This window comes from Benincasa hispida, chromosome 9 (assembly GCF_009727055.1).
Source record: "Benincasa hispida cultivar B227 chromosome 9, ASM972705v1, whole genome shotgun sequence".
Taxonomy (NCBI): Eukaryota; Viridiplantae; Streptophyta; class Magnoliopsida; order Cucurbitales; family Cucurbitaceae; genus Benincasa; species Benincasa hispida.
In genome coordinates, this window is record NC_052357.1 from 2315379 (window position 1) to 2387467 (window position 72089).

The 72089-nt window shown below is 36.8% G+C and overlaps 3 protein-coding genes across 9 annotated transcripts; 1 reads left to right on the plus strand and 2 right to left on the minus strand.

Moving 5' to 3' along the window:
- Positions 1-32475: 32475 nt before the first annotated feature.
- LOC120085066 (centromere protein C) lies at positions 32476-39162 on the plus strand. 6 transcript variants are annotated; one of them, XR_005483806.1, is made up of 14 exons: positions 32476-32714; positions 33356-33561; positions 33650-33738; positions 33831-33933; positions 34033-34235; positions 34426-34800; positions 34900-35277; positions 35793-35869; positions 36118-36211; positions 36720-36796; positions 37033-37126; positions 37657-37731; positions 38270-38345; positions 38437-38471. XR_005483806.1 is itself a non-coding variant. In XM_039040913.1 (12 exons), exons 1-12 carry the CDS (start codon positions 32553-32555, stop codon positions 38897-38899), a joined length of 2175 nt encoding a protein of 724 aa, XP_038896841.1. In that variant the 5' UTR covers positions 32476-32552; the 3' UTR covers positions 38900-39162. The 6 variants fall into 6 exon arrangements, 2 of the variants coding, with proteins under 2 accessions (XP_038896841.1, XP_038896840.1); XR_005483805.1 differs by having other exon boundaries at positions 32477-32714; positions 34888-35277; XR_005483803.1 differs by having other exon boundaries at positions 34426-35277.
- Positions 39163-39815: 653 nt separating this feature from the next.
- LOC120085636 (probable receptor-like protein kinase At4g39110) lies at positions 39816-43424 on the minus strand. The gene has a single exon (XM_039041734.1). It carries the CDS (start codon positions 42793-42795, stop codon positions 40168-40170), a length of 2628 nt encoding a protein of 875 aa, XP_038897662.1. The 5' UTR covers positions 42796-43424; the 3' UTR covers positions 39816-40167.
- Positions 43425-44949: 1525 nt separating this feature from the next.
- On the minus strand, positions 44950-50920 carry LOC120085637 (protein MLN51 homolog). 2 transcript variants are annotated; one of them, XM_039041736.1, is made up of 13 exons: positions 49998-50920; positions 49034-49136; positions 48742-48944; positions 48554-48627; positions 47798-48478; positions 47371-47485; positions 46503-46625; positions 46102-46154; positions 45958-46003; positions 45737-45807; positions 45568-45645; positions 45369-45454; positions 44950-45272 (listed from the first exon to the last, which is right to left on the minus strand). In XM_039041736.1, the coding sequence occupies exons 1-10, from the start codon at positions 50537-50539 to the stop codon at positions 45780-45782; spliced, it is 1968 nt and encodes a 655-aa protein (XP_038897664.1). In that variant the 5' UTR covers positions 50540-50920; the 3' UTR covers positions 44950-45272; positions 45369-45454; positions 45568-45645; positions 45737-45779. The 2 variants fall into 2 exon arrangements, with proteins under 2 accessions (XP_038897664.1, XP_038897663.1); XM_039041735.1 differs by having other exon boundaries at positions 47798-48627; positions 49998-50919.
- Between the last annotated feature and the right edge of the window lie 21169 nt (positions 50921-72089).

Below are 72089 nucleotides of genomic sequence, written 5' to 3' on the forward strand. Positions count from 1 at the left end.
ATATATATAACAAATTATATGTTATATCAAATATAACATATAACCATAGTTTTAATATTGTATCACATATAATATAAACTATAATTTCTTTTCTTTATTATATGACATTTAATATAAATCATATTTATATTAAATTTAACAACTATAAATCCCATTCATAGAAAATACATTTGAATTTCATTCAAACATTTATTTACTCCTGTTAACCTATAATGTATCAAATACATTATGAGAATTATATCACATATCATTGAAATAACTTAATTATATCATATATAATTAAATCCCTTTATTAATTTGAATAATTCAAATTAATCGAAAAACTGACTTTCAATTAAATCCTATTGAGCTACCAATGAGACTTCATAGACCTGTAACTTGAAGCTCCAACGGTACATGGACAATTAATTAAACTCTTTAATTACATTATTCACCATTTGTTAACTGCCGGGTACTCTACTAAAGACTGACTGTTGCATTCTTTGCACTACAGATATATTTATGTGTCAATTGGATATAACCAATCAACAGTACGATGACCCTTCATAAATTGCTTGTAAGTACAACTAGGCCAAATTACCGTTTTGCCTCTGTAGTTACATTTAACTTCTTAAGTACCACTGATCCCTCTAATGAACTATAGATTATAGTCCAACTATGATTAAACCCTTTATAGGGCCAGAAGAGGGTGTGGCGCCACATTGTTCAAGACCCGGAATCAACCTTTAAAGGATCAATTTATCTACTTACCCCTGCTTCGGGGAAGGAGTGAATTCCATCTTGTGTGGTTGTGTTCCCAGTCCCCAATCAGACGAATCCCTAAAATGGTAAGCTTGTTGAGTCGATGATCTGGCCACTCTCACCCATACAAATCAAAGGATTGCCCTTATAGGCAGGAGTTTACAGCTCACTCAGGATTTAGGTTATGTTACCTATGGTCATCATGGTGAAATGTAAGTCTCTATTATGAATGACGTTATATAATGAGACTAAACATTTCGTTGTCCGATCTTATACAAACTCCTTTGTATAGAATATCTCCGCTTGCGTGTCTAATATATGAATGATTAGAATCATATTATTTGTAACACTTTACAACATTTGTAACACCTACAAAGTGGGCCATACTTGTAGTATCACAAGGATAAGGTACCCAACGTTATCCATATACTATAGACCATTTAGGTTATCACTTAAACATGATTCACCCGTATGTCTCCATTTAAGTTACAAAGATAATCTTGGATGTTAGTTTATTAGTTTGTGGTTAATGCAACTAAAATATCATATATTTTATAAACAATAAATAAAATATCAAATATTTTATTAAATACATAAAGAGTTTGTTCAACAATGTTTACAAACTATAGAACCCTACGAGATTTAGGGCATCAATCCCAACAATGATGCACAATCTCTAGGATGAGATGATACTTTCGCTTTATATGCTTCCCGTGCTTGTGACTCCGAGGCTCTCGGGAATTAGCCACAACATCATTATTATCACAATAAAAGGTGATGGACTTTAACATGTCTGAAACCATTTCCATTTCAGTCAGAAATTTCTTAAGCCACACAACTTCCTTAGCAGCTTCACAAGCCGCTACGTACTCAGCATCCATGGTGAAGTCAGCAATGAACCCATGCTTGGTGCTTCTTCAGACTACTGCTCCTTCGTTAAGAGTAAACACTGATCTTGATGTAGATTTCCTGGAATCCTTATTAGTCTAGAAATCAGAGTCCGTGTATCCTGTAAGGATCAAATCCTTAGAACTATACACGAGTATGTAGTCTCTCGTTCTCCATAGATACTTAAGGATGTTCATAACGGTGGTCCAGTGATCATATTCTGGATTAGACTGATATCTGCTGACTATCCTTGCCGCATAATCAGGTCTAGTACATAACATTACATACATCAGGCTGCCAACAACCGATGCATAGGGGATTCGTCTCATTTCCTTAACTTATTGAGGTGTCTTAGGACACTATTCCTTAGACAATATAACTTCATGCTTGTAAGATAGTAAACCTCTCTTGGAGTTTTGTATCGAAAACTTAACAAGCATTTTGTCAATGAACGATGCCTGAGATAGAGCTAGCGTTTTGTTCTTTCGATCTCTAAAGATCTAAATGGCCAAAACAAACTACTCCTCTCCCAAATCTTTCATTTGGAATTAAGTCACTAGCCAATTCTTAATTTCAGTTAGTAGACCTACATCATTCCCAATGAGTAGGATATTTTCTCCATACAACACTAGAAAAGCTACTAAACTGTTGATGATTCTCTTGTGAACACAAAGCTCATCAACATTCTGATCAAAGCCTTGATTTGATAGTAGTATCAAATCTTATATTCCAAGATTAAGAAGCTTGTTTTAATCCATAAATGGACCGATTAAGTTTGCAAACCTTTTGCTCTAGATCTTAGATTATGAATCCCTTATGTTGCTTCATATAAATGGTCTCCTCAAGATTACCATTAAGAAAGGTAGTTTTGACGTCCATTTGCCAAATATTATAGTCATTATATGAGGCAATGGACAGAAGGATTCTGATAGACTTCTATATGGCACAGATAAGAAAGTCTCCTCATAGTCGACTCCCTCAACTTAGATATAACCCTTTGCCACAAGTTTAGCCTTGAAGATTTTAACACCTTGTTTTCTCTTGTAGATCCATTTGCAACCTATAGGTTTTACCCCATTAGGTTGATCTACAAGATCCCAAATAGAATTGAAGTACACATCTTCCATTTTAAGATCCATAGCTTTGATCTACTCATCTTTGTCAACATCCTCCATTGCCTTCTTGTAAGAAAATGGATCCTCAACATCTACGTTAGCTACCATAGCTAGGATTTATGTTAAACCCATGTAATGGACAGGCGGGTTTGGAACCCTCTCACTACGTCGAGGTTCCCTTAACACTTGAGGTGGACATGACCTATTAGATAAACTAACTTCAACAATTCTTGTTGAGGTGTTGGGTTCATTGACAACTTTTGTTGAAAGTTCAACAGTTTCCTTGGAAAGTTGATTCAACACAATCTTACTACGGGGCTTATGCTCCTTAATGTGGTCCTCCTCTAGAAATATAGCGTTTTGTCGATACAAACACTTTATTTTCTTTAAGATCGTAAAAGTAACCACCTCTCGTTCCTTTAGGGTAGCCTACAAATAGGCACAATTTTGAACAAGGTTCCAGTTTCTTAGGATTTACTTCAAGCACATATGCTGGGCAACCCCAGATCCTGAAATCGCATAAACTACCTTTACGACCATTCCATAATTCCAAAAGTGTGCTGGTAATACTTCTGGATGGAACACAATTCAAAATATGCAGTCTATACTGCATAACCCTAAAACGAGTCCGATAGGGATGCATAACTCATCATAGACAGAACCATGTCCAACAAGGTTCGATTTCTCATTTCTGATACACCATTTTGCTGAGGTGTACTAGATGCTAGAGTTGGGATAAAATTTCATGTTCGATCAAATAGTTTTGGAATGTAAATCTAAAAAGTTTTTACCTCAATTAGATTGAAATGTCTTAATTGTTTTGTTTAATGCATTTTCAACTTCAGTCTTAAACTCTTTGAACATTTCAGAAGCTTCAGACTTTTGTTGCATTAAATAAACACACCCATATCTTGAATAACCATAGTAAAAGTGATGAAATATTTAAACTCTCCTCTTGCTTTAACATTCATCAGACCATAGAGGGTCTGATTGTACAAGCTCTAAGGGTTTTTTGGCCCTATGGCCTTTTCCAGTAAAAGATCTTTTAGTCATTTTGCCTTCAAGACATGACTCACACACACGTAAAGAATTTTCTTCTAACTCGCTTAGAAGTCCATTCTTAACCAATCTTTCAATCCTATTGAGATTGATGTGTCCTAGCCTTAGGTGTCAGATGCAGACATTTTCTTTAGAAGAAATTTTAAGTCTTTTCTTTTGACTTACAACAGTTTTAAAATTTCTAGTGTTAAGGAGGGCTTTAGTTGCTAACGGCCTTAGCAAATACAAATTATCTTCAAGATTAGCACAACAAATTAATACTCCATTTTTATAAATAAACACTTTATTTACTTGGAAATTAAGATAATAATGTTGTTCAAGAAGACATTTTATAGAAATTAGGTTCCTTTTCAAACCTGGAACTGCATATACATTATCTAATAAAATATAAGATTTCTGTAAGCAGAGTCTGAGCCCTCCTATTGCCTTAGCTGAGACGATGTGTCCAGTTCCAACACGCATTGTCATTTTCCCAACTTCCAGTTGCCGCCAGGAACTAATTCCCTGAAATGAAGAACAAACATGGTTAGTGATGCTTGAATCAATTATCCAGGCTGAATCATCATTCTCTACTAAACAAGTCTTCAATACAAGTGTTAACTCTAAAAAAATAGCTAAGTTTATGGCCTAACTTTACTATATTTAGATAATTCTTGTGTTATATTTGTCTTATTTTGTAGGAGAATTGATCCCATAGAGCAAGTATGTTGCAAGGATGAAGAATCAAGCTAAAAGAACAAAAAATCGGGAGTCAAACACACTAATTTGAGCTAAGATGATAAAAGATGATTATGCTCTATTTCAGCGTCGCAACGCTCTTCAAAAGCCTAATTGCAACGCTCGCTCGATGCTTGATGGTAGTAGCTTGGTGTAGAGGGAAGCGTTGCAACGCCGCTTTGAGCGTTGCGATGCTCCGAAGATAGAATAACGTCACTATCGCGACGTAGGTTCAACGCTCAACTCCAACGTTGTGTGACAGAATGGTAGCGTTGCAATGCTCAACCCTGAAGTTGCGACGCTACATAGTTTAATGGAACTCCCACCTCCGTACATGCACAACCAAGCGTTAGGGGCAAGTGTTGTGACGCCTCCTTGACGCTCAGCAAAAATGCACCACAACATTGCAACACTCTCCCTAGCATTGTGACGCTGCGACAAATCTATAAATAGGCCATTCGTGGCCACCACTCAAGGGAGAGCAAAAAGTGAAGAATTAGTCAAGTTTTGGGAGCTCTTGTAGTCGAATTGTTGTGCAGAGTTCATCATAGTCAGCTTCATTTCTCAACCGATCATTGTAATTCTGATATGCCTTTTAGAGGCTAGGCAAATTCTCTTGGGATTGTTTGTATGTCTTAATTCTTGAAGTTGTTAGTTAAATTTACTTAATTGTTGCGAACCCTTTAGGTGAATTTTTGTCAATTTTAATAGAGTTTCTATGAATTGATATGACAAATTAATTTATCGAAGTTCTTGTTTACCATATCGTCATAGCCTATGCAATATTGATTGATTTAGTTGCACGTATTAGGATCACATGTTTAGGGTCAGGACTTTTTCTGGCCAAACTCATGTATGCCATAATATAATCTTTCCCAATTAATCATGCTACAGGATATGACTTTTTTGGCTTGTAGTATGTCTCAACAGTTGAACCCTGTTGTATTGCAATTCAGTTTTAACTTATATATCGCTAAGAATGAAAGGTTAATAATTGAAATAGTGCTAGTTTAATTTTTTATCAAAATTGGTTAATTGGGCTATTAGAATTTCTAATAGGTTGAAGGGTTCACAAAATTAGTAAAATTAACTAATGCCTAATAATAGAAAATAAAAAAACATACAAACTGATCCCAAGATTTTTCCATCAATTTGATTCAATCCCTTTTTTTGTGCTCGTTCTTGTTTTCTCTATTTGCTTGTCAATTATTTGCAAAACCAACAACCCCCCTCCCTCACGTGGAATTCTTAAATTATCCTGGCTGATCATTAGTCTCTTTTGGAGTCGACTCTGATCTTACCACTTTATTGCGTTTGCAGTACAAGTCTTGGATCGGTGATTTTCTTTCTCTATTATCTTTCTTTGTTCGAACCAGAGGCGTGTAAGATGATGCCTTTCAGGAGTCCGAACAAATTGGTGGCATTACTGGGGAGACTTGGCAATTAGCCTAGGAGATTTTTTGGATTACATTTTTAATTTTTTTTTTTTTTTTTAAAAAAAGTGTGCGACCAACATTGCTGGGGAGACTTGGCAGTGAAGAAATACCACCTTTGTTCGGGCTGCGACAGTCTGGAACAAATTGGCACCAGTGTCAGCGAGATTTGGCAATTAGCCTAGGAGATTTTTTGGATTACATTTTTAATTTTTTTTTTTTTTTTAAAAAAAGTGTGCATGGACCAACATTGCTGGGGAGACTTGGCAGTGAAGAAATACCAGAAGAAGGAAATCAACAAATTGCTGACGATACAACAAGAGCAATAGGAGAAGAAGTTCGTGAGAAAACTCGAGGGAGCTGGTAGACCTTAACATGGACCAACAGCCCCTTTGCATCATATTTCCACCGACCACCGTGTTGTTCGATCTCAAGCTGGGGTTGGTCAATCTATTGCCTACCTTCAGAGGGAATGCAAGGGAGAACCCCCACAAACACATCAAGGACTTTCATATGGTTTGTGTAAGTATGTGACCTCATGGAGTCATAACAGAACAACTAAACCTTAGGGCATTTCCTTTTTCATTACAAGACGACTCCAAGGATTAGTTGTACTACTTAGCTCTAGGGTCGATAACTACTTGGAATGAGCTTAAAAAGAAATTTCTTGAAAAAAAAAATTCAGCTTCTAGAGCCCACTCGATAAGAAAATATATTTGTAGAATAAAACAATTTGTTGGTGAATCTTTGTCGGAATATTGAGGAAGATACAAACGCTTACGTGCTAGCTTTCCCCATCACCAGATTTCTGACCAATTATTGATCAAATATTTCTATAGTGATTTGCTTACCAGTGATAGGAACTCCATTGACTCAATAGCTAGAGACGCTCTTGCTAACAACACACCCAGAGGCCCAGGAATTAATTTCATAAATAGCTGAAAACAACCAAAATTTTGGGACCAGGACTATCGAATCTGATTTAATTATTAATTCTATGGTTAAGGAATTAAAAACTCAAATTTCTAACTTAACTTATCTTGTGACACAAATGGCCCAAGAAAGAGTCGCTAAGGTAAAAGCTTGTTGGGCCTGTGGAATAATAAGACGCGTCTCTTAAGCATGTCCTCAAGCCCAAGTTAATGCAGTTGGGGGTTACCAGCGGAGATACGACCCTCATGCCCCATTATAAAATCCATGATGGCGTGATCACCCTAACCTTAAATGGGGAGGTCGAGGCCAAAGACAAGGGCATGACGGTTCCAATCATTCAATCAACCGTCAATATTTCCCTCAGGTATGTTTTTGGAAGACATCGTCAAATCTTTGGCTGACAACTCCCTGAAATTTCAACAGGAAATCCAACAACTGCAAAACGACTCTCTTCAGTTATTAGAAGACACCAAGGCATATCAGTAAGAAACCAACGCAAGTATGGCAAATCTAGGCGCTTAAGTCACACAATTAGCTGTTGTAATGAGTCGAATAGAGAACAAGGGTTTAGGGAAGTTACTTGCCCAGCCAAACCATGCCAATATGAGTGCCATCACACTCAGAAGTGGTAAGGAGCTTCCATCACCTACGACCTCTTCAGACAACTAATGCGTTGTGAATGTGATGAAATAATGCTGTAAAATTGCGGTGGTGAACTATGTGTTGCACATGTAAGTTTTCCTAGTAAATCCAAGTATAAACCTTACTAGGTTTCTTGGTAAGTCCAGGGTCGAACATAGGGACTACTGAGACAATATGCGACGGTAAATTTTTTATTCCTTTGCGGTGACAAAAACAAATATTTGGTTGGTATGTTGTGTAAAGTATAAATCTTATGCGGTAGAGTTGAGTAAAGAGTTAATGACAGTTAAAGTTACAATGAGTATGCGGGGAACGGGTTGAGAAGGGCTTTAGCTAACATTTCCTAAGATTGCATTCAAGTTATGCGATCATGCTACACACACAACAACAACATCTCCTCTCTCAATGCAAATGCCATAGTTCCTAATTTTAGAACGCATGCGATGTATACGATAACGTCTATAGGACTTATGTCTAAGCCTCTATTCTTGTCTATGTGATGATGAATGATACAGACATACACAAGGCGATCACATACAATCATATCCTGTTTCTAAGGTGTATGTGATGCATGATAACAAACAGAACTTATCTCTAAGTCTCTATCTCTTGCTTATGCGTTTCTAATCTAACTCTCTCAAGCTTAGATTCTAACCTGACTTTCTCAAGCCTAGGTTCTTTCTTTAGACTACTCTCTCAAGTATCTCTAAAGGGTGATGGATGCATACATAAGACAAAATGATCACATTAAAGGAAGATCTTAGGTCATGCAGCTAAATACTTCTCAAACCCATTCAGAATTTTAGTTACTTATGCGCAATGTGAAGAGATTGAGTAGATGTAGAGATGCAAATTCTATTTTATAGATAACTTTATAATACAAAACAACAATGGAAGATAGGGATAAGAAGGCCCGGTAGTAATGGTCTTGCTCCCCAAGGGCTTTTACATTGTGTTTTAACTCTACTTCTTGCCCAAAAGAAATGTTCTTGCTTTCGCAAGAGTCGGCCGCCTCTCTCCGTTTGCAGCACTTCCCGATAGTCTTTCGAGCTAACCAGGAATGATCTTTTGGCCTCTTCTCTCTTCGCTTGCCATCCGCCTCTCTAAGTATAAAGAATTATAGACTACGACTATCTATGATCTATTTCTATGTATATGGTGAACGAGAACCCTTTTAATAGTGGTGGCCTTCGGTATTTATAAGACTTCAAGGTGAAGAGATTTTCTCCCAAAATTAATTGCAATGATGGGAGTCATTAAATCTCTGTCTGATGCGCCAATTAAATAGTCACCGAAAAGTTGAATGTACTTGCTACAGTGTGTCGTTAACGGCTTGTCAACTAAATTCGGATTCGACCGTCATCAGCTTTCCATCCCATCATGATTTAATTATGCTTTCACCTTGATGCGCCTCTTTATGCGGCCACCTTCTTGAGAAAGACTTCATGAGCTTTAAGTACGAATCGCGAATAGCTTGCGGTCCGCAATCTTAATGCGTTCGTGGTTGCGCAATGCCTTGGAATACAATTTTCTTTGGCGTTCAGACACATTTCCTGCACAAAATAAATAAATTAGCTACTTTAATGCGATGGGTGCATGCGATCACAAATGTTCTCAAACTTAAATGCTTTGACACGATTTTACATGTTTTTACCGTTGCATTTCCAACATTCTTTTAATCTTTGTGTTTAATAACGTGCATTTCTGCTCCGATCACATCCCCAATTTAAACAATGTTTGTCCTCAAAGTATAAAACTAAAGATTTCTTTAGAGAGTCAACCATCTTCCTTACCTAAATTTCTCGAGTGCCTTATTCAAATCTTATGAACCAAAATCTCCTTAATTTCTATCTTAATCTCTTCTTAAAATATTTCTAAAATTTAGGGACTGCAACTTTAACCTTAAAAAAGATATTTGACTTTTTTCCAAGGGCAATCGCATGATTTATTTCAAAAAAAAAAAAAAAAAAAATTCAACCGAGGTTTTTCCGAATGATTTTTATCCTTGCGTAGTTTAGATATTCTTTTTATGACCTTGCACTGATCCAAGTGCCTAGCCTTCGTTTTGGCTTGCTCCCACGGGTGTCATGCGAGCATCCAACTACGAGCACGACACTTTTTTTCTCAGTCTAAACTCATGCCCATTTAGCAGCGGAGTTACGATCATTTTATTATGTGTTGATCACGATTCCTACCTTCGTTTTGGCTTGCCCTCACAGTGTCATGTGGACATCCAACTATGAGTGGGATCCGATCTCAATGTCATTGTTTTTTTGTTTTTGAGATGTCTAAAGGTAGCAAGGTTGAAAATAAATACTGGTACCCCAAATTTAAACGTAGCAATGGCCTCATTGCTGATAGACTGAAAGAATTCATGCGATGCTTTTAGGAAATTTCATCAAAGTCTATTTGAAAGAAAGCTGGTGGACCACTAACTTTTAGAAACATTTCATGAATTGACTGTCCTAAAATTAAGTTGATTCTAGTACATGCGATGAGACATAGAGGCATGCGTTTCATCATTGAAATCATAATTGGTACAGAAAACATTGCGGTGACTAACAAAAGTAATCAATATTTAATGATTGCACCAACTAAAGAAGATGCTATGATAAAATTATCAAAGTTAAAAAATGAGATGCGAGAATGCAAAATTTGGAATAAACAAAGTCAAAGAAAGATACAACCCTCAAATTTGCTCTGTTGCCCGCATCATCTGTGATCGCATCCTTCTTTGCGACGAGCTGATTTCTTCGATTGCGATGGCTGAATGAACTAGTCGCATTTTCGGTTATCGCATAGCTCCACCGTAATCATTTACCACGATCGTTGCCAAAAAAACATTGAGAGGGTAAAAAATATAAAAGGCAGAGTTAACATTTTTTTTTTTTTTTTTTGCAAATGTTGGTGTAACACGGATATAAAAATGATAAAGGATATAAAAAGGTAGAGTGAGTTCATGGACTGAAGATTTCAAAGGATACTTTAAAAAGATTGTGTCCCTGATGAGTTTGAATCGTGTGATTGCGCAGGGATTGCCCACTTCTTCTTTAGTCAGAATTCCTCAGGTCCATGGAGGTTTTCTCGCGATGCAAGTCTTCTCAGTGATATATTTTGACTCTTTGCCCATTGACTTTGAATGCATCGGTCCCGTCCTCATTGGATAACTCAATTTCTCCATGTGGGAATACCTCTTTGATTATAAATGGACCAGACCATCGTGAGTTTAATTTTTCGGGAAAAAGTCGTAGTCGAGAATTGTACAACAAGACCTTCTGTCCGACTTGGAGATTTTTCTAGAATAGTTGTTTGTCATGCCAACGTTTTGCGCACTCCTTGTAGATTTTGGCATTCTCATATGCTTGAGTTCTCCATTCGTCAAGCTCGACCAACTAAAGTTTCCTTGCCTCCTCTGCAGTCTTCAAGTCAAAATTGAGCTTTTTCACTGCCCATATTGCTTTATGCTCCAATTCAAGCGGTAAGTGGCATGACTTTCCAAACATCATCACATATGGGGACATGCCTATAGGTGTTTTATAGGCGGTCATGTATGCCCACAAGGCATCGTCCAACTTCATTGTCCAATCTTTGGGTGAAGGCTTCACCACCTTCTCTAATATCAGATTGATTTCCCTATTGGACACTTCAGCTTGACCATTTGTCTGTGAATGGTATGCGGTGGTGACCTTATGGTGGATATTATATTTGAGCAAAATTTGCTGATGACGCTATTAACAAAGTGGGAGCCTTCATCACTTATTATGGCATGTGGGGTGCTAAAACGAGTGAAGATGTTTTTTCGTAAGAACTTGGAGACTACCACCGCATCGCCTGCGACGCACGATACCGCTTCTAGCCATTTGGAATCATAATCGATGGCCAATAGAATGTATTTGTGACCATTTGATGGTGGAAATGGCCCCATAAAGTATATGCCCCGTACATCGAATAGCTCCAATTCTAAGATGATATTCATGGGCATCACATTCTTCTATGAAATGTTTCCCGTGCGTTGGCACCGGTCGCATTTCATTGAGTAGTCTCTTGCATCCTTGAATAAAGTTGGCAAAAAATATCCACTTTGTAACACCTTTGTTGCAGTGTGTTGACCTCCAAAATGTCCACCATACGGTGAGTCATGGCATTGGGATAGTATGCATTGGTGAGCAGCTTCTGGTACGCATGGTGCAAAATCTAGTCTGACCCCCTCTTGTAAAAATTTGGCTCGTCCCAATATTATGGTTTACATTCATGTCTGAGCCGCCTCTTTTGGTGGGCTGTGTAGTTCTCAGGAATTTGTTCGCAAACCAAATAATTGACCACATATGCATACCATGGTAATTCTTCAAATTTTGAATAGCTGCTCATCTGGGAAGGTTGCGTTCACCTCTGACTGGTTGGGGTCAACTTCCGGATTTTCTAATCTTGATAGGTGGTCCACAACCTAGTTCTCCATCCCTTTTCGATTAATGATTTCCATGTTGAATTCTTGAAGGAGGAGAACCCATCAAATCAACCTTGGCTTTGCATCTTTCTTTGTCATTAAATATTTAATTGCTGAGTGGTCGATATGAACGATCACTTTAGATCCCAGCAAGTAAACTCTAAATTTCTCCAGCGCAAAGATCACCACAAGAAATTCTTTTTCAGTGGTAGTGTAATTTGTTTGGGCAGGGTTCAAGGTTCTACTCGCATATGCGATGAGGTATAACATTGTTTTTTTCTTTTGCGCTAGCACTACCCCCATCGCATAACCGCTTGCGTCGCACATCAACTCAAATGGCTTTGTCCAGTCCGATGCGATCAACACAGGTGCAGTTATCAATGCGTTCTTTAGTATCTTGAATGCGTTGAGGCATTGTTCATCAAAGTCAAAAGTTCTCTCGACCTCTAGTAACACACTCAATGGTCGAACAATCTTTGAAAACTCCTTCACAAAACGTCGATAAAATCTTGCATGCCCCATGAAGCTCCTGACAACCTTCACATTTGTTGGAGGTGGGAGCTTTTCAATGGCCTCAATCTTTGCCTTATCCACCTCCAACCCATCCTTGGAGACTTTGTGCCCGAGCACAATACCTTCCTTCACTATGAAGTGGCACTTATTCCAGTTCAGCACAAGGTTCGTCTTTTCACATCTTCTCAGTGTCTTTTCCAAATTGTTTAGACAGACTTCATATGTTTGCCCGTACACCGAGAAGTCGTCCATAAAAATTTCCACTGAGTCTTCAAGATACTCAAAGAAGATGGCCATCATGCACCTCTGAAACGTGCTCGACATATTGCATAGTCCGAATGGCATGTGGCGAAAAGCAAATGTTCCATAGGGGCAGGTGAATGTGGTTTTCTCTTGATCTTCAGAGCAATCATGATTTGGTTGTAGCCTGCATATCCGTCCAAAAAGCAGAAGTAATCATTTTCTACTATGCGGTCTAGCATCTGGTCAATAAAAGGCAATGGGAAATGATACTTCTTCGTCGCTGTATTTAGTTTGCGGTAGTCCATGCAGATCCGACAGTCAGTGACGATTCTCATTAGTATTAATTCATTATTTACATTTGGGACTACCGTCATCCCTCTTTTCTTTGGCACACATTGCACGGGGCTGACCCACGTGCTATAGGCAATTGGATAAATAATACCTGCGTCCAACCATTTGATTATCTCCTTTTTCACGACCTCTTTCATCACAGGGTTTAGTCTGCATTGATGTTCGATCGATCCTTTTTTATTTTCCTCAAAATGTATCCTATGGATGCAATATGTGGGGCTAATTCCTCTAATGTCTGCTAGCATCCATCCTATTGCTTTTATGTACTTTTTCAGGATGCTCAGCAGCGCATTCTCTTGTTCTTCTTGAAGTGCAAAGGAAATTATTACTGGTAGAGTTTCATCTTGCCCTAGAAACGCATACTTCAGGTGATTTGGCAAGGTTTTCAATTCCACAGTGGGTGGTTGTTCTAAGGATGGTTGTTGTGCTTCTCTCTTCATTCCACGTCACTTTTTCTTCTTTGGTTGTTGTTTCCACGATCGCATTGCAGGTTACCACGGATGCGGTCGCATCCTCTCTTTCATTTTCATCTTCAGACTTTTCTTCTTCATAACAACTGGGCTCATTGTCGTAATCTGTTAGGTCTTCTTCTTCCAGATACTTCATAGCCTTAATAATGTCAAACCTAAGCTTTTTTCCATTCACGCTCAGTGTGATCTCCCCCTTGTACACATCAATCTGAGTGCGACCAGTGGATAAAAATGGTCGTCCCAAAATGATGGGTACATCCTTGTCCGCTTCATAATCGAGGATGATGAAGTCCGTCGGTAAGATAAATTTGTCAATCGAGACCAGGACATCCTTCACCTTCCCTTCTGGATGAACAAATGACCTATCAGCTACTTGGAGAGTCACCATCGTGGGCGCCAGCTGCCTCACATTTAACTGCTTAAAAATTTAAAAGGGCATTAGGTTGATACTGGCCCCGAGATCGCAAAGCGCTTGACCTATATATATCCCGCCAATTGAGCAAGGTATTGTGAAACTCCGGGGTCGCGCGTTTTCGATGGAATAATGGTTTTTGACCTTTGCATTAACACCATCGTTGCGAACTTACCTGTGCTCTTTTTCTTCGTCACCATGTCCTTCAGAAACTTCACATATTTTGGCATTTTTTTAATTGCTTCAGTGAAAGGAATGTTGATATGTAACTGTTTCAACATGTCTATGAAGCGATGATATTGCACTTCATCATTTTTCTTCTTCTTAATCTTTGAGGAAATGGTGACAGCTGTATTTTCACGGTTCCCTGTTCCATTGGCTTAGAAGTGGACGCAACTTCCGATTTCATTGTCTCATGTTCTACTGGTTCCTCTCGAGTCAATGGGGTCTGGGATTCCATCGCAACTAGAATAGTCCGACTTGGCTCATTCTTCTCTTCTGCCACTGTCTTTCTGCTTCGCAAAGTCACAACTTGACATTGCTCCTTTCCCGTATTCCCTGAGTTGCGGGGAGCTCAGTTGAACTCAGCAACGCCCCTTGCAGTCTACTTTTGAGATCGCCCGCAATCTGTCCTATCTGAATTTCGAGATTGCGGATTGAAGTCGCCTGATTCTGGAGTACTGTTTCATTCTTCTCAATATACTGCTTTAGTAAGCTCTCCAGAGATGAAGATTGCGGCACCTGTGAACTGCTAGCTTGATTTTGCGATTGACCGTTTGTTTACGGGAAAAATCCTGGCGGTCCTTCTTTTTGCGCCATGGGTTGAAAATTTTGTTGATTTTTTCACGCAAAATTAGGGTGGTTTCTCCACCCAGGGTTGTAAGTATTAGAGAAAGGATTATTCTTTACGAAGTAAACAGATTGTGAATTCCTTGGACACTCTTCCATCGGATGGGCTTCTCCGCAAATGGCATAACTTGCGCTCGTTTGATCGATTGCATTGATTTGCCCTCTTTGCGTTCCCAGTCTATTGATTGCGGTATCTTGTATTAGATTCATCATCTCATTCATTTGGTTTTGTAGGGATGCAATGGCCTCCATTGCTTGCGTCACTATCTTTAATTCTAAGTTGTTGATCGCTTTCCCTTCAATCTTCGTGATTCTTTGAAATGCGATCAAGTATATTTTTATCCTCGTCATATGTTTTGTCAAGTAGACCTCCAACTGCTGCCGCATTGGCAACCGTCTGCGATATAGGGTTCAAACCGTGATAGAAAATTTTCATTTGGAGACAATCGGGTAAGCCATTGTGCGGATAATCTCGCACCAGTCTTTTAAACCTCGCCCAGGCGTCACTGAGCAATTCGTCAATAACTTTTTCAAAATTTGTGATCAACTTCCTCCTTCTTGCATTCTCTGTCGGGGGAAAGTACTTCGTCATCAACTTCTCTACTACTTGTTCCCAAGACGTGATCTCCCTTGGTTCAAGAGAATAGGTCCATTTTCTTGCTTGGTCACACAGTGAAAATGGGAACAGTGTTAGTCGAACCTCCTCAGCTAAGATGTTTGGGAACACAAAAGTATTGCATATTTCAATAAAACTCCGCAGATGGGTGTGTGGATCCTCGCCATGCCTACCGTCAAATTGTTCGACAGTCTGAATCATCTGCAACTTAACCGATTTCATCTCGAACCTCAATCCATCCAAGGCGAGCCTCATGATTCCTGGGGAGAAATCATAGAGGTTGGGCGACGCATAGTCCCGAATGGGCCTATTACGGCCATTCGCTAGGAGAATGGGGTTTGCCATGATATTATTTGCATTTGATGCTCTGTCTTCCAGTTGTTCCACCATGTTGGAATTTCTCTCTTGTCATTGTCGATGTTTGTTTCTTCTTGTTCTTCTAAACGTTCTTTCAATCTCTGGGTCATAATTGGGCTCCAAAACTTGTCCTTCACTCATACGAAGCCCGCTTCTTCCCTTACCAAAGGAAAGGCAGTGCACAGAGATGGAAAGCTGTAAAGAAAATCAAAAAGTTACCATTAGCACAATATGTACTGCTGTTGTCCCCGGCAACGGTGCCAAAAACTTGATGCGTTCTGAATGTGATGAAATAATGATGTGAAATTGCGGTGGTGAACTATGCGTTGCACATGCAAGTTTTCCAAGTAAAATTCAAGTATAAACCTTACTAGGTTTCCTGGTAAGTCTAGGGTCGAACACAGGGACTACTAAGACAATATGTGACGGTAAATTTTTTATTCCTTTGTGGTGACAAAAGCAAATGTTTGGTTAGTATGTTGTGTAAAGTACAAATCTTATGCGGCGGAGTTGAGTAAAGAATTAATGACAACGAAAGTTACAGTGAGTATGCGGGGAATAGGTTAAGAAGGGTTTTAGCTAACATTTCCTAAGATTGCGTTCAAGTTATGCGATCATGCTACACACACAACAACAACATGTCATCTCTCAATGCAAATGCCATAGTTCCTAATTTTAGGATGCATGCGATGTATACGATAATGTCTATAGGATTTATGTCAAAGCTTCTATTCTTGTCTATGCGATGATGAATGATACACACATACACAAGGCGATCGCATACTATTATATCCTTTTCTAGGGTGCATGCAACGCATGATAGCAAACAGAACTTATCTCTAAGTCTCTATCTCTTGCTTATGCGTTTCTAATCTGACTCTCTCAAGCCTAGATTCTAACCTGACTCTCTCAAGCCTAGGTTCTTTCTTTAGACTACTCTCTCAAGTATCTCTAAAGGATGATGGACGCATACATAAGACAAGATGATCGCATAAAGTAAGATTTTAGGTCATGCTAACTAAATGCTTCTCAACCCATTCAGAATTTTAGTTACTTATGCACAATGTGAAGAGATTGAGCAGATGTAGAGATGCAAATTCCATTGTATAGATAAGTTAGAATACAAAACAACAATGGAAGATAGGGATAAGAAGCCCGATAACAATGTCTTGCTTCCGAGGCTTTTACACTGTGTTTTACTCTACTCTGCCCAAAAGAATGTTCTTTCTTTCGCAAGAGTCGACCCTCTCTCCATTTGCAGCGCTTCCTGACAGTCTTTCGAGCTAAGCAGGAATGATCTTTCAGCCTCTTCTCTCTTCGCTCGCCTCTGCCTTCTAAGTATAAGAATTACAGATACGACTATCTATGATCTATCTTCTATGTATATGGTGAACGAGAACCCTTTTAATAGTGGTGGCCTTCGGTATTTATAGAGCTTCAAGGTGAAGAGCTTTTCTCTCAAATGATTGCAATGATGGGAGGTCATTAAATCTCTATCTGATGCGTCGATTAATGGTCACCGAAAAGTTTAATGTACTTGCTACAGTGTGTCGTTAACGGCTTGTCAACTAAATTCAGATTCGACCGTCGTCAGCTTTGCATCCCATCATGATTTATTATGCTTTCACCTTGATGCGCCGTCTTTATGCGGCCACCTTCTTGAGCAGATCTTCGCGAGCACATACGATCGCATAGCTTTGTGGTCGCGATCTTCTAATGCGCTCGGGCGCCGAATTCCTTGGATCGCAATTTGCTTTATGCCAACACATTTTCCTGCACAAAATAAATAAATTAGCTGCTTTAATGCGATGGGCGCATGTGATCGCAATGTTCTCAACTTAATACTTTTGGACACGATTTTACATGTTTTTACCGTCGCATTCACACATTGTTTTATATCTTTGCATTGTAATAACGTGCATTTCTGGCCGTTATCAACAACCCACCTCCGCCTGGTAAGTCCAACGAAGAAGCTGAGAAAAATGGGGGTAAATTCAAGGCATGCTCATCTACCCCTAAGGTAAGTACTCTTCCTTCACCTTCTGTTGAACCTTATATTCCTAAAGCCTCGTTTCTTAGTAGACTGGCAAGACCAAAACAATAACATAAGAACGAGAAGTTGATTGAGATGTTTAAAAAGGTTTAGATAAATATTCCCCTCTTAAACGTGATCCAACAGATTCCCGGGTATGCTAAATTCCTCAATGAACTGTGCACCAAGAAGAGGATAGGTAAAGATAAGGAACAAGTTGTGGTATGTAAGAATGTATCAGCTCTACTTAAATATAATATGCTTGAAAAATGTCGAGACCCAAGTATGTTCACTTTACCCTGTATTATTGGTAATAGAGTCATTTGTCATGCCATGGTTGATCTAGGAGCCTCTATTAATGTCATGCCTTATCATGTGTATGAAGATCTCAATTTGAATGATGTACAAAAAACTGTTGTGTGCATCTAATTAACTGATAGATATTATATCCAGCCCCTAGGGATATTTGAGGATGTGTTTTGCAAGTTAAGGATTTGATTTTCCCAGTTGATTTCTACATTTTGAAAATGGATGAAATTTCCACTCTTTCTTCTTCTACAATTCTGTTAGGAAAGCCTTTTATGAAAACTACAAAGACAAAAATAGATGTTGACAAGGGCTGTCTTTCTGTAGGGTTTGATGGTGAAGTAGTTTCATTTAACATGTATGATGCCATGAAATTTCCTGAGGAATATCTATCCCTGTGTATGATTAAGGTGCATAACTTATTAAATGATATTGTGTTGCATGATGGTGATGATGACTTTGACATATTGATTTCTCCATGTATTAATTTGGATTCGCATGACTCACACGATTTATCTCTTTTTGCTATTGATGTTAGCAACCTAGAGGAACATTCTTCTGATTTTGATATTGTTGATTTGCAGGTACAAGAGACTGAGCTGAAGGCTCGTGACACCCTTCCAATTATAATCTACAGGGAGTTGACACTTACCCAAGAGGAATCCTTAGTTGAGACTCTAAAGACCTATAAAGAGGCCATTGGGTGGACTCTTGATGATCTCAAGGGAGTGAGCCTTTTTCTTTGCATGCATAGAATAACTTTAAAAGAATGAGCCAAGCACATAATTAAACCCCTTAGAAGGCTCAACCCCACGATGAAAGACATCGTTCTTAAGGAAATTATCAAGCTCAATGAAGTCGGTATTATTTACCCAATTCTTGACAGTAAATGGGTAAGTCCTAATCACGTAGTTCCAAAAAAGACCGACATGAAAACTGTGGAGAACGACAAGGGTGAGATGGTGCCAATGCGCATATAGAACGGGTGGAGGATGTGCATCGATTTTTGAAAGCTCAACGAGGTAACTAAAAATGACCACTTTCCTATCCCTTTTCTTGATCAGATGATGGAACAGCTCGTCGAAAAACCATTCTTTTATTTTCTTGATGGGTTCTCTGGATTCTACCAAATCCTAATCACCCAAGAAGACCAGGAAAAGACTACCATCACTTGCACTTATGGGACTTACGCCTTCAGGAGGATGCTATTTGGGCTTTGCAATGCCCCATGTACGTTCCAAAGGAGTTTGATGAGTATTTTTTTTGATTTCATAGAAAAGTGCATAGAGGTATTCATGGATGATTTTATAGTTTATGGAGAGTCTTTCGATGATTGTTTGCATAATCTTGGTCTAGTATTAAAACGTTGCATTGAGACTAATCTTGTGTTGAATTATGAAAAGTGTCACTTTATGGCTTTTCATGGGATTGTTTTAGGACATTTAGTTTCTGCAAGGGGGATTGAGGTAAACAAGGCTAAGATAGATGTTATTGCTAACCTCCCCTATCCTACGTGTGTTAGGGAAATTCGTTCTTTTCTTGGCAACATAGGTTTTTACAAGTGTTTCATCAAGGATTTTTCGAAGTTAGCATTACCACTATCAACGTTGTTGTAGAAGGATGTTCCTTTTAATTTTGACAAGAAGTGTTAGGATGCCTTTGACACTTTGAAAGAAAAGGTGACCACCACCTCGATTTTACAACCTCCACGATGGGATGTATCGTTCGAAATCATGTGTGATGCTAGTAATCTAGCAGTGGGAACGGTCCTAGGACAGCGGGTCGACAAGAAAAGTCATGTTATATGCTTTGAATCAAGGACCCTAAATCCTACCCAGATAAACTACACCACGATTGAGAAAGAATTTATGGCTATTGTTTTAGCTTTAGATAAATTTTGTTCTTACATTCTTGGATTTCTTGTTACTATTTTTACTGATCATTATGCTCTTAGGTACCTTATGACTAAGAAAGAGTCTAAGCCTCATCTTGTGCGTTGGATGCTACTCTTCAAGAGTTCAAGTGACTATCAAGGATAGGAAGGGAGCAGAAAACTTGGTGGCAACCACTTGTTGGTGGGAAATTGGAAGTCAATTTTACTCGACAACCAACTTCCTTGGATGTGGTATGCGATGCATGTTCCTAAGATATGCGTTGATAGTCATGCGTCGATGGTCATGCGTTGGAATGAAATATGCCGTTAATAAATGTATGTGATGACCATGTGTCCTGCCACAAGTTTTCTTGCATTCACGCCAAGTATAACATGGATGCAAGTTTCTGGGGTAATCCGAGGTCGAACACAGGGACTTGTATTTATATGTTTGTAGTGATTGTGCATGCGGCGGTTGAATAAAAGAATGGAGGGGATATTGCTAAGTTAATCCTACTCCTACTCCTATCTAACAGACAACACAATGAGAATATGCCTGAAAGGTAGAGATACGACAAACCTTGACATGAAATAAATGTGTGGAAAAATAGATAAAATGCGGATATGTTTTCATTGCACAATTTAAGAGTGACCGCAAGGGCATCCCTAGTCAACGCAAGCCAATGCAATCATGTGTTGAATGCAAAAGTGTCCATAGAGCTTATTCCTAAGTCTCTACTCTTTTCCTATGCGATGATGCAAATGCACACAACGCTATGGTGACCGCACTCAATCATATCCTATCTCTAAGATGCATGTGATGGGTTAATAACAAATAGTGTTCATTCCTAAGCGCCTATCTCTTGTATTATGTGTTCTAATTTGGCTCTCTCAAGCCTAGATTCTGACCTGACCTTCCCAAGCCTAGATCATGTCCTTAGACTACCCTCTCCCTAATAGACGAATGAAGCATACATAATACAAGACAACCGCATAAACTTCTTTGACCTAAGATTTTTACTATCCCTAGTGAACAATGCATACCTTGCTTAATGCGTCCAACCACTTACCCTCCCGGACAGTTGATTATTGCTAACTTTACTCATAGACAAGCAATACATTAGCCTATAGACAGGCGTTGCAGCAGCTTCACACTAAGCAAATAAGGTTACTCACACATTTGCGCAATGCACACCTCTCGGTGGGTTGTTGCTACATGCTTCATATCTCTAATCCACATGACTAAGTATGCAATACCCACACAATCCCACTAAGTGTTGCAATGAAAGTAATGATGCTAAGCAAAGAAGATGGAGATGGAGTTGAAGGAAACAGAGAAATGCATTGAAAACAGATTGTATTAATTCCTTAATTCAAATGTCATACAAAACAATATAGAAAAATAAAGGAAAAGAAATGACCGACTGGAAGCAAAGATTTGCTCCCAGCGGATGTGCGTCAAGGCTGCCGGTGGTGCAATGGATGGGTGGAGTAGTTGACTCTCTTGAAATCTAACTCCGATCGAAGGCTCCGGTCATCACTCGGAATGGATGAAGGAGGTGAAGAACTCTCAGGCGTCTTCTCACGCATTTTGTCTGGATCGCAGGGAAAATCCCTAGTTGAGGGATAATCTCTGGATGATTGAATTTCAGCTCTTCAGCCTCTATTTTTAGAGCTTGGATCGCCGACAACATTAATTGGACTGCTTTGAGTCTGACATTCGGTTCATTCGTCCTTTCTGAACCTCTACCACCAACGGCGTTTGAATTTTCTCAAGGTAGATGCGTTGATGCGTTCATTCCACCTACCTTGTGTTGATCCCATTAGTTGCGTCGTTGTGCAACCACAATTATTCAATGACCTATTCGCTTAATACCGCAACTCTACACGATGACCGCATGCGCTTGACGAGCGCAACTCTCATGCGAGGGATGAATACGGCTGATTACCGCAACATCCATGCGTTGATTGATGCGTTTGCCTTTGCGATGGAGCGTTTCTCTATATGCGGTCGTCTATGCGGTGGTCCGGTTTCCAAGTTTGTGTTTATTTCCTGCATTAGCTACAAAGATAGAACATTGAATGCATAATTAACGCAAAATAACGGGTTACCTGAGATTCGTCATGCTGATCGACGCAAGCTCATATTCTTGTGAATTTATATCATGATTGACGCATATTCTGCCTAACAACCTTCATAATTCTAAGTAAAAAGCCTAAGATGACATGTATTTCTTCATGTCATCACCACTTAAGCAGGATTTTGTAAGATGAGGTGAGAGGATTTCCTTGACGAGTTCCTATTCCAGATTACCACGTCCATGCCATGGTATGCTGACATGGTAAATTTCCTAGTTACTGATAAGTTCTCCTATGATATGCCTAGTTTCAGGAAGGCTAAACTGAGGAGTGATTCAAACTATTTTGTTTGGGACTCACCATACCTTTAGAAGGTTTGTTCTGGCCAAATCGTTAAAAGGTGTGTCCCAAATGAGGAGTTTGAGTTTGTATTTTCATTCTGTCATGAGATGGCCTGTGGAGGGCATTTTAACCTTAGGAGGACTACTAGGAAAGTTTTGGATAGTGGGTTGATCTGGAATTCTATGTTTGCTTACTGTTTTGCATTTTGTAAATCCTGTGAGAGATGTCAGAGGTTAGTTCTTTGTCTAGGAGAAATGAGATGCCACTTAATTCTATCCTTGTGTGTGAGATTTTTTATGTTTGGGGCATGGATTTCATGAGACTTTTTCCTTATTCATATGGTGACTTGTATATTCTTTTGGCAGTAGATTATGTGTAGAAGTGGGTTGAGGCTATCCCCACTAGGACTAACAATGCTAACTTTTCCATGTTTGGCATACCTCGAGCCATAATTAGTGACTAGGGTACACACTTTTGCAATCGGATCATCGAGGCGCTCATGAGAAAGTATGGAGTTCACATCGGGTTGCCACTCCATACCATCCTCAAACGAATGGCCAAGCAGAAATTTCTAATCGAGAGGTTAAGAGTATCATGGAGAAAACTATCAATCCAACAAGGAAAAATTGGAGCACACGCCTTGACGATGCTCTTTGGGATTATAGGACTGCTTTCAAAACTCCTATTGGAACGACGCCCTTCAAGCTTGTCCATGGCAAAGCGTATCATTTACCAGTAGAGGTCGAGCATAAGGTCTATTGGGCGGTTAAGCAATGCAATTTGAATCTAGCCCAAGTCAGTGAGGAGAGACTTCAGGAACTACATGAATTATGGAGGAACTACACCTTGAAGCATATGAGAACTGAAGACTCTACAAAGAAGATGTTGCTCATGATAAAGGTCTTTTGAGGTAGGAATTCTAGGTTGGTCAGAAAAATGTTGCTCTACAATTCACATCTATCACTCATGCTCAGTAAACTTAAATCTAAATGGCTTGGTCCTTTTGAGATTATTAACTTGTTTCCTTGTGCTGTAGTTGAGATCAGAAGTCTGGAGACAGGGAAAGAGTTCAAGATGAACGGGCACCGCCTTAAGATCTTCAACGAAGTTGAAGTCAACTCGGCTTGCTCAAGCTTCTTGTTGACTCTACCCTCTATCACTTGAGCCCACGTCATTAGTCGTTGAGCAAAAGACATTAAAAGTTGTGCTACCTGGAGGCAACTAGGAATTTAAATTATTTGCTTCTTTTCTTTTCTTTTTCTTCTTTTGTTTTGTTTCTTTCATTTTCTTTTTAATTAAAGAATGGTTGACTACATTTACTTTTCTTCTTAGAGAGAATGTCAAGTTTGGCTCTTGGAGGAAGGCTTTCCCAATGATCATGTTTGTNATGGTTGGCCCTTGGAGGAAAGCTTTACCAATGATCATGCTTGTGTCGAAAATCCAGGGGAGTTTTTTTGTTCCCCTTGTCCCCTTTTCTTTTTGTCCTTAGCATGAATTAAATCCTAGATATACATTGAGGACAATGCATAACTCTTAAGTTAGGGGTGGGCGAAGCATGCTTCGTAATATTTGATATTTTGATTTGTGATATGAAATGTTGTCTTGATTCTGTTTGATGGATGCTTCAATGTCTGTTTGTTCGGTTTGTCGTTTCCTTTCAATAAAAAATTGATGACTCACTTATTGGGTTTCTTGTTCTTAAAGAGGAGTAATTTTCATGATTATGAGCTTTTTATAATATTTTTTTTTTTCATGAGATCCATGCATAATGAACCTAGGTTGAAAATTTTTCTTATTTGAATCCCTTAAAAGTTTTAGAAACGGATTTATCCATCTCAAATTTTTGTTGTCACCTTGAAAGTCCCCTTTTTGGCTTCAAAGTAACTTTTAGTGTCTGAGAGTAAAATTAGACAGTGAGAAATAGTGGCCTTGTGTGTGAAAAAAAAAAGGCACATGCTGCGTGCTAGTAAAAAAAATAAAAAATAAAAAATTGTGCGTGTGTGTGTGAATAGAGGTGAAAAGAGCTACTCCGCCATTTCTAGTTAGGGCTTGCAAGAAAAGAGTGATAGGTTCCCGACGGTCAGGTGTGAAAGCTAGCCCTCTAGGTAAAACCAATGCCCTTTATATTTTATGTGTGTGAGTTTTGGGCACTCTTGGCTAGTGTTGCTCTTTGATTAACATAACAACATGTCTCGAGTTGATGACTGAGCCAGAGTAGAGGGAAGATGAGATGGGAGTAGGATAAAACTTAAGTTTTCTTGTCTTAGTGTTTCATTTATTCATGGCTTTGATTGAAAAAGACCTTTTATAATAAGTCTCAATTGAATGGTTGTTGACTTTGTTATGTGATTTATTGTGCGACCGTAAAGACTGTTGAGATTTGAGAAAGGATTCGATAAATGGAGTGAACATTTTCTTGATTGAGGGTTACAATCTTGCTCGGGACGATCAAGACTTAAGTTGGGTGTGTTTGTTAACTCCAAAAAAAGAGCTAAGTTTATGGCCTTAACTTTACTATATTTGGATAATTCTTGTGTTATATTTGTCTTATTTTGTAGGAGAATTGATCCAATGGAGCAAATACGTTGCAAGGATGAAAAATTAAGCAAAAAGAACAAAAAACCAGGAGTCAAAAGCACCAATTCGAGTTGAGATGACAAAAGACAATTCTGCTCTATTTTAGCATCGCAACGTTCTTCAAAAGCCTAAGTGCAACGCTCGCTTGACACTTGACGACAGTAGCTTGGTGTACAGGGCAGCCTTGCAACACCGTTCCGAGCATTTCAACGCTCCGAAGATAGAACAACGCCACCGTTGCAACATAAGTACAACGCTCAACTCTAACACTGTGCGGCAGAATGGTAGCGTTGCAACACTCAACCCTGGCATTGCGACACTACGTAGTTTGATGGAACTCCCACCTCCGCGTGCGCAAAACCAAGCGTTAGGGGCAAGCGTTGTGACACCTCCTGCGATAAACCTATAAATAGGCCATTTCGGGGCCAATACTCAAGGAGAGAGCAGAAATTGAAGAGTTAGTCCAGATTTGGGAGCCCTTGTGGTCGAGTTGTTGTGCATAGTTCGTCATAGTCAACATTGTTTCTCAACCGATTATTGTAATTTTGATATGCCTTTTAGAGGCTAGGTAAATTCTCTTGGGATTGTTTGTATGTCTTAATTCTTGAAGAATTGCTACTTAAATTTACTTAATTATTGTGAACACTTTGGGTGGATTTATGTTAATTTTAAGAGTTTTTATGAATTGATCTGACAAATTAATTTATCGAAGTTCTTGTTTGCAATATCGTCATAACCTATGCAATATTGATTGATTTAGTTGCACGTATTAGGATCACATGTTTAGGGTCTATACTTCTTCTGGCCAAACTCATGTATGCCCTAGTATAATTTTTCCCTATTAATCATGCTACAAGATATGACTTTTTCGGCTTGTAGTATGTCTCAACAAATGAACCCTGTTGTATTGCAATTCAATTTTAACTTGTATGTCACTAGGAAGGAAGAGTTAATAATCGAATTAGTGCTATTATGATTTTTTTTAATCAAAATTGGCTAATTGGGCTATTAGAATTTCTAATAGGTTGAGGGATTCACAAAATTAGTAAAATTAACTAGTGCCTAATGATAGAAAATTAAAGCATACAAACTAATCCCAAGATTTTTTTCATCAATTTGATTCAATCCCTTTTTTGTGCTCATTCTTGTTTTCTCTGTTTGTTTGTTAATTATTTGCAAAACCAACCCCCTCCCCCCCTCCCCCTCACGTGGAATTCTTAAATAATCTTGACTGATAATTAGTCTCTCTATGGATTCGACCTCGATCTTACCACTTTACCGCGTTTACGAAACAAGTCTTGGATCAGTGATTTTCTCTCTTTATTATCTTTCTTTGCTTAGGCTGGAGGCATGTACGACGACCTTTCAGGAGTCCAAACAATAAGTAAATCATATTTACCTTGCTTGGCTTTTTTTTTCTGTCAAGTATTTGGGATAGTTCCTCTTCCAATGTCTTTTGTGGTTGTAATGGAAACAAATTTCTTTTGCAGCCTTGGCTTTCTTGCCTTTCTAGGCAGCAACTGGTGGGTTAGCTTTCCTCTTTCCACCTTTCTTCTTCTTCCACTTTTTGGTGTCAGAAGAAGAAGGCACAGACTTAGTTCGAGAGGACACTCTTCTGTAGAACTTCTTTGAGGATGAGGCAAAATTTATCTTTCTCTTTTTTTCCTTACTTTTCATCAAGGATTGAAAAGTCTAAAGCTCATTGAGCAAAGTGGGTCAGATTGTAGTCAATTCTATTCATAACAACATTGCTACGGAACAGTAGGAAACTTTCAGGTAAAGATTCCAAAATGAACCTAACCTGATTGGCTTTGTCAATGACAGACTCATTCATCTCCGCTACGTTGAAGTGGACCATCATGTTGAGAACGTATTCTCTAACAGATACCCCTTCTTGCAGAAGAACATTAAGATGTGTTTTAGAGTGTCATACTTGAGTTGTGCGGACGATTATTGGAACATCCCTCGTAGGGACTCCATGATCTCACGGATAGTGATCATGGGCTCATGCTTCTTGGCCAAGACTTTTGAAAAGGCTTGCCAAGTTATATTCTCGAGCCTTCTCATTTGCCCATGACCAACGCTCGTATGCTTCTCAAACGTTTTGAGCAGTATTTGGAGTAGGAATAGGAGGACAATCTTCCATGAAGACAAAATGGAGGTCATCAATGATTAAAATCGTGTTGATTTTGTTTTTCCACGTTGTATGATTTTCGCCTATAAGTTTGTCGGTGACGAGCAAATTAAGTGTCACAGAAGTCATAATTAATAAATTGCCGAAACCATACAAATGATTTATATTAGTAATTTATGCATTAATCCATTTGGATAAAAACCAATCAAATTTAGAAAAATAATCTAATGCACCCTGAATGACATCTATTTTGCAATAATGTTTCAGTGAGACAAGACAAAAGCCACCGTAGGGTGATTAGGTGCCCCTTCGCTGAAATGAGACTATCTCAACCAATAGACAGAACAACTCATTGTTACTGCAACTACCAATCACCACTGTTCAGTCCAGAGTTAAACTCACTTAACATTTCTTGTAAGTATAACCCCTCATTTTAGATTGTAGAGTTTTGCCCCAATGAGCCAATCGTGGGGAAAAGCCGATTGAGGAAAAAACTAAAGTAATCCTATCCATTTTTGGAGTTAGAAGTACAAAATCATGCAAATGCCATCCATAGGGGGACACAAGCAAAGGTGCCTCGAGATCGAGCATGAAACTTTACTACCAAATAACGAGAGAGACCGTGGGATATGTTGATGTATGTCCCGCTCCCGCTTACTATAAACACTCTCTCCATTCACCTTGATATTGACCTATATAAACATCATCCATAGGGGGACACAAGCAAAGGTGTCTCGAGACCAAGTATAAATCTTACGGTGTGAACTTTTTAGGGAGAAACGTGAAAAGGTAAAATGAAGTATCATATACCCCATTTTCCTTCCACTGAGTGTTATACCTAGGGTTATTTAACTTAGGAAAATCCAACTACCGATTTTTAACTAAGTGTTTGTTTAATTTACCAACTTACTTTGGATGGTTAAACAACTTTGATTAATGTGTATTAAACCCTTTAGTAAACTTCAACCAATCATTGCTTGCTTGTAACAAATCTATCTAATTCACATTTCTTGGTAAGTTTTCAGGTAGGGGTGTTACGTTCCCATCAACTTAAATACCCAACCTAGATAGAACTAATCTTAGACAAAAGGTCTCTTATAGATACATTTGTTACAAATTTAATACTTTAATTAAGATCAATTCAATCCTATTAAATTTATTAAAAGATTAAATTTAATTTCTAATCTTATTAGAAAAGTGATCTTAAGTCTATGTGAATCATATTTTAAAACTTATTTTAAAAATGATTTTAACCTAAGATTTGTATGCAATTTTGAGTCATCGATTATAATTTCTACTTTCAATTAATTATAATTTTAATAAAATAAATTAAAATCATACAATTGCATTCATTAACGTACTAAGTAAATTATAACAATTATAAATTACCTAACGTAATGTCATGCTTCATGCAATTCTATTTTATTACTAACTATATATAACACTATTATATAATAAGGTAATGAAATATTTAATAACATTCATTCATACATACATAAAACTATATATTATAACACTTAAAATATAAATGATGCATGACAATGTTATTAATGCATGCAAACATATAGTCTAACATTTATATTATATGATGCATGAGCATGCTACAAAAATCAAATCATGCAACTATATATATTATAACATTTATAATATAAATGGTGCATGAAGTTAAATGCATAACCTATGGTGGGATTTTAAACTATATGACATATATTATGACACACACACACACATATAATAAAAATAAATTATACATCATATGCATAATTTAAAACAATTAATGGACCAAGATTGGACACCTAAACTATTAATTAAATTAATATAAACTAACTATCTATTACATAAATTAATAGTCAATCCATTGAAAACAAGCGAACTGGGCATTGAACAACACAAACCGGATCGCCCAATGCCCAAACTGGCCATAAACCGCCTAAACCAACCGAGCCGGACAAAAATCAGTCGAGTCACGAATCGAACTGAGCACGAACCAGAATGTTTCCTCTGTCTCACAACGTTGTAACTCTATTACCTAACGTTGCAACGCTACGATAGAACGTTCCATTCGCCCAATCGTAGCGTTGCAATGCTAGGGCACAATGTTGCAACGCTACTGTATAGAATGCACTATATAGTTACGATCTTCTTTGAATCTCTTTCGATTTTGGCCCCATCTTCTCCATAATTCGATCAGAACAACCACAAACGACTCAAAGCTTTAAATTACAGACTCGATCGCAAACAATTATGCCCAAAACACGGGTCCTTACAAATCAAATTTGCAAAATGAAAGCGATAAAACAAAGTGACCAATCCCAAAATATTCATTAATCATAAACCATTCATAAAAAACATTCATGATGTGAAGAATTCAAAGATAATGCAAACCCACTAAAATTCTGTAAAATTAACTTTGAAAAATTGGACAAAAAACCCCACCTTGATACTAATTGAAGGAACCGGTTAAGGTCCTTGAGCGGAAGTGGGGATCCGACCCAAATCTTAATTTTACAAAACTCATAATTTTTACATAATCAATACGGAACATTGTGCATTAAAACAAAAAGTACAGCATGCTAATATCAACTGAGAAAAGAGAAAAAGAAATACTAACCCTTGAAGAACTTGTCTTCAAGAAAACCAATTCCCTTCTCTAAATCTGTCACGAACAATTGCGAACAAAATGTGCAAAGGAACAACATCACAAATGAGTCCTCTATATTCGCTGTAGGGGAAGAAAATATTTAAGGAGTTTGTGGGCTCTCAGGTATTTGGAAGAGATGGGAAACTGAGAGGAGAAGAAAGGCTGGAGAACTGGGAATTTTTCTCAAAGCAAATCTTGAAAGCAACTGATAACTTGCCAACCACCCACTCATGTACATTGATTGAGGGAGAATATGGGAGAGAAGTTATTTTCCACTAATTTAATTAATTAATATATATATATATATATATATATATATATATATTATATCACATATAACATATAACCTATAGTTTCAATTCTCTCATCAGTGACATTAATATAAATCCATTTATATTAAATTTAATTTTATGAATTCAATTCATATAATTGATATTTGAATCATATTCAAATATTTATTTCCTCCAAATAAACTTTATATTATAATACATTATAGTAATTAATCATATATAATTAAATAATTAATTATGTCACCTATAATTAATTCCCTCAATTAATTTGAACAATTCAAATTAATCCAAATTTATTCTCATTTAATCCCAGTTGAGCTACAGAGGGGCCTCATGGACCTGTAGATTAAAGCTCCAATGGTATCTGAGTAATTAATTAAACTCTTTAATTAATTTATTCGACATCCATTAACTGTCGGGCACTCCACTAACGACAGACAACCACACTCTTCGTACTACAAATATATTTTTGTTTTTATTGGATATAACAAGTCAACAATGCGATGACCCTTAACAAATTGCTCGTAATTACAACTAGACCAAAATTATCGTTTTGCCCCCATAGTTACATATAACTCCTTAAGTACCAGTAATCCCTCTAATAAACAATAAATCATAATCCAATTATGACTAGACCATTCTCGAGCCAGGAGGGGGTGTAGTGCCACATTGTTCAAGCCCTAGAATCAGCCTTTAAGGAAGCAATTTATCTACTTTTCCCGATGTTGGGAAAGGAGTGAATTCCATCTTGTATAGTTGTTTTCCTAGCTCCATAGTTAGATGAATCCCCAAAATGGTAGGCTTGTTGAGTTGGCAATCTTACCTTTCTCATCTATACAAATCAAAGGACTGCCTTCATAGGTAGGAGTTCACAACTCATTCAGGATTCAAGTCATGTCATTTATGGTTATTTTGATGAAATGTAAGTCTCTATTATGAATGACGTTATATAATGAGACTAGTCATTTTGTGGTCTGGTCTTATACGAACTCATTTGTATAGAATATCCTGTCCACATGCCTCCATGTGAATGATTAGGATCAGATCATTTGTAGCACTTTACAACAATTGTAACATCTACAAAGCGGACCATACTCATAGTGTCACTAAGATCAGGTATCCAACCTTATCCATCTACTACAGACCATTTAGGTTATCGCTTAAACATGATCCACCCGTATGTCTCTACATACATGGTTAAGCTATATAAAATAACATTGGATGTTAGTTTATTGGTTTGTGGGTTCAATACTACTAAATGTGAAATAAAACATCTCATATTTTATTAAATAAATAAAATGTTTGTACAATACATTTACAAACTACAGGACCTTATGGGATTTAGAGCACCAAACCCAACAGTACTGACGTGCACGTCATGGTCGTTTTGCACGGGGATAAATAACAAATGGACTAGCTGCATCAGACGACTATTTTTCCTGGTACGATTCAATCATGAGACGATTTATCTCACCTAACGACGCTTACTACTACTACATGGTAAGAGTTTTATTATCTTACATTTTCCAAATACATGATATGATCATTATTTAGTGTTAATTTTTTTCATCATGCAGAATAATTTTGTTCAAGATGTACAACAATATTCAGTACAACACAATTTATCATAGTCAGTTTGAATGTGTGACCAAACTTTGGTAAATGTAGAAAGTATTATTCAGCAGATAAGATGACTCAATGTTGCTGACATTGATGGAAGACGTATTCGTTGTAGACGATAACGACAACAAGGCGAAGCTAATCCAGAAGCACAAGAAAACAACCGCTGTGGAAAACTGAGTGACTTGTAATCCAGACTTTTAACTTCATGTAAACTTCTATTTTGAAATTAAAGAACTAATGAAATTACATTTTATCATGGGATACTGAATCTAGTAAATGAGTATGATATAAAAGATTAAGAACAAAACAATGAAAAAACAATCAAAATTGTTTTTGATACTAAAAATAAAATTGTTAGTTAGAAAAATTCAATCAAAATCGAAAAAAATAAAAATTTAAAATCGTGGACCTATACACGAGTTTGGTCCTTTCACCAAATCCACGTGGCTGACATGGTAGCCATGGATGCAGACCGGATTGAAACGTAATCGTGTAACGGCTACACGATTTTTCCCTCTACTAAAAACTACCATGTTTTTATCAATACTTTTACCTTCAACACTACTTTTGAAATTTCTTTCCTATGTACCTCATTTTTATTAATTCTTTTAAAAATCACATTTTTCTTGAACTTAACCCGCCCTATCCATTACAAAATAATAATTGAAATTTAAAATTATCTTGGCAACAAACGTAATTTCATAGAAACAAGTAGGCTAAAAGGAAAAAGAAGGAAGTTTTGAAGGACCTCATCTGCAAAACAATAAAATTTTAAACGGAAAAAACAAAGAACCCGACTTTTCGCGCTTCGGTTCACACTTTCAAATTTGCAGAGGTTCTAGGGTTCGGTTCAAACATTGGAGAGGGCAACAATGGTGACCCAAGAAGCTCGACACTCCGATGCGATCGATCCTCTTGCTGCTTATTCTGGTATCAATCTCTTTTCGAGCGCATTTGGTACTTTGCCGGATCCGTCAAAGCCACATGATCTTGGAGCCGACCTCGACGGCATCCACAAGCACCTCAAATCCATGGTATTTGTATCTTTCGATACTCGTCGTATATGATGCTTCCAATTTACCGGTTTATTTGGTTTATAGTGCTTCCTGCTTGCTCCAAGAGCTCCATGGGCAATTCAATCGCCGGTGTTCTTTTTTAATTTTAATTTTTTGCATGTTTTGGAGGATAAATTGGAATTCGTACTCTCCTCCCACGTTGTCAGTAAGTATGCCAGAGTATGACGTGGTTTTCCTTCTTAGTCGTAACGATTTAGCTCAATAGTTGAATTGGAGACTCGGGTTCCTTGTTACTGTGAAAATGTGACGAAGTGGAATGTTTTTGGCTTTGCATGTAATGGTTTCTTCTTTCCTTAAAATTAAACGCTCTGCCTATTTTGGTTTTTAATGGTAAAAGCTGGTTAGTCCATTTGATTTGTGAACTGGGATTTGAGATGCTCCCCGGCATGATGTTTTGTTTGTCGGTTAAAGAGTACTTGAAATTACAAGTTGAATAAAATTATACTGGAAATTATGGCGTTAGGGTGGTACTACAGCCTTGCTTCTTATTTCTCCCATCTAATCTCCGTTTCTTATTATCTTGGCTCCCCAAGAAGGATTTTGTATCTATTTCTAGTTTTGGTTTAATTGACGATCTTCGACTCTCCTAAATTTGTCAGGTGTCAAGAAGTCCCAGTAAACTTATAGAGCAGGCCAGATCAATTTTAGACGGCAACTCAAATTTGATGCAATCTGAAGCTGCCACATTTCTTGTAAAGAATGAGAAAAATGAGGAAGCTACAGTGAAGGCGGAGGAAAATCCACAAGAAAGAAGGCCAGCTTTAAACCGAAAGCGGGCTAGGTTCTCTTTAAAACCTGATGCTAGGTAATGCTTATTATAGTGAAATTTCCTTACTTTTTTCAAGAACGAAAATAACATTCTAAACAACTTTTCTGATATCTTCTTTTTATAGACAACCTCCTGTGAACTTGGAACCAACATTTGACATCAAACAATTGAAAGACCCTGAGGAGTTCTTTTTGGCCTATGAAAGGCATGAAAGTAAGTTGTTCTTATGCTTCGTTTTCCACACAAATTTCAGAAGATATAGATTTGTGTCACTATTTTCTTACCATTTTGCAATTGATCCATAGATGCCAAAAAAGAAATCCAAAAGCAGACGGGAGCAGTTCTGAAGGACCTGAACCAACAAAATCCATCCACGAATACACGCCAGCGTAGACCAGGGATTCTAGGGTATGATCACTAACATGTTATCAACAAAGTTTTGTGTCTTTTCTTTGAAGCGTCACGTTTTCTTGTGGTTGAGAATCCAAAATTTTCTTGTGCATGTAGGAGATCTGTTAGATACAAGCATCAGTATTCATCAATAACAACTGAAGATGATCAGAATGTAGATCCTTCTCAAGTGACATTTGAGTCAGGTGGTATCAGTCCACCAGTAATGGGAACAGAAACACACCCAAGTCCACATATAATTGACTCAAATAACAAAACTGATGAAGATGTAGCATTTGAGGAGGAGGAGGAGTTCGTTGGTAAGTCATTTATATTAGAGACAAAAATGCAACTTTCTGCGTGCATCATGGTCCAGTTGATTTTATCTATCACATGCTGCCTTCCTCTTTCTCTCTTCTTTTTTCATTTCGCACTGTCCTTGTTAAAACTAAAGGTAGTCTGCATGGACCCTCTTTCATGCTGTGATCCTTTTTTTTTCTTTCCTTTTAGCTTCAGTTACCAAGGCAGAGAACAAAGTGAATAAAATTTTGGATGAATTACTCTCTGACAATTGTGGAGATCTAGAAGGTGATCGAGCCATCAACATATTACAGGAGTGCTTGCAGATTAAACCCTTTAATTTAGAGAAATTATGCCTTCCCGATTTAGAAGCCATTCAAACAATGAAATTGAAATCTTCAAGTGGCAATCTGTCAAAGCGTAGTTTGATCAGTGTGGTCAATCAGTTACAAAGGATAGAAACTTTGAAATCTAAGCAGGACGATGAAAATTTGGTCAATCCTCTTTCTCCCCCATCCTCAATCAGAAGTCCATTGGCATCATTATCAGCCCTAAATAGACGAATTTCACTTTCAAATTCATCAGGTGATCCATTTTCAGCTCATGGCATTGACCAATCTCCAGCAAGAGATCCTTACCTTTTTAGACTCAATAATAACTTGTCTGATGCAGCTGGTATTGCAGAGCAGTCAAGTGTTTCTAAATTGAAGTCACTTTTAACCAAAGATGGCGGGACTGTAGCAAATGGAATTAAGCCATCCAAAATTCTTTTTGAAGACGTTGATTCAATGTCTAAAATATCTTCAAGTTATGTTTTAAATGTACCCGAAGTTGGTTGTGAAACTGTCTTAAGTGGAACTCATGTCAGCATGGAAGCTAAAGATGTTAGTGGCGGCAGCATAGAAGTGGAAGTAAATGAAAAATTGAGTTGTCTTGAAGTCCAAGTAGATGATGTGGCTAATATGCAGATGGAAGATCACGAAGGATCAGCTTCCGAGCAACCAAACTCATCCAAGGTGGATCTGATCAAAGAATACCCGGTTGGCATTCAGAGTCAGTTGGGTATGTTCTCCAATGCCAGTATCATTAATAAGCTGATAATTTCTTTTATCATCATTTAAATAGGAAATTAAAACCTAATGATATGTTACTGTTGAGTTCTCATTTTATCGCGTTTGATGGTTGGACTTTTTTTGGATAAATTTTGGACATGTATGTTTTACTAAATATGTCTGAGAAATAATATATAACTTCATGAAAAAAATATCCCGGATAGTTAACTAAAATTTAGATTTTAGTAGTTGAAGTGTACCACTTTAATGCTTCACATTTTGAAGGAACTCTATAACTAATATTGGAATGCAATGATACATTCCAATATTTTTCAGTCATGTCATAGTTCTGAACTGGCTTCAACTTTCTCATATGAAGAACCATTTCCTCTCTTCACAGATTCAACTGTTTATTTGTACTTCTATTTTTATGTTGAAAAAGCAGAAATTTATTCATGTTTTCTTATCAATTCCCAGTAGATGGATTAGATGATTTCAGGCTGTGCTTTCTTTGTTTTCTTACAGATCAATCAACTGCTATTTGTATTGAAAATATTGCTGATGGGCCATCGAGAAGCAGTGGAACGGATCACCACTATGAGGTTTTTGATCTTTTCTTCTTTTCTTTTTTCTCCCCTTGGACCTTTATTTCCAGTAGCTCATTATTGATAAGTCGGAGTGCTCTTTCAAATTTGGTATTGGTTATAAATGAAGGCTTTGTCTATCGTGTTTTATACAAAAAAACGGCTTTGTTTATCGTGGTCATCATTGTCATAAGTACTGTTCTCTGTTTCATTAGTCATTTTGTCCGGCACATATGTAACAATTGGGAAGTGTTATGATCATGCAGATGGAAGATCACAAAGGATCAGCTTCTGAGCAGCCAAACTCATCCAACGTGGATGTGATCAAAGAGTACCCAGTTGGCATGCAGGGTCAGTTGGGTATGATCTTCAATGCAGTATCGTTAGTTACTAGTTGATATTTTCTTGTATCATCATGTAAATAGGAAATTAAAACCTAATGTTATGGTACTGCTGAGTGCTCATTTTAGTGCGTTTGATGGTTGGACTATTTTTTGATAAATTTTGGACATTTATGTTTTACTAAATATGTCTGTGAACTAATATATAACTTCATGAGACATACATCCCAGATGGTTAACTAAATTTGAGTAGGTGAACCACTTTAGCGCTTCACATTTTGAAGTAACTAACTAATATTTGTTTCTCTGAACGCAAAGACACATTCCAATATTTTTCAGTGATGTCATAGTTCTGAATTGGCCTCAGCTTTCTCTTATGATGGACCATTTCCTCTCTTCACAGATTCAATGGCTTATTTGCACTTCTATTTTTATGTTGAAAAAGCAGAAATTTATACATGTTTGCTTATCAATTCCCAGTAGACAGATTAGTGATTTCAGGGTGCACGTTCTTTGTTTTTTAACAGATCAACCAACTGCTACTTGTACTGAAAATATTGCCGATGGGCCGTCTAGAAGCAGTGGAACGGATCACCTCAATGAGGTTTTTGACCTTTTTTCTTTTTTCTCCTCTTGGATCTTTATTTCTAGTAGCTCATTATTGATGAATTGGAGTGCTTGGTCAAATTGTGGTATTTGTTATAAATGAAGGCTTTGTCTATCGTGTTTTCCAGAAAAAAAGGCTTTGTTTATTGTGGTCATAAGTACTGCTCACAGATTCATTGATCATTTGTCCTGCACGTATTAGTAACCAATGGAGAGTGTCATGATAATATGCAGATAGAAGATCACGAAGGATCAGCTTCTGAGCAACCCAACTCATCCAAGGTGGATGTGATCAGAGAGTACCCGGTTGGCATTCAGGGTCAGTTGGGTATGTTCTTCAATGCCAGTATTGTTAGTTACTAGCTGATAATTTCTTGTATCAATCATTTAAATAGGAAATTAAAACCTAATGTTACGTTACTGCTGAGTGCTTATTTTAGTGCGTCTGGTTGGACTTTTTTTTTTTTTTTTTTGGGACAAATTTTGGACATGTATGTTTTACTAAATATGTCTGAGAAATAATATATAACTTCATGAGAAAAATATCCCGGATGGTTAACTAAATTTTAGTAGTTGAAGTTTACCACTTTAATGCTTCACATTTTGAAGGAACTCTATAACTAATATTTGTTTCACTGAACGCAAAGACACATTCCAATATTTTTCAGTCATGTCATAGTTCTGAACTGGCTTCAACTTTCTCATATGAAGAACCATTTCCTCTCTTCACAGATTCAACTGTTTGATTTGTACTTCTATTTTTATGTTGAAAAAGCAGAAATTTATTCATGTTTACTTATCAATTCCCAGTAGATGGATTAGATGATTTCAGGCTGTGCTTTCTTTGTTTTCTAACAGATCAATCAATGCTATTTGTATTGAAAATATTGTCAATGTGCCATCGAGAAGCAGTGGAACGATCACCACTATGAGGTTTTGATCTTTCCTTCGTTTATTTTTTCTCCTCTTGGACCTTATTTCCAGTAGGTCATTATTGATTAGTCGGAGTGCTTTGTCAAATTGTGGTATCTGTCATAAATGAAGGCTTTATCCCGTTTTACCAAAAAAAAAAAAAAAAAAAAAGGCTCTGTTTATCGTGGTTATCATTGCCACAAGGAAGTACTGTTCTCAGTTTCATTAATCAATTTGTCTGGCATGTATTTGTTTCATTATTCTCACAATTACTAATATTGTATGTAGACGATTGCTCGACTACCTGTGCTATTTTTGTCGATATATTGCCACCTAAAATTTAAAATTAGAAGTAGCCTACCATCTCCACTCGCGTCCTCTCTGTATTTAATATCGAATTAGAAGCAAGTCAATTAATTTACTTGCTGCTTCCCCGGGGAAGGAGGAAAATGATAAGAACCCTCCTTTTGTTAAGTCTACTTGTTTACTAGAACACGGTTGTTTCTGGTTTTTTACTTTTGAGAGACAATCAACGAATTCTTTATGGCTATTGATGTAGGAACAGGCCAAGCCAAAATCTCGTGCAAACAAACAATGCAGAGGCAAAAAGATTTCTGGGAGGCAAAGCCTTGCAGGTGTTTAGCCGTAGATTTAACCCAAATTTTGATTTCTATAGTATATAGATCTTTCTTTTAAAAATAATTTGTCATCCACCAATCTTCCCAGGGGCCGGTACAACGTGGCAAGGTGGGGTGAGAAGAAGTACCAGGTTCAAAACACGACCATTGGAGTACTGGAAAGGTGAAAGGTTGTTGTACGGACGTGTACATGAGAGTAAGTGGACACTTGCATTGCATCATCTTTGGAAATGTCTTTAAGAATTCTACTTGTATATATATCTCTGATATTCCTTTATTTTAAGGCTCTTTTGGACTGATAATGTTTTGTTTCAATCCCAAAAGCTTTTAAATTGGTAAATAATGAGCAATCCTTCTATCTTATACTCCATGGCTCTATTTCTTCATGTGCTTGTAAATTAATTACCGGATCCTTTTGGTCAGGTCTAGCAACAGTAATCGGGTTGAAGTATGTATCTCCTGCAAAAGGAAATGGCCAACCAATAATGAAGGTGAAGTCTTTAGTCTCCAATGAGTACAAAGATCTCGTTGAGTTAGCAGCTCTTCACTGAGGGTCGTGTACAAAAAGGAACAAAAATCCTTTATGCTTTTTGGATTTTGCATGTATAACAAGCAATTCTCTTTGAATATAAGTAGCGTCTAGTCTCTGTGGAAAGAGTGTAGAAAATTAGGGTTATGCCATTGCGTTGTATATTTCTTCGCCCTTCTTAATCATATATATATCTATCAAGCCGTTTCACTTGTGTGTTTTGCTCATGTACTTGTGTCATATGATTTCATATTTTACCCATCGACATGTAGCTTTCTGTACCAATGTTCCAGAATGAGTTCTAATCCTTTGGCCAACTTCTTTATGACTCACTCACTCTCTTTTTGGTTTAGGGCTAAAGCAGCTAGTTTTATACCAAAATATACGTTAACCATATTGCATTTTGTTTTTGGTTTTTTATTATTGAAAATTAAGCTTTTTTTTTTTTTTTTAAGAATTGAATTCTTAGTCAAATTTCAAGAGTAAAAATAAGTTTTTATAAACTTTCAATTTAATAACTAAAAACAAAAATCAGATGATTACCGAATGGAGTTTAAGTATTTTTTTAATTGATTTTTGTTGGAGATTTGGTAAAAATGAATTATGAGAAAAAGAAAAAATCAAAACATTCACCCCTAAAGCATAAGATCGGAGTGAAGATATAATTGCTATTGGGACTTCTTGTATTGTACAATGTTGCACTAATCTTTCTCCATTTTATTTGGATTTTCAAGTTAATCTTTCTAAAACAAAATGCTAGCAATTTGACTAAGTTTTGTGAATTTCTAGATTATTTATTCATTGGGAATTAGGAACCAAACTGCTTAAAACTTTGTTGAAACCTGTCCATTGAAATTCAAAATAATTTTGTTTAAAAGGTGGAAGGCCATCTAAAACATTCTCTGAATTGATCTTCTAAGATTGAAAATGCTAAAGGATTACAAAATGAAGTTGTAGCTTATAAATTGAGTAATATATGGGATTAGCTCTACTGCATGTTTACATTCTTGAACATCAGTACAGGAAATCACAACATATTTACCAAACCTTTCTTTTTTTTTTTTTTTTTTTTTCCCCTTTGGTTTGTTTCCTTTCTGACTCAAGCAATCAGACACTCCCACATAATAAATAAAAAAGAAAAGAGAGAGAAAAAAAGAGAGAGAGAGAAAAGATAAGGAACACACATGGATTGCAGATTAGTCTATCCAAACTCAGCCAAGTAGTATCCGGTTTGAACCTTCATGACATATGCTATAAGGCCTTGTTTTCACAGCCCTCCAAATGTTGAAATCATCTACCATTGAGATTAGAAAAATGAGCAAACATTGCACTTCCTGAGTGATCATCAATGGCTTGTACCTCTGCTGGCTGCCTATTCTGTTCCGGCTGCACGGCAGGACGGTTGTCGGAGTTCGGTGCATTTGTCGAAGAATCGGCAGCAGTAGGGGTAGCCGGGGCGACAGTTGCTGTGCCTGCAGCTTTGCTTTCATCTTCAGTCTTTCCTTGTGAGAATGCTTCTTGTAGTTGTAATGCATACTCCAAATTCCACAACACATCCCCCATGCTTGGTCTATCTACACCATGTTCAGCAAGACATTTCTCTGCTGCTTCTGCAAACTTCTTCATGGACTCGGGATTTATAGCTCCAACTAGAAGTGGATCCATTATCTTTTCCAAACACCCTTTTTTCTTACATTGCATTGCCCAATCAGCCAAGTTCACTTGTTCTCTTGTCAAAGATGGGTTGATTGCTGGCCTTGCACATAAAGCCTCAAGAAGAACAACTCCAAAGGAATAAACATCTGATTTTTCTGTCAACTGTTGCCTCCTAAAGTATTCTGGATCCAAATATCCAAAACTTCCCTTCACTGCAGTACTAACATGTCCTTGTCCCATTGGAGCATCCTTTGATAGCCCGAAATCGGCGACTTTTGCAGTGAAGTTTTCGTCGAGTAAAATGTTGGTTGTTTTGACATCACGGTGAATAATTCCTTGTGCTGTTCCTGTGTGAAGGTAATGAAGACCTCGAGCTGCTCCGATACAGATCTCTAGCCTTTGCTTCCATGACAATGGAGATAAGTCCTTTCCATACAAGTGATCTCTGAATGGACCATTTGACATGAACTCATATACCAAGATCATTTCAGCATTTTCATCACAGTACCCAATCAAAGAAACCAAATGCCTGTGTCTGAGTTTTGAAAGCATCTGAATTTCTGTTTGGAATTCTGTTATGCCTTGCTCAGATTGTGGATTTCCTCTCTTAACTGCAACTTTAGTCCCTTCATCAATCACCCCAAGGTACACATTTCCAAACCCACCAACACCAATTATTGAATTGGGATCAAAGTTCTTGGTGGCTTCTTGGAGTTCTGCCAAAGTGAAGAACCTACCAAGGCCTAAAGTTGAGGAGTAAATATTGGTCTTGTGTGATCCATATGAAGTCTTGCTTGTCATAAAGCTTGAGTCACCAGCATGTACAGGAAGCAACCAGGAAGAGAAACTGTTCCTCTTCTGCCAATCTTGAGGCCTTTTATGCCATTTCATCACCATGGCACCAAGCCCGACAAACGCCCCAAACATCATCGCAAACCCAACGGCAGCGACTGTGCCACGGTTAGACCCATTTGCAGACTTACCATCCACTCCAAACTCTCCATCCAAACTATTAACAGAATTGCTTATTTTCAATACCTCTAAGCCATTTAGAATGGCATTCGCATCACCAGTTTCGAGATTAGCTGGACTAACTTGAACTGTCAGTCCATCTACAATCAAGGAAGCATTAACCACAACATCCTTGTAGTATGCAGTTGCCAAACTTCCTAGCTTATGTGACAAATCCAAGTTGGTTATGGCAGCCTTCCCATTTACATAAACATTGAAATACAGATCATTGAGTACTTTGCTGACAATGTCACAGAAATGGAAGCGAATCAGATACCCAAATGATGGATCTGCCTCAAATTTCCATGTGATATTGAAATTTGGTACACTAACTTGAGCATCTCCCATTTGAACTGCACTCGCATATACACTTGGAGGAGCAATTAACATGCCCGTTTCTTTCAATCCTCCTTGGTACTTGATGCTGTTTGTCTCAACAACCACACTCTTACCAGCAGCTTTGGGCGTCCTGTAAACTTCATCTATCTCCCATGTCCTCCCAAGAGTGTCATTTCTTGGAGTGATTATAGGTCCTCCCATGTTTAACCTATACAATGTCTGAAATGCATATTTTGTCAGGCCGTCGATTGTCCCCACTGGAGACAGCTCGACATTCGAGTCGGCGATCAAGTCCACCGGAGCCGAGACGACCTCGATGGCATTGATGAAAGCGGCTGAATTCCTCATAGGGAGGAACTTGATTGACAGTTTTGGTTCAGTGATATTGAGGAGAAACTCCTTGAGAACATATGCGGATTCATTATTGATGTTGAAGCTGTGAAGCAATACATACTTTTCAGTAACTACTGAAAATTTGGCCTGCAAGAGATCAAAGTCGTTGCTTTTAACAGGCATGAAATGTAGACGCACCCAATGCCATCCAGGCTCTGCCATCTGAAATATGTAAGTAGCTTCTTGGAGGAAGACTCTGGCTGTCAAGTCGACCGGGGATGGTGCCTTCGTCTCCGGTGGGGCGGTTGCTATGATATCATCCTTGGCATCTAAGAATTGCTTGGATTGCTCATCGGTTTTGAACACTCTTCCATCAGGGAGTGCACCAAGTTCCTTGTTGGCACCACAGTCAATGAGAAAATTATCTTTGGGAATGAAGGAAGCGCCTGGCCCGACTGCGAATGCAGCGTTCGGACCGTTAAATATGAAACAGAGAAAAACCAGGAGGATAGCCATCGAAGAAGATGACATTAATGGAGAGGAGATACTTGAAATTTTCTTCTTTTCTTTGATCTCCATTCCCTCCTGGGTGAGGAGGTCTGAATCAAAAAAGAAAAGAAAACAACACAAAGCTACGGATTTCTAAAAAGAGTCTCTATTATGCCTTTTTCCTAAACCACTTGGTTATTTTTATCCACCTTTTTTAAATGGATGAGATGTAGTTTTGAATAATTTCTCAACAATATTCAGCCAAGAATTGGTTGTCCCAAGAATTTTGGCCCATTGAAGTTCTTGTTGGTTTTTGGCCACTTCCTTTTTTTAGCTTCACCACCCAAATCAGAAGCGCACACACATTTGAAAGAGTCAAAGGCTATAACTTTTATGGTTCACCATTCACCCCCTTGCTATTTTTTTTGTATTACAAAATTCATTTTCAATCCCTTCTGGTGTAGACTTAGAGAGTTTCATTGCCATTTTTCCCCAAATATTTTTAATATAAGAATGTCAAAGTGTATTATATAAGAATTTGGAGTAACTATTTATAGAGCTTAACTGAGGTTTCTACCGGGGATACAGTTTCACATGCTTAAAGCTTCAATCTATGGGATCATCATTAGAATAACGCTTTATGATCATTTGAGTTGAAGACATATATTTTTTTTTTTATCAATTTTGTTTCTTCGAGACATGTAGCAACTTCATCAGAAATTTTGTGTTCTATCTGATAATATGATATTGAAATAATTTTAAAAATCTATCTGTTTGTTCGTGCTTTATCTACCTTCCTTTACTTATTTCTTGCCTTAGATTTGGTTAACAAAATGAATTAGCAACCGCATTTAAAGGAATCATGTCCTTGATTCACATATTAATGCATTTTAATGAAGAAACTTCTTTAGGGTCGATGCCATTAAGGATGACCTGCAACTCAGTCCGTGAGTAATATATGTGACTGGTAATTATTCTTTTATTATTATTTTAAAATCTTAATTTTTATTTACTCTATTGAATAGTGGATCTGTATTTGGATGGACATACCAAAATCAGAGCTAAATATTTCAAAATCAAACCAAAAGCCACCAGCACTCACATACATGCAAAAATGGAAGTGTTCATCCCTGTACCCTTTTAGAATTAGAAATACAAGTCATATTTTCTTCCAAAGATTTTTTTTAATTGAGTATAATAATTACGGGATTATAAACCCTTAAAATGATAATTAATGCATTTATCCATTAAATTATGTTCAGGTTGATTTCAAAAGAAAAATTATTCATACCTATAATGTATTGACATATCAATTATGAAATTAATGAAATGATTATTTTTGAGGAAAGATGGCAGTATTGGGAGTGCTCCCCATAAAATTTCATAACCATACGTAATCCCTTCTAAAATATTATTCAAGAAATACCTTTGAATATATTCAAGAATTGTGCTGAAAAGTGTTTTTAAAGGTCATCACGATAAGGTCGATATTCTTGTTCTTTCTAGGATAAAATAGCAAACATTTTTTTAGATTTCTCTCATATATTTAATCATTATAAAAGTTGGTCGTATTGAATAATCTCTAATATGTCATATTATAAAAAGTTGAATAACTTTCATTCAAAAAAATATACGAAGTTCTATTTAACATATATTTATTAATAATTTGATATAGAAATCTACTTGATCCTTTTATTCTTATAAATATAAATAAATAAAGCTGTACAATTCCTTTATTTATTTATTTTGAAGATAGCTCTATTGTTTTCTTCTCATTATGAATGGTGTTATTCGTAGATACCCAAACATATAGCTGCTGATATTTCAGATTAGGGATCAAAAGAATTTCTCAAATCCATTAGATAGAATAGAAAGATTTACTGATTTAATTAGAGAGTTAAATGAAAAAGGATAGAGCAAATTATGTGCACAATGTATATAAATTGTTACATTACAATTAAGAGTAGCACAATAAAACGAGGCTAAAATATAAATTAAACTCCTCTGAACTGGAATCACAGTATAAAATTTTGATCAACAATCTTTCAGTTATATGAAGAGTTTCCGTAGATGGATGATTCAATATTTTAAAGTATACCGTTAAATAATGTTTAACAAATGTCAACATAAGCATAGGTTTAGGTACATTCTCTTCATCAAGAGGATCGATATTTTTTCCTTCAAGAATATCTAAATACTTCATATATGTCCATAAAATTGAAATTGACATCGAGATTGAACTCATACTGGTAAAACATGACTCATTATTATACTCACGCAAAATCGAATACTAGTGGTCTCATTACTCGGCAGCATCCGTTTGTATCCAACATTAGAGAGAATATCATACATAGAAAAATACTCAACCAGAGTGGTGTAACAAACAAATAAACTTCTTAACCAAAGCACTATTATCATATTCATATTATAGAATAGAGAATAATCAAACTCCAATTAGCACAAGCTAGCTGCTGCTAAACAAATTTTCTTCATTTCTCTCATTTTTCTCATATTTGGGGAAGCTCTTTCTCACTTGCTTCATTCAAAAACCAAACCACAAGAAAAACCTGGCACCATGGAGTCAACACCCAGACATAGTTACTTATTCTGCATATAACTTCCAACAAAACAAACTAAAGTATGCATTCAAACAAACACCATACCGCAATTTAAACAAGGAAAAGCCCACACGTCAAGCTGAAAATACTGTTCTCAGGTTAACGGCAGGAGAGAAGTTCGTCGTATATTCCTGTGAGATGAACAGACCAAAAGGTTATTTGTATACCTATGCTGTTTATGATTGTCTGTCCATATTTATGTCTTCTTCTAGCCAAACCAAGAATAAAGATCCAATTGATTTACCTAATACTTATTGGAACCTATAGCAGCCCAAAGTGCTCCAGAACAAAGCTAGAGATCACGAAGGGCATAGAAGAAGGCCTGCAAAATATAAAATATCAGCAGTTAGACACTTAATTGATGCATTAAAACAACATATAAAAGAAGTTTGGTTCATCAATCAGTTCCAAACCTTTGCTTATTGAAATAGGCTCCATCACATATGCTTGCTTACTTCATTGGCCAAAGTTCATCTCTGAATATCTGAAATGAGAGAAGGAAAAGCAGAGTTTTACATCAAACTGAATCAAAATCAACACCATGATAGCTACTACGAGTGAGCCAAGTCAAACCCATAAAGATAACCTTCTCTTCTACTGGTAAAGTGTGGATGGACAATATATCTAAAATTACCTGCGTGGCTTATTTTGTCGCTGTCCAACATCATCACTTTCGAGTTCTGCAAAGGAGAAAGATCAGTTGTGCCAAAACTATGTTTTTGCCATCTAAAAAACATGCACAATTGATCATAGTCTACTAAAAAGAAGACAATTTTACCATTCTGTGAAGGCTTCGACTCGTTACTGGATTTGTTTGTGCTATTTTCTTTGCTGCAGCGAGCAAAAATAAATCAAGATCCAAAGATTAACAGAAGAACATTCGCCCAAGTGGATCCATAAAATATATCAGAAAAGGAGGACCAACTACCAAGTAATCCCTCTAGTATTATTAAAACGGCACCAACTATGCATCCCCAACAGAATTCTAAACAAAGAGCATATAGATAGCAAATACTTTATTAGCTTTCCTACAACACAGCCGGAGGCAAAGTGTGACAATCTAAAATCTGAATCTGAACCTGAACTAAACCACACCTCAATAAAGTGTATTGAGGCAAACAATATGATGACACTGACAAAACAACAGCATCCAGAATTATCAAAACCAGTACTACTAACCTCAGCGTTCCAGCAGATGATGTCTGTCCTGAGGGTCGAGCATGATAAGCCCCATCCATAGCTATATAAGGCGAACAATATGTAGCTCCTAGAGCCCCAGCTGCACCAGCCAAAACTGGTAACCTGAAGAATATATAGCCCATAAATGAGAACCACCAACAGGCAATAGGGTGGTGAAATGGATTTTTTCAAATATATATATAGCCAAGAGACTTCATAGAGTGTGTTTGGCCCGAGGAGTTATGAACTCCAACCCTTGTTTGGCCCAAGAAGTTGGTGGGCCCTACTACTAAAAAACTATCAATTTTATATCTTATCAACTCCTTACACAGTGGTCCCAAGAGTTCACAACTCCCGGGACTTTATAACTCATTACTCCTCACTATTCCACTCCTTACCACAAACATTTCCTTAATCTTTTCTATCTCAGTTCATTTAAGTCACATAAAACAAATTAGGCAATGCCATCCAAAGATTCCATACAACAAAAATGGAAGAATTAAAATCAAGACATAACAAACCATTAAATACAATGACTCTAAAACAGCATTTGGTTAGTAAATAGCTTATATATTTCATCACAGTGTTTTTTATTAAAAAGAAAAAAAGGGGAATTTGCTTTGGTCCTTTTGAAATTTCATACACCAATAAAATTTATCATATCAAAGAAAAAGAAAAGAAAAGAAAAAGATAACAATTTTATCTTTATATATATAACATACATTTCATCTCGGTCTTAAAAAAAACTCCAGTTCATGGTCACCAAAATATTGCAAGATCAGCAGCAGCATCCACGCAAAGCAAAACATATTTATGCCATGTAATATAACATCCCGAAGAAAATGACAACTAGAAAGAGAACCCATACCATGTCATTTCTGAATTTCCCATGCCAAGTTGGGACTGGGCAACATATCCTGGAAATGCCATGCCAACGGCAGGAACTCCAATGCCACCAGGATGCTGACCTCCAAATTGCATAACTTCACAAATGTTCAACTATAAAAGATCAATATCATAGACAACATCGAAATCGAGAAAACTAGGAAACTTTGAAAGGAAAATATAAAGGGAAACAGAACAAAAGCATTATCTAAAATAACAAATTCTTAATTGATCAAGAAAATTATAACAAAGCAAAACGTATACTTCATGAACTCAACTGCACGTGGCACCATATCAAACTGAAAAAAATTATATTTTAAATGATAACAGGGCTCCACAAGAACCCATGCATTTTATCATTCTCCATTTCCAATAAAGATAACAGTTGTGATATGTAATGTTAACTTTACCTGGCAAAAATGCTGGAGTATGAGGAAAGTTCTGGTCTCCATGATTAATATTCATGTTCCCAGAGGTTCCCATAATTTGAGCCCCACCATAAATAAAGGAACCCGCACCAATACCTTGGGCCACACCCTTTCCCTTTCCAACCAAAGCAGTTTTCAATTTGCTTGATTCTGAAGAAGAATCACCCTCTCCGGACTCAAGTGAGTTAACTGATGTGGAAGTTTTTGGTGGAGATGAAGACTGAGATCCACTACCAGGTCGCTGACCCAACTGCTGGACAGGAACCTGAACAGCAGATTGAACCCTAGGTTGAGCAGGTGTTCGTGCTACACCATGTGATTGAGTAGGTAAAGAGACCTTGTTAACTTGGCTATGGAGTGAAGCAGGAGGGTAGCCGGTTGATCCTACAACAGCACCCCTTCCATGAGGCCTAGATTGGGGAATTTGAGCATTATTGATCACTGAAGAACCAGAAGATGGCTTAGATAAAGGATTTCCTAGAGACGGATTGGTAGAATCATTTATGTAAATCCTCTCCATGGCAACAGCATCAACTACATGCTTTCCATCTACCATTACACTTGATTGTGGCAAAGAGCGGCTATCATCATACATATTCTTTTCAGGGAGTCCAGCTTGTACTTCTCTTTTTTCCACTTTAGGGATGTTTTTACCAGACGTCCCTGAAGGGTAGAAAGGTGGAGAAGCAGAATTCAGGCTTGATGCAAAGGCATGTTTCCTAACAGAGTTTGGCTCACCTTCTACATTTGGAGAGGGTGCAAGGGATCTCCCTGTATTATTATGTGATGCTTTCTCAGGAGGCTTCACAGATCTGAAGTCATATGCGAAATGGACATATACTAAATAAGTAAGTGCCCATGAGCTGTAATGAAAATTCTAACAAGTAAAATCTATTAAAATTCATTTATAATCATTGATTACTCACTGTTTTTCTTGTGAAGGAGAGGATCTGGTATTGTTGTTCATAGTTGGTTCATACCGTCTAGGTCCTCTTCCTCTCACAACCTTGGGAGCATTGTTTTGAGTGTTATTTTTATTGTATGCTCGAGATCTGTTCCCTCGACCATAACCATGATCCATTCCTCGACTTTTACCCCGACCTCGTGGATGACCCTTGGAAGCTCTCCTCTAATATGGCATAAAGAAAAGAACACATTTGAGAGAGATAGAGAGAGACTCAAGTCTACATTTAGCGCATACAACAAACAAATCATCACCTCATCACGATGCCTTTCCTGCAGAGTCATTTCTTCGAACTTGTCATGCCCCCATTTCATGTCATCCTTGGATTCCCACAACCTCCTTCCACCATGTGTTCTCCTATAGATTTTTTGAAGACAAAGATAAAGTGAAGTACAGTTAAGAGCTAGAAATGGAAGGGTGCACGTGAAGAATCTTGGGGTGGGGGGGGGACTCGTTTCTCCACCTTCAACAGGAAAGCATGCAAGTCCTCATAGCATTTCTAAAATTGGAATTAGTATCGTGAAATAGCTTACTGAATTTTCCCAGCAAAGTTAATAGTATTTTTGTTTTCTTGTTTTTTTTGATAAGAAACATAGCAAAGTTCATGGTAATCATTGTCCAGACTGATGATATAACTGCTCATAGTTGCACTGGAACATGGGAAATTCTGGTATTGATGTCATCAGATTACTGACCTTCAATTCTAAACCTACTCTGTTAAATGAAGTCATCAATTTATACCAAGGGAAGTTAAGATAAAAGTATGCATTCTGTGGATTTATATTTGCTGAAAAGGTACCCATATCTTTAAACATCGTTCCAGTGCAGAATTTCAACCCTAGAACATAAAATAACTAACTGAGAGTTCTTAGAGGTGGAGATTTTCAAGCAGAGATTGACTACTTTAGGCACTCAAAATACAAACCATTCAGAGATAAAAGTTACCTAAGATATAGACTACAGAAAGTTGACAGCTAAAGAAAATCTCGTTAGGATGAGTAAACACCCAAGCATAAATTGCTCCCTAGGAATGGCAACACTCAAGTCTAAAAAGTTACTTAAGAATGCCTTCAATCATGTTTGTTCACAAAATCAGCCAAATCATAATTCTTTTTCAAGAAAAAAAATAAAAACATACGCATTTTAGAGTGGCTTAACCTATAAAAATAAAAACTTAACTGATTCTTCTCTAAATGGGAAAGAGAACGAGAGTTATACCTGTGTCGACCACCTGCATTGTCCCTAAAGCGATCATCATGCATATAGAAAGCCCCGGCAGTAGGAACAGCGAAGGGCTCATTCACCTTCTTCTCCTCATCAAATTCCCCATCTAAATTTTCCTCGTGCAAATCAGTTGGTCCTTCTGCTAATGGTCTTCCATCCTCGTCCAGTTCCTTCGCTACATTGCCGGAGGCGGCATCCAATTCACCATGACTGCCCGACTTCCTATCCCCATACCTCTCCTCACCCTCCTCTTCTTCAACTTCTTCCCCCTCATCAACGTCCTCAACTCCTTCACCAACCTCATCCTCATCTACATCTTCACCCAATTCGTCCTCATCGTCGTATTCTGCAGCTCCACCCTGACCATCAGAATCATCCGAATGAATCCCCATCCTCCGGATCGTCCTCCTCCCTTCTCCCCCTTCTCCTTCACCCTCCTCATCATCACTCGCCTCCCGCCTCCGCATCGCCAGTGACCGCTTCGCTTCTTCCGGATCACTCTCATAATCAACTTCTTCTTCAGTCGCAGTAGCCATCAATCAATCAACTCCAAAAAGAAAAAAAAAAAAAAAAGAAATATATATATCTGAACCCTCACCCTTCCGATCACAACCAAAACACAAAACTACGCCAAGAAATCAAACAACAAATCCAAAATCCTCGAGAACCCAACCCGTAAATACTAAAGAGAAACCAGATACGAATTCGATAAACCTCGGAAGAACTTGATTTGAAAACTGAAAATCTAAGAGAAGGGAGTGAAAAATTCCTAATATGAGTGATTAAGCAGTATAATTGTTGTTGAAATCTAGGGTATACCTTCGGCCGGAACCCTAGAATTAAAACAGTTGAAGAAAGATTATGGAGTTTTTGGGAGAAGACCGAGGCTGGAAAAGGAATCCTGATAGAGAAAAATTAGGAGAAATTGTAGGGAATTATCTAATTTTAAAAGGGTAATTTGGTAAATGTGACAGACTGGGAAACAGAGATGTGAATCGGGAACGGCTTTTGGGTATCGGCTAGGTGGAAACGTGAATCTATGTACGAAAAGTTGACCAATTAGATGCTTCCACGTCAGCATCTTGACCGGATTGTAACTCAAAGTGGGATCCACATGCCGAAGTTGTCATCCAAGTTCGAGCCCCGAATTGATTACTGGAGTGTGACAAGGACGCTATAATGGCTGATGGATGAAGCCATTGGAAACATTCAAAGAAAGAGAGTTGTGGTGAGTTAAGGTGAATCGGTAAATTATAAACTCAACTCCACCAATATTTAAAGTTGGTTGGTCAAATATTGAGTTGATATATTATACCAATTCAACGCCAACACCTATAATCTTCTACAATTGTGAATTAATTTAATGTTGTTTTTAAATATAATTTATTTATTATAAATCTTAAGGGCTCATTTGTTTCGAAGGAATCCAAGATTTTCGTGAAATAAGTATTTAGATTACCTGCTTTGTTTTGTGGTAATGTAAGATGTCCGAATATCCATAGATTCTCGAGCATCCTAGGATCATTTTTACTTTTTTTCAACCTTTTTTTAAACTTGTATATATATATATATTGGGATTAAAGATGTAAGAAAATGAGCCAACTTATATATACATATAGGGTCGTTTTTAATTATAAGAAAATAAGCATACTTATTTACAAATATAACAATCTATCAACCTCTATCACTATCTATAGATAATGACATTTTACTATATTTGAAAATATTTCAGTAGTTTTGCAATTGAAATAAATATACTCTTTTTTATTTTCATTTTATAATTAAAATAAATATTTTCAATTTATATATTTCACTCTCTTTAATTATATCGTGGTTGTTTTTATTTTGTTTAGAAATATATTAATATTAATATTACTATTTATTTGTATAAAAATATTAAATTTATTATTTTTAGAGAAATAAAAAACAATAAAACTACAAATAAATAGATTCAACCTAATATATTATGAAAATTTAAGACATTTTCATGTAAGAGTTTTACAAAACAAATACAATCATCTAAGTATTTCTAAATCTCTTCAAATATATTTTTACAAAACAAACAATAATTATCGAAGGATATTTCTGTAATTCTAGGTATAAGTTATAATTCCGGTCGTGTAGATATTCGAGTGAAGGGTAAATGATACCTATTTTCATATTTTATTTAAACTAACAAGGTGTGTTGGTCTATTACTTTAGTAAAAAAAAACTCTAATTTTTTCGTGGAGATAATTTTAGGAAATGAAAGTTAGTTAACGCGATATTTAAGATCAACCTCAAATCAACTGTAAAAAGTTGCAGCTATTTAAAGTGTCCATGCACCTGAGAAGAGGAAAGGAGAAAACAGAAAGGCTTAATTTTTCATCCTCATCAATCCATCAATGGAGAGCAGCAGGGCAATGAAATGGGCTTTACTTGCTTGGCTGTTGCTCAGCTCGCTCTCCATGTCTTATTCCCGCCGCATATCTTTTAGTGAATGCTACGGCTTCTGCCTCATGCCGTGCGCCGGCAAGGCCAGCCGCGTTCCCTTCTACCAATGCCCGTTGAAATGCCTGCATCATTGCAGGGACCCGGCGTCTTACGGCCATGCCAAGTTCCGTCAGCCACTACGACAACAAAATCAAATCTTCTGCGAGCTTGGCTGCGCAACTTCCTCCTGTGCCAAGATTAGCACAAAGGAAAATCCAGGTTCGAAATCTATACTCTTTTTTTCTTTTAGAAAAATACTTAGCTATCATGCATGTCACCAAATTATTCGATCATAAATTGTTATATGACAAATTCTTCTCATTTCTTTTTTCGAGAGTATTTTTATTCTTTTTTGGTGTGAACCATAAAAGTAAAAGACATAAAGATAGGGATGCACCCAAGTATTATCCTTTTTATTATATTTTAGGGGAAAAATAGTTTTTTAGGGTTCGATTGTAGATCTAGTTTCTATTTTGTTCAATAACTTCGAGTTTGATTTGAAACCTAGTATTAAATAATATTTTTTAAATGTAAGAGAACCAAATGAAAGATATATATAAAAAACCTAGGAAAGGAAAAAAAAAAAATTCTATATTTTATTAGCTAATAGACACAATTTTATAAAGGCTAAACTCATTTCTTACCAAGATTGTTTTTTCCCCCATATTTTTAACGCTAATTCCTCAACAAAATTTAAAATTAAAGGGAAAGGAAGGAGAGAGACGAGGGCTCCTTTATTAAGCTTATTAAGTTGAAGAGGATTATGATAAAAATAATATTTAAAAATATTTCTCCCTTTTATTTTCTTAACATTTTTATTTGGAAGATTACAAAAAGTTTATTTTTTTCAAATGAAAAATTATTGCTTGGTTCACATGTGAAGCTTTCTTTGTTTTGTTTTGTTGATGCAGCTGTAAAAGAAGTGGGGAACTGTGTGGATTCTTGCTCTCAAATATGTTCCATGAATTGATGATCTAAATGAAGCCAATTAACTATTTGTTTTTTTTTGAAGAAAATAAGTGCATAAAGTGTAAGCAATATATCTTGTTTTATTAGAAATGAAACTACAATATTGTTGGAATTGATTTCTTTCTAAACAAAAAAGAAAAAAAAAAAAGGTTTAAGTGTTAAGGAAATTAGGTTTGTGTTTTAATTTCTAATGTTAAATTTAGTTCTTTAAATCATGCTTGATAATTGTTTGAGATTTTTTACTCATTACTAATATTTTAAAAAACAAAAGTTAAAAATTAAAAATTAACATCTCTTTAGATAACTATTTGACTTTTGAAATTATTTTTGTTTTTCTACAATTTAGACATACTACACACAATGATATAAAAAAATCAAATGATTATCAAATAGGACGTAAAACTTATAATTTGGTTAACAATTCAAATTTTTAATTAGAAAAGATAAAAACTATTGTATGGAAGATGTAAGAAAACAAACACAATTTTTAATTAACAAAAGGTCAGATGGTTACTAAACGGGTTTAGTTCCTTAGATTTCAATATTTTCCAACCACGTTTTATTTGTTAGTGAATACTAAGGTCAACCCAAAATATATGCATTTAATGATTCACAATCAATTTGGTGTTTGGTTCTATAGTTTTGAATATGATTTTCATGTCTCAAAATTGATTTTGAATGATATTTTAAAATTGAACTCTGTGAAAAAAGCGAGTTTAACCATTTTAAAATCATTATCAAACATGCTTTATACTACCATAGATGTTTATGACTATGTATAGTTCAACAACATCTGAAGAGATTCGTTGCTAAATTCAAGTCTTCTAAATTCTAATGGTTTGTATATGATATATTTCAATATATATAATCCATTTATTAATTATTATTTTCTATACATTATCAAATTTACATGTATTGCAATTTTATGACGGTTCTTTCAGTGAGAGATAATTATGCAAGTCACATATACTATTCTAATTATTTCATCCTCCTCCTTCATAGAGGGCTCGTTTGCGCATGGCACTACAAGAAAACACCCCTTTTTTGACGCTTAAAATCGTTGGAAAATGGTCATAAACGCGTCGGAGATCCATTTCTAGTGGTAAACTAGTCATCAGGAGTTTGGTTGGAATATACCCGTCGGAAGAGTATCTCCCGATGCAGAAACATATACCATCGGGAGTTAGTGGAACTCCCGACACTTCATATATTGCTTCGGTAGTTTGGAACTCCCAACGCATGTATAGGCATTGAACTCCCGACGATTTTTGTTGGGAGATAGTCATTTTAAAAAAATTAAAAAATAAAAAATATTGGTGATTTCTAATAAATTGTAGAAATACTATGCCTCTTTTATCTAAAACAATTAGGAAAAAACTATGAAAATGCAACAACTTCATACGAAATTCATAAAAATAATTACATCATGTGACCACACACACACAAAACCTAATATGTCTACAAAAGGTTAAAAATCATACTTTGTTGGTGTAGAAATTCTATTGATGCGATCGCATGAGTCTTAACGCCAATATATGATCACATAGTTGGCCAAGTTAGTGGTTTCAGGCGATGAGATATGACATGATGTGTGGGCAGTGAAAGTCAAATCAAAGATCAAGTTGGTAGTTAATAAGAAAGTTTTACTGCAGAACCAATGAAATCTGACGCGCAGCAGGTAGCGCATCAGAGTATGGAATTTAATGCACCTTATCAGCACAATCATTAGTAAGAGAAGAGAAGCTGCATCTAAACGACTATAAGTACACCATGAAATCGCCATGTAAAAATATATACGAGAGGAATAAAAAAAAACTCTGCAAAAATTTCACTCCTCTTCCCACCATTTGTAAACCTTGAGGAAAATTGAAGAATCATCTCTGGAGGCAGAAGAGGAACTCCATTTTCAACACTCCTAGTGAAGCAGTCATTGATAAAATTGAAGAAAGCAAGAAATTGCACACCACAACTTGTTTTTCTATCTCTATTTCCTATCTTAGTGTATTTATATTGTATAAACGTTGAAAGACCTCTTTCCTCAATATGAATACATATTCAGTTCATTCCTTATCCATCTTTTCTATTTTCATTATGAGTAACTAAACCATTTATGGGTTGAGAAGCATTTAGCTAACATGAACTAAACAATATTTAAACCATGCGTTCTACTTGTTTTATGCATACTTATTGAAAGGCTTAAATAACTCAAGAGATTATTCTAAGTAGATTAAATCTAGGTTCGAAAGAACTAGAGATTTAGAACTCTTAAAACAAGAAGAGAGGTTCTTTAGAAAAAAGAAATATCTTTTGCAATATACACTCATCGCATGCATCCTAGAAATAAGATATTGTAGCTATGTATGCTGAAAGGTATAAGTTATAATATCAAGTGCACTACTTGAACGCATGATTTATATATTTGCTTAGGGAATGTTAGTGAATATTCTTCTCGAGCCTACCATCTCTCATTTGAATTTCACATTCATTGCATGCATTGTTTCACTTGAAGTAAAAATCCCATCGCATCCATTATTAAAATTAATCTTAACATTAGAATAACATCAAAATCAATCACCTGTTTAGTGTTCAAATTACGTCAATATCAGAAAATTAGTTGTCAATGCATTCACAACATAACAATCCCTGAGTTTGATCCTAGACTCATCAGGACTCTAGTTGAGCTTATACTTGGGTTTAACTAGATAAAACAGTGCGTTAGAATCCAATATTCAATATTCATTTATCTCATTGTATAACACATCAATTTCATTTCTTTCTTTTGTCTCGTGAAGTTACTTCACAAGACAAATTTATAGTAGGTTGTAATGTGAAACTTAAGACAAACTTTGTCTCGTGAAGTAACTTCATAAGACAAACTTATAACTTTACAAGACAAACGACTTACTTACGAACTCAACTTTACGAGAAAAAATGACCACTTCTCAACATAAAAAAAATATAAGACTACTTTTCAACATACAACATTAATTGGTAATTTCCTAGAAAGATGCTAATGTCAACTCACCCTACACAACATTCAAACTTCAATATTAAATTCCACAAACACATACAAGAACTCTACAAACACACAAAAACTCCACAAAACACATTGAAACACATTAAAATCCAGCTATGTACGAATACTAACCTGAAGTGTCACCTATAGAAGATCCCAAGTTGCCTAGATATATCTCTTGCTCCTGGAATTCGTCCTCTGCCTCATGTTGCCTATTAGTCTAGACAATGAAAACGATCTAATGGCACAGTCAATATTCAAATGCCAGATAAACATCTTCTTTATTACTTCTGGTCTAAAAGGGAGACCATCCATTGTGTGACTAAACTAGAACTACAAATATATGTACATATTTTTTTTAGAGATAAACTAAAACTTCCATGGAGGAAAAAAGAAGTATCCTCAAGGTTATAACACTGAAGAAACAACGCAATTTTACTCACTGAAGTAAGTACTCATCTTTATAATTCATCTCCAACAGCTCATCCACGTTTAGAGTGCAAATACATCGGATATTATCAAGAAAGTTATTCCAAATAACTTAAAGGATACGAGGATTTCCATATATATTAGAAGTGAGATCTTTAAAGATCGCCTCCATTTGTAACTCAGAATACAAAGTTGTTGCTACATAGTCTAAGTAGGCCATGCCTACCGAATTCTGAATGTTTAGTAATGGATAAAAGTAGGAGAAAACAAAAAATAAAATAATATGAAGAATTTTGAATGTTTGACTCCAAGCTAATTGAAATATTTGCTCTTAGTTATTAAATTGAATAAAAAAGGATGGGGGAGATTAAAAGATATCGACAACTTGAACAGGTCCACGGTCGACTACGATCACTTCTCAAAACTGGATCGAAATCTTACCACCTAGGTGCTTAAATTTAGTGGCCCAAATTTCATCGATGGTTTTTGGGCCATTAGAATAGTCGTAGTTTGACATGAACAAAGCAAAAAAACCATGGAAAATTTTCAAAAAAAAGGAAAAAAGGAGAATAAACTTACAAAATGGATGACGAATGACAGAGGATAGACAAATGGAGGCGGACGATGGACAACGGCCAAATGGACGTCTAGCAGCCTCGATTTGGGGTTCTCGCGCATCTGATATGCTAGGGATTGAAGAAGAATAAGGAAAAAAACTGATATGAATTCTGCTCGATTTGAGGGTTTTATAATAGAAATCTTGAAGGGCAATGGTGCTCGTCGTGAGTTCCCACACAACTCTCGACGCGTTAGTGAAATCGTCGAGAGTTTGGCTAATCTCCTAATGGGCATGGGCCACCCGTCGGGAGTTTGGCCAGTCTTAAAAAACCTTCACATCCAACTCCAGATGAATTGTTTTATTCGTTGGGAGTTCTTTTATATCTCCCGACGATTATGGGAGGCGTCGAGAGATCCTTTGTGGAGAATGGTCTTCTATTCCCATCTCCCGAAGTCCGTTTTTTGCATGTCGGGAGTTCTTACCAAATTCCAACACCTTATTTACGACGTCAGGATTTATTGAGCACTCCCAACGCTGCCCTTATGTAGTCGGGAGATATCCTTTTTCTCGATGATTTATCTTCCGATGGTCGTTTAAGACGTCGGAAGAGTCCTTTTTTCTTGTACTGTGGTACAATTCTTAACAGGATAAATTTTTGTGCCATATGATCTTCAAACAGACTGTAGAAAATCCGATAATGTTGGTTGCTCTTTCTTTCATCTCGAGTTTGACTTCATGTTCTTCATTTCGTCTCAAATGAAAAACATATAAATCTAAAAGAATAAATATATATCATGTATACATATATTTATGATACTTACATATGATTTTATTACGACTGTATCATTATCATTTATTCATTTCTTGGATCTTTGCCTATCTGTTAAACTCAACATGCTTTCGCTTCATCTCCTTGATTCACTCTTTCCCAATATATATAAATTAGCGAAGGGTAAATTAAAAAATTTAACAAACTACAATAATTTGATTACAACAATTAACAAACTACAGGAGATTAATTGGTAAAATTAAAAGTTTAGGGGTCAAATCACAAAGTTGAAGGGGTGATTGATATATCATTAAAAGTTGAGAGGTAGTTTGAGCAATTTTTCTTAACAAAAAAAAAATAAAATAAAATAAAACACTACTCATTTCTTTGAAGTTAGATCAATAGTTCAAATCTCATTTTGAGTTTTGTTGGCCAAACATTCTTAAATGATAGGGTTGCTTGTAAATCTGTCCATCTGGCCCAACTTAATTGCACATATAGCAAAAATCCAAAATAATTGTAAATATGGCAGAACTTGACTTCAATACATGCCAAAAGACTAAAAAGCCCATGAGTGAAGTCGAAGATAAAAAATCCCTACTTCTAGTTGTTACAACTTCACAATCTCTTTATTATCCTCAATCCCGAATGATATTTCATCCTTCTCCTCCACCATCCATGAAATCTTCTTTTAGTTGATGATATGTTTCCATCCATCTTCACGATCGATTCATCTGCTTCTAGTTCTTTTATACAAGCCCACAATTAGTTTCAGCGACTGAAAGCCCTAATGTTTCTTTCAATTTCATCGACAAAATTCACTTCATCTCCTTGATTCACTCTTTCTCAATATATATAAAAGTTACAAAGGGGAAATTAAAATATTTAACAAATTACAATACTTTGATTGCAACAATTAACAAACTATAGGAGATTAATTAGTCAAGCTAAAAGTTTAGGGGTCAAACCAAAATGTTGAAAGGGGTGATTGATCAAATTAAAAGTTGAGGGGTGGTTTGAGCAATTTTTCTTAACATAAAAACAAAAAAAAAATCAAACGTTACTCATTTCTTTGAAGTTAGATCAAGAGTTTAAATCTCATTTTGAGTTTTGTTGGCCAAACATTCTTAAATGATAGGGCTGCTTGTAAATCTGTCCATTTAACCCAACTTAAATTGCACATATAACAAAAATCCAAAATAATTGTAAATATGATAGAACTTGACTTCAATGCATGCTAAAAACTAAAAAGCTTATGAGTGCAACCCACAATTTATTGGGGTTGATGCCTTAGTTCTGTAGTTTATAGATACTTGTATGAACAAACATACAGTGATTTATAATATATGATATTTTATTCACTTCAGTCTATGAAATATTTGATATTTTAGTTGCATTAACCACAAACCAATAAACTAAAATCCATGGTTATCATTGTAACTTAAACATGTATGTGGAGACATACAAGTGGATTTTGTTTTAAGTGATAACCTAAATGGTATGTAGTATATGATAAGGCTTGATACCTTATCCTAGTGACACTACGAGTATGACTTGCTTTGTAGGTGTTACAAATATTGTAAATTGCTACAAATGATCTGATCCTGATCATTCATGTATTAGAATGCGAGCGTGGATATTCTATACAAAGAAGTTTGTATAAGATCGGACCACGAAATGTTTAGTCTCGTTATATAACGCCGTTCATAATTGAGACTTTCATTTCACTAGGATGACCATAGGTAACATGACCTTAATCCTGAGTGAGTTGTGAACTCCTGCCTATGAGGGTGGTCCTTTCATTTGCATGGGTGAGAGTGGCTAGATCGCCGACTCAACAAGCCTACCATTTTGGGGATTCATCTAATTAAGGAGCTGGGAACTCAGCTACACAAGATGGAATTCACTCCTTCCCTGAAGCAGGGGTAAGTAGATAAATTGGGCTTGAACAATGTAGAGCCACATCCTCTCTTGGCCCGAAAGGGGTTTAGTTATAGTGGGATTATGATCTATTGTTCATTAGAGGAATCAATGGTACTTAAGGAGTTAGATGTAATTACAGGGGCAAAATGGTAATTTGGTTCAACTGTACTTACGAGCGATTTGTGAAGGTCATCGTACTGTTGATTGGTTATATCCAATGGACACATAAATATATTTGTAGTGCGAAGAGTGTAACTGTCGATCTTTAATGGAGTGTCCGATAGTTAACGGATGATGGATAATGTGATTAAATAGTTTAGTCAGTTATTCACGTACCGTTGGAGCTTCAAGCTATAGGTCCATAAGGTCCCCTTGGTAACTCAATGGATTCAAGTTGAGAATTAAATTTTGGGTTAATTTGAAATGTTTAAATTAATAAGAGGGAATTTGATTATATATGATATAACTAAATTAATTCAATTATATATGATATAATTGATATAATGTATTTGATACATTATTGTTTGATTGGAGGAACTAATATTTGAATATGATTCAAATATATTTTCTATGAATAAGATTCATAGTTATTAAATTTAATATAAATATGATTTATATTAAATGCCATAAAATAAAGAAAAAGAACTATGGTTTATATATTGTATATAATGCAATATTAAAAATATAGGTTATAAATATAATATGATAAGTTAGTTATCATATTTATTTATATTTAGTTAGTTATCATATTTATTTATATTTATTAATTATTTGATAATTATTATTTTTTTAAAATAACCACCTTTAGTAGGTAGTTGCATGGTTTTGTGATAATTTTGGGATAAAAATGAAATTTGATTTCAAAATCTCTCACGTCTCAGATTATTAACTATCGAGTGACTGCATGATAGCATCGAGAGACTATAAGATAGTGTTTTTATCTAAACGATCGAGTTTCATCTTCTACACGATTGTGTTATTGTTTACTTGATCGTCTCCTCCTCCACACTAAATCTTCCCTCAAACCAAAATAAGCCAGAGCCCACCACTCCTGGATTCTCATATCGAGAATACCAAGGCAATTTTGTGGTTATGTCCGGTTTGTTCGAGGATCGAGTTCTACTCGTTGCTATTCGAGGGAGATTGTCTTACTCGTTGCGTTCGTGTTGTTTGACGAGTTGGCAAACGATCGAGGATTATCTTGAAGAAGTGTTCTTCAAAGGTATTGCCTCTTTATCCTTTGTATTTAATTCAAAGCATGTAATTTAGTTTATAATGCATAATCTATTCTGTATGATTGTAAACGCATGAGTTCTTTCACAATGGAGTTTGGACAATCCACTTTCGCTCATAGATCCTTTATAATTAGAGTTCCTTCAATTGGTATCAGAGCCAGGTTGTTCTAATTTCCAAATTCCATTACTGTATTGAATTTTATTTGCAGTTTTGGTGGGTTTTAAGTATTCTGTAATGCGTTTAAGTGTTAAGTGTTTTGTGGATGTTGTTAATGGATGTTTCGAGATAATTGTCTTTGTTTAAAGCTTTCATTTACTTTACAAAAGTTAATTTGTAAAGGCCCCTGCATTTTTTGGCATATTAACTTGCAATTGAGTCTGTATTTGTTTAAGTTTTTTAGTCATTCGTGAAGAAGCTTCAGATGCAAGGAATTGCTGTTCGCTTCGAGGGAGAAGACGAATCGATGGTCACGTCGTGTAACTCAAGTTAGGCTATCGTTTAGATTTAGCTATGCGATCGTGTAGAAATGTTCTACTCGATTGTGTAGTATTTGCTAAATGATCACATAGCTAATGCTATGTGATCGAGTAAAGAGTTTACTCGATCGTGTTGCATTGGCTACATAATCGCATAGATGCTCGGAGGTAAACGATCACTGAATATTTGATACTCGACACAAAGCATGTGCACTAAACGATCATGTAGGCTATCATGCTCATCGCACAGTCAGTAGCTACACGATCACTTGGTATACGATACTCGACGCTTGCTACTCGATTGTGTAGACTATCATGCTCATCGCATAGTCGTTAGCTACACGATCACATGGCATTCATTACTCGAAGTCCGATGCACAATCGTGTGGACTTTCATGTTCATCGCATAGTCCGTAGCCATGCGATCATCGCTACACGATCATTTATACTCGATGTGCGTTACTCGACGATCAGAAGGATTTGCTACATGACCAAGTGATGAGGCTTCAAGGTGGGTGGTTTAAGACCCGGTTCACTTATTTGAACTGGTTGACTCGAATCTTTTGTAATAGTTTAGCTTTTATTTTCGGTTTTGAGACAAGTAATCCTGGTCCATCAACTTTTATTTAATGTACATGTGATGTATGTTTAGATTACATGCCATAATGTATGTCATATAGTTTTAAAACCCACCATAGGTTATGCATTTTATTCATATATCATCTTTATATTATAAGTGCTATAATATAGTAGTTTTCATGATTAAATTACTTAAAGCATGATCATGCATCATATAATATAAGTTATAATATATGCATGCATTAAAGCATATTCATGCATTATCTTTATTATAAATATTATAATATAAGGATGTATGTTAGAATGTATGCTTAGTTCATTACTTGTTATATAAAAGTTATATATTAGTAATAAATGAACATTGCATGAAGCATGACACTTAGGTTTATTTATAAATGTTATAAATACCTTGTGAATGTTTATCTTAGCAAGGTGAATGGTTCTAATTGTTTCATTATTTATAAGTGTTATAATTAATGAAATTAAAATTAAAATCAATAACAAAGAGTTGCATGCAAATTTAGGCTTTAATCATGTTTTAAAAGAGTTTTAAAATTTGATTGAGATAGACCTAAGATCACTTTCTAATAAGATTAAAAAACCTAAGTTTAATATTTTAATTCGGTTTAATAGGATTAAATTGACTAATAAAAGATTAAATATGTGCCAAATGTATCTATAAGAGACCTTTTGGCTAAGGCTAGTTCTGGCTAGGCTGGGGTACTTAAGTCGATGGAAATGTCGCCCCCCCTACCTGGGAACCTATTTGGAAAGGTGAATTAGATAGATTTGTTACATGCATGCAAATTTGATGAAAGTCTGATAAAATGTTTAATAAGACTTGAATCAAATTTAGATCATCAAAAGAAAGTGTTGTTTTTGAGTAAATTAAACAACCACTTAGTTAAAATCAGTAGCCGGATTTACTAAGTTAATGAATCCTTAGGTAGAACATTCAGTGAGAGGTAATTAGGGTATATGATACTTCACTTTACTTCTACACGTTTCTCTCTAAAAAGTTCATACCATGAAATCTATCCTCGGCCTTGAGGCACCCTGGGAGTGTCCCTCTAAAGGATGCCATTTGGGTAGGTCAATACCAAGGTGAATGGAGATAATGTTCATAGTAAGTGGGAGCGAGACGTGTGACAACATATCCTTCGGTCTCTTTCATTAGGTTGGATAAAGTTTTAGTACATCGTCACGAGGCACCTGGGAGTGACCCTCTAAAGGATGGCTGTATTTGCACAACTATTTATCCGATCTCCAAAAATGGATAGGGTTGCTTTAGTCTCTTGTCCTAATATGCTTTTCCCTACGATTGGCGCATTAGGGCGGTACTCTAGGGCCTAAAATGAGGGATTATACTTACATAGAATTGTTAAGGATGTTAACAAATTCTGAATCGAACAATGGTAACTGTTAGATTCAGTTATAAGGAGTTGTTTCTGTCTAATGGATGGGATTGTCTCATTCCAGTGAAGGGGCACTTGATCACCCTATGGTGACTTTTCTCCTATCTCACTGGAGCGTCGTTGCAAAATAGATGTCACTTAAGGTACAAAAGAACTATTTTGCTAAAATTTAATTGGTGTTGAAAATAGTTAGATGCAAGTAGACTTATTAAGTTTGTTTTTTTTTTCCAGCAACTTTTAAATTATGGCTACCACTACTCTTTCACTTATAACTGCCGATAAACTAACTGACGAGAATTATGCTAGTTGGAAGAATACCATTAACACTATACTTATCATTGATGACTTAAAGTTCATCCTTATGGAGGAGTGTCCTCCTATTCCACCTTCTAACGCTGCTCGAAACGTTCGAGAGGCGTACGAGCGTTGGACATGAGCGAACGAAAAGGCCCGAGTGTATATCTTGGCCAATCTTAACGATGTTTTGGCCAAGAAGCATGAGCCCATGATCACTGCACACGAGATCATGGAGTCCCTGAGGGAAATGTTCAGACAATCTTCCGCACAACTCAGGCACGACGCTCTTAAGTACATCTTCAACTCACGAATGAAGTAGGGAACATCTGTTCGAGAACATGTTCTGAACATGATGGTCTATTTCAACATGGTGAAGATGAACGGGTCGAGCATCGATGAGGCCAACTAGGTTAGCATTATTCTAGAGTCATTATCAGAAATCTTTCTTCACTTTGTAAGCAACACTGTTCTAAACAGGGTTGACTACAACCTTACAACTTTACTGAATGAGTTGTAGACTTTCCAATCTTTGCTGAAAAGCAAGGAGAAGAAGGTTGGTGAGGTAAATGTTGCCTCATCTTCCAATAAGTTCCATAAAGTTTCGACCTCTAGAACTAATTCTACACCTTCTTTTTCCGGCACCAGCAAGTGGAAGAAGAAGAAGGGTCGTAAGGGGAAGACGCCTGCTAACCGACAACCTGCTGCTCCATGGGGTAGGCAACTAGTGCGGATTGACAAGGAAAAATGTTTCCATTGCAATCAAGACAGGCTGGAAGCGGAACTACCCACGTTATTTGGATGATAAGAAGAAGGCCAATCAAGGTAAATACGATTTATTAGTTTTGGAAACTTGTTTAATGGAGAATGATGATTTTGCCTGGATTATTGACTCTGGGGACACTAACCATGTTTGTTCTTCATTTTAGGGAATTAGTTCCTGACGGAAGCTTGGTGCTGGTGAGATGACGATGCGAGTTGGAACCGGGCACGTCGTCTTAACTGTGTCAATGGGAGGTCTTCGGTTGACTTTATAGAATAGGTTTATCATTTTAAATGATGTTTATGTAATTCTCGAGTTAAAGAGGAACTTAATTTCTGTAAAGTCTTCGTTCGAATGTAATTATAAACTAATTTTTTCAGTTAATAAAGTGTTTATTTTGGAAAATGGTGTTGATATATGTTCGGCTCAATTGGAAAACAATTTGTATGTGCTAAGGTCGTTAGCAATAAATTCCCCCCATAACATAGAGATGTTTAAACTGCCGTAACTCAAAACAAACAACTTAAAGTTTCTCCTAAAGAAAATGCCAACTTTGGCACCTACATTTAAAGCATATTAATCTCAATAAGATTGAGAAGTTGGTGAAGAACGGACTTCTAAATGAGTTAGAAGAAAATTCTTTACTTGTCTGCGAGTCATGCCTTGAAGGCAAAATGACTAAATACCTTTTATTGGAATAGGTTATAAGACCAAAGAACCTTTAGAGTTAGTGCATTCAGACCTTTGTGGATCGATGAATGTGCGAGCCAGGGGAGGCTATGAATACTTTATCACTTTTACTGATGATTGTTCGAGGTATGGGTACGTATTTAATGCAACATAAGTTTGAGTCCTTTGAAAAGTTCAAAGAGTTCAAGGCTAAAATTGAAAACGCATTAAGTAAAATGATTTAAACGCTTCGATCTGATCGAGGTGGAGAATTTTTGGATTCTGAGTTCTAGAACTATATAAAAGAAAATGGAATAATTTCCCAACTCTCAGCACCTGGTACACCTCAGCAGAATAATGTATCGGAGAGGAGAAATCGAACCCTATTGGACATGGTTCGATCGATGATGAGTTACGCTTCCTTACCTGACTCGTTTTGGGGTTTTGCAGTAGACACTACAACTTATATCTTAAACTGCGTTCCTGATAACTTGAAGAAATACAAGTTATTTATGGTGTTTTATTTAGATATTGCGGTTAAAAGAGAGAAAATATGCGTCGATTGTATATAAATTGGCTAAGAAATGCAAGAATTATAAATTATCGCCAATACACCCACTAACACCATCGAGATGGTAGAAAATGATGTTTCTAATCTGTTTTGCGGGAAATCAAGTCACCACTTACGATCAAGGCTCAAAGAGAAACTGAACAATGCATCTCCGTCGCATTGCGCCCGTCAATCAACAATGAAGAGACGATCAACGCAATGCGGTGCAAACGACAGCCAATCCAGAGCTTAACTTCAACCACATACGGTAATAAAAAACAACACCGCATGCGGACACACGATCGAAAGATGCAAAAGAGCAACGCAAATGTGGAGGATTTAGACACGTGTACAGCTAACCATTGTGCATTTTTTACGGATTGTTTGCATAATAGAAGGAATATTTATTCCACCATTTCTGGAGCTACTATAATAATAAAGTGGGGTCCACACTGCAAAGAGTCAAAGCCTTCATCTATAAATACCCTCAGAGAATTCACTGAAAGATATACTTGATATGGGGCTATTTTGATACTTGTATATTGAGAGAGAGGCTGGTCTGAGTGCTGATCAGAGAAGATCCGGGAAGAATTAAAGAGACAAGGTCGAGAGGTGAGTCTTAGGGCAAATCCTTCAAATCCCCATCGTGAAGCTCTGTACCAAGGTCATTCCTACCGGATGAGCAAGCCTGAGAGGGAAGCTCTTCCTTCCATTCAATCCATACGCCGACAAACAATTCTACCACCCAGATCTGTGTCAAGACATTGGCACTCTTTTGTATTTGTTTCTATCTCTATCATCAATTGTATTCGTTCTCTTAATCTCTATCATTCACGCCATGTATCAGACGCTTGATTCTATAATTAAATGTCACGATCATTTTCATCTCCATATTTCTATCCATTTCTGTTCCTCCATGAATCGCTTTCTTCATGATGTTTTCTTAATCCCTTGGTAATTAGCATGAATCTAACAAGTAAATTAATCTTTGCTAAAGAAATAAATATGTTTAACTAAAGCATGCTAGACGACATCTTCACCTGTGAGAGCAGAAGTGAAGATGCCATTCTGCCTGTCGAGAGAAGGTTAGAAGAATGCGTTAACTAAAGCGAGAAGTACTTCCGGAGATGGGAGCAACCTTGCATTCATTATGTTCATCCTTGTTTCACCACAGAGATGTGGGAACACGGTCGATTACCGAGAGGTGTACGCCAAGGGAAAACGGAACCATACTTATTTCTTTAATGCAATTAATGAACTTGAGATGTTTGTACTAATTATCTTTTCTATTTCTGATTCATACATAAAGCTTGCCACCACATAACACGATTCTTTGTATAATCTTCATAGTCAGTCTCAAACTTGGTATCATGTATCATGTATCATGTATCCTATATCTTGTATCATAATATGTTAGATTTACTTTTATTGCACTTTACTTTATCACACTTTATTTTATTAACGCAACTTTACTTTACTGCATAATTTTATTTTACCGCAATTTACATTTCATGTATAAACCAATCTTTCATTAATTGTAAAAACCTCCGGTTGCATATATCACGAATGTAATGCATTAACCTAAAACAATTCCTGTGTCGACCTCGGATCACACCGAGAAACTTGCGTTGGAATTATACTTGGTTTCAGCGTAAGGAAACTTAGGACATCGCATAGTATACTACAAGCACATAGTTAATAACGTATACATCTAGATGTAGTATCGCATAAAGTTTGAATAAGCATAACACAACATCCACATCCCACTTCCATTCCAAGTCAACAAGTTTATGGCAACATGAGCTTGCATGATCCATCATTCATCACCATCCACATGCTTATTTAGAACGCACATTCAATTTTATGCCTGTCAAGTTTATGGCACAGTTGTCGGGGATTGGTTAACTGTTATTGTTGAGTATGTTTATGATGTTTTGCAGGACAGATCTTTTTGTACTGGCTGTTCAACGTCGAGAGCAGTTTGACAGTTTATGAGTATTGGGACTGAACCAAAATTCGAAGTTAACCTAAAGATCGAGCGTACATTTCGCGCTAGGGCATGCCAGAACCGAGTGAGGCAAAAGAAAGCGGCTAATATGACAAATGGTAATGAAAATGTGGCTCCCGCAAGAAATCAAGGGGTGGTACGGCTAGTGCAAGATCCAGTTTCCCTTCCCGCTGACTGCAACATTCCCATGAGGAACTACGTGGCGCCCAATCTATATGAATTTTCGCCCAAAATTTCAAGGCCGATGATTGAAGAGAACGCAAGATTCGAGATCAAGTCGGTCATGCTCCAAATGATCTAGAACATAGGACAATTTGGGGGTTTGCAAGGTGAAGACCCACATGCCCACCTGACCAGTTTTGTCGAGATGTGCGGCAACTTCTCAATACCTGGCGTTACCCTTGAGTGTATCAGATTATATCTCTTCCTTTACACCTTGAGGGATGAAGCCAAGAGGTGGGCTCACTTACTGGAGCCAAATGAGATTACTTCATAGGATCAGCTGGTTGAGTGATTTATGAAAAAGTTCTTCCCACCGACAATCAATGCAAGGCGAAGAAAAGACGTGTCGAACTTTTAACAAATGAAAAATGAGACCCTGAACACCGTCTGGGTGTGATTTAGAAGACTGGTGAAGAATTGCCCGCATATCGGGATACCCGATTGCGTCCCGATGGAAACTTTCTATAATGGCCTGAACAGATCAACACAGACTGTTGCTGACGCCTTTGCGGCAGGAGGTTTTATGGATAAAACGTATACTGAGGCCAAGGTCATCCTTGATCACATCTCGCGGAACATGGATGACTGGGTCGACGATGGATATGGAGGAAGAGGTTCTGAAAGAAGAAGAAATGAAACTGCCATTGTCCCTGTGGAGACAATGACCACTTTGGCCGGCCAAATGGCCGCAGTGACCTCTATCCTTCAATCGATGGCAATCAATCAAAGAGCCATCTCCTAAAAAATAGCGTAACCTACTGCATCGGCTCAAGTGGCTGTAATCAGTTGCGTTAATTGTGGAGGGGCTTATGCGGCAAACATGTGCCCATCGAACGTCCAACAAGTATGTGCTATCCAGAACAACCCCTTCAGCAACACATATAATTCTGGTTGGAGGAACCATCCTAACTTCGGTTAGGGAGGGAATCAAAACCAAGATGGGCCAAGCAGCCATCAGAGCGGCAATTCAGGGAATCAAGGAAACCCTCCCCCTTTTCACCACAATCAGAATCAGGGTCAACAAAGGCAATCGCACAACCAACAACCCTNAACCATCCTAACTTCGGTTAGGGAGGGAATCAAAACCAAGATGGGCCAAGCAGCCATCAGAGCGGCAATTCAGGGAATCAAGGAAACCTTCCCCCTTTTCACCACAATTCTAATCAAGGTCAACAAAGGCAATCGCACAACCAACAACCCTTGTCTTCAAACACCTCGAGTAATTCGTTGAAGGCCTTGCTCAAGCAATACATGGACAAAAATGATGCAGTGATGCAAGCGCAGGCATCTTCAATTCGAAATTTGGAGATTTAAGTGGGGCAGCTGGCATCAGAGCTCCGAAATAGAACACCAGGAACGTTGCCAAGCAACTTTGAGGCCCCAAGATCTTATGGAAAGGAGCAATGTCCCTGAAGACATTGGGCAGGCAAGCTGGACCGCCTACGGAGGTGTGGATTGCGCTCATCAAAGAAAAATATCTTCTGGTCCATATCTCAAATCTATGTTTACATGCTTTTCGTTAATTCCCATCTTTATGAATTTATGAACTTTGTCTTTTATTGCTTCATTTAATTTATCTGTTAATGCTTTATGAATTTATTCTTCAATTAATTCTTTCGCATTTATTTATGTGCTTCCTTTAATTCCTTTAACTTTTCTGTATTTAATGCGTTATTCTTTAACTTTGTGAATGATGTCATTAATAAGAAGAAAATTAATACCGCAAGGTCCTTGTGTCTTGCGTTGATGAAAAAAAAAAACCAATAAATTTTTCATACAAAACTTCAATGTCAGCGCAAGGAAAAAACTCAAAAACAATCCCAACCTGATAAGAGTTAGTTGTGAAAGAAACCTACTCGTGGTTGGATGTTCGCATGACACCCGTGGGAGCAAGCCAAAATGAAGGTGAGTTTCCAAGAACAACGCATTATAAAAAGAAAGAAAAAAAAATAAAAGAAAAATAAAAGAATGCAAGAGACAACTCCTCTGAATCAAGAGTTAAAGTTGAGATTGGCACACAACCATAGTTGGATGTTCGCATAACACTTGTGGGAACAAGCCAAAATGAAGGGTATAACCATGACCAACAGTCTCTAATAAATTACGCAAAATTTAACCACCGCATACGGATGCACTAAGTCGTTTTGATAAAGAAGAGGTAAACATTCTTTTTAAAACTAGAAAAGCATTTCTGAGTAGAAATTTGTTGAATAGAAAAATAAAGTAGGGCTTTGTTAGGAATTAACAAGGATAGAGGAAATTGCGTTGTCAAGTAATGTGCCTAAGTGTAGCATTCGGAGCAACCAATTGACGCAAAATATAGGATAAGAATTGAGCATTATTGCGTTAGTAGAAGATATGCTTGAGGATAAGCATATATCTAAATTTGGGGGTGTGATAACTTGTAGAAATACAAGTTATTTATGCTGCTTTATTTAGATATTGCGGTTAAAAGAGAGAAAATATACGTCGATTGTATGAAAATTGGCTAAGAAATGCAAGAATTATAAATTATCCCCAATACACCCACTAACACCATCGAGATGGTATAAAAGGATGTTTTTAGTCTGTTTTGTAGGAAATTAAGTCATCGCTTTCGATCAAGGCTCAAAGAGAAACTGAACAATGCATCTCTGTCTCATTGCGCCCGTCAATCAACAATGAAGAGATGATCAACGCAATGACGGTGCATGCGACAGCCGATCTAGAGCTTAACTTCAACCGTATGCGGTAATAAAAAAAACAATACCGCATGTAGACACACGATCGAAAGATGCAAAAGAGCAATGCAAATACGGAGGATTCAGACACGTGTACAGCTAATCGTTGTGCATTTTTTACGGATTGATTGCATAATAGAAGGAATATTTATTCCACCATTTCCGGAGCTGCTATAACAATAAAGTGAAGTTTACACTGCAAAAAGTCAAAGCCTTCATCTATAAATACCCTCAGAGAATTCATTGAAAGATATACTTGATACGGGGCTATTTTGATACTTGTATTATTAGAGAGAGACTGGTATGAGTGCTGATCGGAGAAGATCCGGGAAGAATTAAAGAGACAAGGTCGAGAGGTGAGTCTTAGGGCAAATCCTTCAAATCCCCATCGTGAAGCTCTGTACCAAGGTCATTCCTACCAGATGAGCAAGCCTGAGAGGGAAGCTCTTCCTTCCATTCAATCCATACGCCGACAAACAATTCTACCACCCAGATCTGTGTCAAGACATTGGCACTCTTTTGTATTTGTTTCTATCTCTATCATCAATTGTATTCGTTCTCTTAATCTCTATCATTCACGCCATGTATCAGACGCTTGATTCTATAATTAAATGTCATGATCATTTTCATCTCCATATTTCTGTCTATTTCCGTTCCTCCATGAATCGTTCTTTCCACGATGTTTTCTTAATCCCTTGGTAATTAGCATGAATCTAACAAGTAAATTAATCTGTGCTAAAGAAATAAATATGTTTAGCTAAAGCATGCTAGACGACATCTTCACCTGTGAGAATAGAAGTGAAGATGCCATTCTGCCTGTCGAGAGAAGGTTAGAAGAATGCGTTAACTAAAGCGAGAAGTACTTCCAGAGAAGGAAGCAACCTTGCGTTCATTACGTTCATCCCTGTTTCACCACAGAGATGTGAGAACGTAGCCGATCGCCGAGAGGTGTATGCCAAGGGAAAGCGGAATCGTACTTATGTCTTTAACGCAATTAATGAACTTGCGATGTTTGTA

Bases quoted from the DNA above. Each gene is read 5' to 3' on its own strand.
- LOC120085066 (XM_039040913.1), top strand. From the start codon at position 32,553: ATGGTGACCCAAGAAGCTCGACACTCCGATGCGATCGATCCTCTTGCT. The intron at 33,562-33,649 runs GTAATGCTTATT...TTCTTTTTATAG, and splicing joins TCTTTAAAACCTGATGCTAG to ACAACCTCCTGTGAACTTGG. The intron at 38,545-38,771 runs GTAAGTGGACAC...CCTTTTGGTCAG, and splicing joins GTACGGACGTGTACATGAGA to GTCTAGCAACAGTAATCGGG.
- LOC120085636 (XM_039041734.1), bottom strand. From the start codon at position 42,795: ATGGAGATCAAAGAAAAGAAGAAAATTTCAAGTATCTCCTCTCCATTA.
- LOC120085637 (XM_039041735.1), bottom strand. From the start codon at position 50,539: ATGGCTACTGCGACTGAAGAAGAAGTTGATTATGAGAGTGATCCGGAA. The intron at 49,137-49,997 runs GTATAACTCTCG...AAAAATCTATAG, and splicing joins AATGCAGGTGGTCGACACAG to GAGAACACATGGTGGAAGGA. The intron at 46,155-46,502 runs GTTAGTAGTACT...TGCTCGCTGCAG, and splicing joins TCATCTGCTGGAACGCTGAG to CAAAGAAAATAGCACAAACA.